The sequence below is a fragment of the Henckelia pumila genome, chromosome 3, assembly GCF_033568475.1.
Source record: "Henckelia pumila isolate YLH828 chromosome 3, ASM3356847v2, whole genome shotgun sequence".
In the NCBI taxonomy this organism is placed as follows: Eukaryota; Viridiplantae; Streptophyta; class Magnoliopsida; order Lamiales; family Gesneriaceae; genus Henckelia; species Henckelia pumila.
Window position 1 is genome coordinate 40,811,008 of NC_133122.1, and position 72,089 is coordinate 40,883,096.

Genomic DNA, 72,089 nt, shown 5'->3' on the forward strand with positions numbered 1-72,089 from the left:
GTTTACCTTACGCTACAGGGTTCACTCTACGCTACGTGTTTACCTTACGTTGCGAGGTTCACCTTAACCTACGTGTTTACCTTATGCTGCAAGGTTCACCTACGCTATGTGAGTGCTCTACGTTGCAAGGTTCCAACTACAGACCTTACGTACCAGCACTTGTATTTTTTGGCTACATCAGGGAGGAAGATTTACTAATGGGTGCAAAGGCTGCTTTGATTCAGAATCCTGGATCGGTTAAAGGAGCGGAATTGAAAGCCATTCGATTTGGGATAGACTTCTCTGTATGTCAGGACTTTGCTGGTGTTGGTATATTCTCGGATTCAAACCAGGCTATTCAAGAGATAACTTTTCCTGGGGAGGATATTGGCCCTAATGGTGTGATAGCTATGGAGATTAATTCGATCTATCTCAATCCAACTTTCCTTTCATTCAATCATATGCGGAGATCAGCAAACATTGTAGCACACACTCTTGCTAGGAAAGCTTTGTCTTTTTCTATGCCTTTTGAATGGGTAGAGGGGGTAGTACCAAGCTGATTGTGTAATATTGAAAACAGTGATTTGGTTTCTTCTTCTTGAAACTACTCAGACAAGCCATTGAGCTAAGGCCTCATTGGCCATTCCAATCATATTATTAACTGAAAATATATTTCGCAAAAAAAAATCAATCAGTGTCATAAAGTGGATCGCCGAGATCCTCAACCCTTCATATACAGCATGGATTTTACCCAAACATTAATAAGCATCAACTTTCTTGAGTTAAAACTTTGGAAAAATCATCAAACTAAATTGGCAACTGAGGAAAAAATGTTGGAGGCTTCCTGATTTGCGTAGCTTGCTCAAATCCATAAGCAATTTCAATCAGCCTAGGCTCGTAACCTTTTAATCCACCAAAACATATGCCCACAAGCACCCCTTTACTGTTATATGCACCTGGAACACTTATTCCTGGAAACCCTCCAATTTCAAGCACACCAGCAAATATAGTTCTACCAGCCACAATTGCATCAAGATTATGCTCAACCATCAATTTTTCGAACCCGTTTTTCGTAAAATTTTCTAAGTTCAACATTGCTTCCTTCTCTACATCACCAATCCCATTAGTAGCTTCAGCTGCCAAAAACATCTCCTGCCCATATTCTTTGATCATTTCCTGCGAAACATATCGATCTAACGAGTTTATACAGTTTTTTTGCATGTACAAGTACAACGCATCTTTTATAAAAACAAAACATGTGGAGTCCATCAGTACTGTTTTGTTCTCGATATTAACAAGGACTACACCCGAAGTAACACTTCTGGTGTAGCATAAACAAAGCAAAGTTCGAATTTGTTCAGTGTTTTGTTCTGTATTGGACATTTAAGCAAGCATATATACCAGTTCTGAGAATTGTTGATTGAAGGCTATGACTTCTGCCAATGATCGAACGGGGGATAATACGAGCTTATTAAGGTAAGAATTCAAAGAAATCTTGAATTCGGCTAAAAGGACCGTTTGCTTCACCTCTTGAAGTGAATTTTAATAATGTGTTGATATTGGGTATTTCAAGATTATCCACCAAGATCGCACATTTCTGCCTACTAGTAAAAAACGCGTGCTACGCACGTGAGAGCACTTTGTTTGTGTCATGTTAGTTATTTGATTGAATAAAAAATGATGTTATGTCAATTTTTTGGAAATGAAATAATAGTTACACAAATATGGCTAACAATATCCATAAATTAATTATTTTTAAAAACAATATTCATGACTTACAATTCTTGATCTTTTTATTGTTTATTTGTCTCTTTCTCTCGATGATGTTGTTGACATACCAATTTTTTTATTATCTTAAAGTTTGATGCCTATGATGTGTTGGTTATCAATGATCTCTGAGTTTTTTTTATTTTGGCATCAATATATTGAATCTTCTATTACTGTAATTGACTTCAAATAATTAGGCTACGTTTACTTTGAATGATGGGATTGAACAATGATAGATTAAAGTATGATTATTAATATAATTTGATATGATAGAGAGTGATTATGGATAAATAATAATATGTTTAGTTGGATGGATTAATTTTGGGATTGAAATGATAATTAAGAACAAATTACGATTTCACCCTTTAGCTATCATAATAATCATATGTTCGGCAAAGAAGGAAAGAAGGTAGAAGATAAAAAGGAAGGACATAATTGATTTTTTTTCATTCTCTCACTCCATAATATTTATAATCCCATTAAATATTTAGCACTAAAAATCATCTCTCAATCCTATCATTAACGGGCCTAAAGATTTATACCATTTTTCAATTTTTCAAGTAAACATAGGATTAGTTGGTATTATCTATGTTATCCTTCATTTATCAAGGCAAGTAAACGCAGCCTTAATGTATTTATATCAGTATTTTTTTATTCTATAATTTACATACAATTGATTTTAAATAGTAACATGTTCTTTATATGTTGTCAAACGTTGTATGAATTTCAAATTTTCATTAACATCACTATCTAATTCACATTATTTCAAGAAGAGAGATTAAATTCGATATACACAAATAATAAACCATACCATAATGTATTTTCTTTGCTTCGTTAAATATTGTGTTTGACAAACTATACTTATAAATATTGGGTACAATTAAAGATAAAACAAATTACAGGTAAAATTTTTTATAGATATGAATATAATCACGGATATATTTTATAGATTTATGAAAAAAAAATTGTAGATATAAATATAATCACGTGATATATTTTATACATTTATGAAATTTATATTTATAAATATTTATTCACGTTGGAGAAAACAATTAGTGACTTCTCAATAATCAATATTAATTCATGTCATATTACCTTCCGCACATTGAAAAATCATCATTCGAATAATATATATAATTTTTGATTTTATATTAACTGATTGTTAAGACATCTTAACTTCTCTTATTCCTCCTCTTCTTCTTATATACTCTAAAAAAAAGAGTTTTGAAATATAACTTGTATCTGGTGTGAACATAGAGAGTTAATAAATAAATTTGTACTCTGAAAGCATGTACGAGCAAGGTTATGATGTTCGATATTTGAAAATCAAAATCACAAATAGATCTTCGAGACTAAAATTAATTAATTAATTGCATATAACACTTCTATGAAATTCAAAAATTGCTAAAAAAATAATAATATTCTATTAATTTCCAGTGTTTTCAAGTCTTGTGCACATATATCCTCATGTTTTCAAATTTTGACAGCACACCCCTTGTCCGTAATGTGTGTTCAAAATTAGAGGTACCAAAATGAGCTAGCGATGTGGGTCAGTCCACAATCCATCGCAACTCATCATTATATCTTTGATTTAAAAAAAAATTTATTTTCATTAATTGAATCTACAATAATGTATTAAAACTAAATTATTAATTTTGTTTGCATTTCTTTTCTCAAAGAGAAGAAATAAAGGGAAAAATTATCTCGACCATATTGTTCATTTTCTTTGACGCCATTGAAAATTATAAGCTAAAGCAGAACAATTATGGTCTTTTTCTTTGACGCCATTGAAAATTATAAGCTAAAGCAGAACAACACCGACGTTGTTTAGATGTCAAATCCAAAAAAAAAATTAATTAAATTGATCATTTCTTGTGACAATGGGGATTTTATCTATCAAATTTTACCCGTTCTTCTTTGTTTTTGTTGTTATGTTCAAGGGCCCAATCCACAATTTATTATCTAATATTAATTTAACCATTTTATGTCCATTTTTTTTTAATTTCGGATAACTTCATATGTGAGTCTATTTTGTTGTTCTAACTCCTAAATCCTAATAATTTCTTTCTTTTTCGGGTGAAAGTTGATATGTTCTCATCATCCCTAATTACCTCAATTAATTGGCTTTAGTGTTCTTGTTTTTCTTGGTTAACTCATAAAATCTTATTTTTTTGGTCATTTTTGCCTCTTGTATTTTTGTTCGCGTTCAGTTGTGTTTGTTTTCGTGCTCTTTTGTTCTTTGGAATCATATGCCAATGTATTTGATTTTTTACAATATATATGCTTCTACTATCAAAAAATATTTGGATTTGATTATGATGGTTATATGTGGTGAATTATTTATTATTATTAGTAAGTTGGTTTTTAACAATGTTATGATTCAAAATCTATCCATTGGATCAATGACATTATCAAAAGATTGCAAGAATGTCAGATGCTATCTTCAAAACCCTGAAATCGTGCTGATAAATTTGGTCAACTTTCAATTTATTAGAGACATGATGACATATTATTTAAAAAAAATTTAAATAGTTGACGATGGTCAAAAGAGAACTTATAAAATTATAATCATGAAAACTAAACTAAAACGAATTGTGAAACGCAAGAACAAATGATCTGGAAATACACACACAGACACACACACACTCTAAACTTCAAACATATTTCTATAACTTTCGTTTTAGGAACAAATGATCTGGAAGAACACGTGACACGGTGAATCACATTCACATAGACTTGTGCATGTAATAAGAGATATGGTTAGAGTATTGTAAAAAATATAAGGCTGAGTTTGGACTTTGGATAGAAGGATTTGAAATCATATATTTAAATGTATTTTTATTGTTTAGATAACTTACATACAAGAATTTTAATTCATGTCCATATTTATTTAATTATACTATAATTGATCTAGTCACAATGAATTTCAATTTCTTAAAATATTAGAACCATATGAAATCCATCATGGTAAGTATAAATAGAGTGTAAATAAATATAATATTGATTTGGTTTTATATTGTTGAAGTAATTGAATAATGAAGATGAATTCAAAATTCATGAATTTCAAATAAGTCAATCTAAATGCAAACTAATAATCAAATTAATTTATAAGAATAGAACATAAACTATTAATAAATAATTATAATGTAAAATAATTTATATAAAAATATTATGATAAAATAATGAAAATAATGCTTATAGTCGAAATTAATTAATTTATCTTTAACTTGGAATGTATTAATTTTGATTCATTAATTTGGCTACCAATAACTAAACATGTTCTCATTGACTACACGACACATACATGATAATATTTTAGACGTTGAAATCATATTGGGAACACAAATAGATCAATGTTACGTAAAATATTTAAATTTTAACATTATTTAAATTATAAAAAATTGTTAATTATTTATTTATAATAAAGTATCACATATAATTAACCAACTAAAAAGTCACTCCTTCCTAAATGATGCAAACTATAAATGAAACACAAACAACGAAATTGACTGCTACGTAAATTGTGCAAATTAATTAATTTAATTAAATTTAATATATGAAACACAAAAAATTAAAAAACATTGACCAATCTTAAAAATCAATAATCCAAATTTACCTTTATTTTTGCTCCAATTTTTTCATACATTATCCATGCCAAAAGCACACACCAAGAACCAATAAAGTGCTCAATCGGAAATTCATAGTAAAATTTTTTAACCCATTTATTGGCTGTTTTAATTGAATAATAATAATAATAACAATAATAATAATAGAATTATTATTTAGTATTATTATTATTATTATTAGTTTTTATTTTTTGAATCTTATTTTTATATTGGTTGATATTTTGATTGCCCAATTTTAAAAAAGACTGGTGTACATATTCGTTACACACTAAGAATAATGAAAATTGAACTAACAAATCTAACTTAATTCCTATATACAAGGTACAGTTGGAAGCACTTAAATTTGAATTTATAAATATTAAAAATTTGAAACTATAGATTGTTGTAAGAAGAATCTGAAATTGGTGGTTAGTTGTTAATTTTTACCCTCTGTTGGTTTAAAAGATAGTAGGAGTTAGCATTCACCAGTAAATATGCAGTAATGCGGTGTTGAACATTATTCTTGGTGTTTAACTGATCGTGTGTAATAGATGCTTAAATAAAGAGAAAACCCATGAGTAATTTGATTACTGATTGGTATATATCCTCGCCGTTATTTGATTAGTGGGTATATCTATTGCCCTTTCCAATTCGCTATTCTACTTTATTTATATAATGCCTTGGCGTTTTATGAACTGAACTTGGTGCACGTCTTTTAGGTTGGCGAACTAACTGCTTTATTGACATCTGATTTGGGTTCTCTGAAAGGCATTGTTAGTGATAATATATCAAGAGATCGTGGTTTCAGAGCTATTTCCGAGGCAAGCTACTGTACACCTAAGTAAAAGTGAGCTTTATGTTAAGCCTATTGTTTTGTCTCCCCGTACTTTTCCAGGACATGCCCACATGTAGATTGAATTTTACAAGTTTTGTAACTTCATTTCCAAACATTATGCTGTTAGAGACGATATTTGTAAATTTAAGAAATGTTTTCCGTATTCAATTCAAAATACACTCAGTAGCCTGATACTTTCAATTGAACTTCTTTTACCTCCTGCTTTTGTTGAAAAATATAACTATACTACTTTGAGTTATTAAAGTTTAGAAAACTTGTTTTAGGAATTTATGAGAGTATATCGAAGAATTTACTAAAATTAACTAAAAGATAATATAGACAACTTACGCACCGTATGGTATCTCAGATTAGATAGGATAGTGGGTTATAAATGACGTTAATCTCGCGTTTGGTAGTTTTTTTGTTAAACCTACCTAATAAAGTCTACAAGAGATTGAACTGTATAAAGAAAGGTTAACTAAACCTTTTGCAACACCCATGTACTAAGAATCTCTTTTTCAATCATATTCTCACTTTCCATGAATACCCCCAACCTAGCCGCCTCTATATTGCATACAAAGATGTTCGTTGATTAGCTGATTTTCTCTCCGGGATGAACTCATCGGAACGCAGGTAAATCAGTTGGAAAACGTTTGCTCACGATAAGATCCAAGCATATAGTTAAATTTTTGAAGTTTTATTTTACGATCTCATTTTAGAAAAATCCAGAAATCGGAAGAAGCTCGGTGTGTTGTAAATGTCTTGTTTTTCTTTGTTCACGACTTTATTTTGAATTTTTTCTTGAGAAAATTGAATTTCATAATTGTTTCTGGGCTAGAAATCAGTTGCAAAATGTCTTGCTTCCATTATTCGTTTCAATCTCATTTTTTCACCACAATCATCATCACTTCAAAGTAGACATTCCCAAGGAGGAGACAAGCGTGGGAATCGAACTTATTACCTGAAGATCGTTCACGAAACTGTGCAAATTTCAGACGGCTCAACGTCGAAGAAGAGAAGAGGGATCAAGATCTGAGACGCATTCCACCACAAAATCTGCAAAAAATGCATAAGATGAGGAAATGAGTCTCAATCCGTTGCCGATGAAATTGGGGCCTTTATTTCAAGTTTCATAAAAGGAGGATAAAATATTTATAAGACCATTTTGGGTAATACAATATTATAAATATATCTATCTCTCACTCTATCAAATAAAACAAACATCATACACACTAACTTGTGTTAATAATCATTCACACCAAACACATCAAGGTACAAATATTATTTAAATTATCAATTCTCCAATTATCCTATCTCATCAACTAAACGCACCATTGTGTGATACATAAATAATAAATTCAAAAGATGACCCGCATTCTAAAACTTAATTGGGGTGGCAGCAGAACCAGGGCTGGAAAATCTTATCAAAAACCCGACCCTTTCTGAATCTTATCCCATTCCCGTCATGAAAAAATCCCGATCCGAAGTTTTTTCGACCCGAATTATCGGTAATTTTTCCCATCCCGACTAATATCGTGAGTCATCGGGAATAAATCCTCTTCCCGACGGGATTTTCGACCCGACCCGAAGTAATTTTTTAAATAATTTTTTTTAATAATTTAATTAACATATTGGGTATAAAGTTTATTGGGCTTCACCTCATACAAAGATTGATTGTTGACTTCTTTCACATAATTATGTATCGATGAAATGATTGAATATTAGAATCTCGAAATAACATTTTATTTTATTTTTTATATTTTTTTAAAAAATATTAATATTTTGATTAATTCATATTTAATTATAATAAATATAAAATAAGATATGCAATATTTAAATTTGTAAGTTCTTCGTCTAGATATAAATCTAAATCCATATTTAATTTTTGCGTAAAAAAATATAGTTATAATTAAATTAAATTTTTTAATATTTAATAAACCAAAGAAGTTAAAAAAATCAATAATAATAATAATAACACTAATAATTAATGTTAATTATTATTATTTTATACAATTATTTTTAATAGAATTCATTTAATTCTGACATATAATCATGATGATTATTATGATGATTATGATGATGATGAGTTAAACATTCTTATAAAAACCTAATTAATTCTATATTGTGATATTATATAAATTTCAATACATTCATAAGTTTATCTTCATCTAAATTATTAGAAATAAAAAAAAAAATTTGCATCAAACCACATAATTTTATCATCGGCATAATTATAGAGCATAAGGAAGAACAAGTACTGAAAACTATTAAAAAAATTGTACCAATGTCTTCTGGCCGAAGAATAGATTCTACCAAGAAAAATCTGTTGGATTCTTTGTAGTATGATGTGATTGCATAACAGAACTGTCATTCTCATATTTTGGAATGTTTTGGTGACATTCATTTAACCGTTTTGGGAAAAAAAGTGGATATTGCAAGGGATCGTAACATCCAAAATAATGTTTTATCTTATGTTTTTGTCCATCAAACCCATGAAGTATTATGCCCTTAATATTTCAGATTATTTTCCTCAATCCAAATATCAACAACTTGATCTGCTGTAGGATTGTTGTAGCATTGCTGATCTACTCTATCATTCTTGCATATTTGAAGGGTTACATCTTCAATAGAGGAAAAATCATTTATTCTGTGCAACAATTCAGCATATGGATTTTTTTTCATGACATCCATTAATAGCTTCTTAGTACCTTCATAAATATCAGCATTGTCAAATACTCTCATCCTATTCGTTATCCCAAAAATACAATTGCAAATGAGATGGTTTCCCCTCATGAGGATTCAAGGGGGGAGCGTGTAGTGACCCTTACCCGGATCACCTACTAAACAAAACTTAGGCATGTAATTAACTTAATTAAACAGATATCAGAATAAACTGCGGAAACATTACAAATACTACAATCCCAAGACAAGGAATCTGTAAAAATCCAAATAGATTATACAACCATATCGAAAAGTGGTATCAAACCGATAACAACAGAAATAAAAATCTAAGCGAAGCTCCAGCTGACCAACCGCTGCCTAGCCCCTCCTGGAACCACCCGCCTCGTCCAATCGCAAATCTGCCCCATGTAATAGGGTGTCCAAAAATACAAAGTACGAGACGTGAGCATAAAATGCTCAGTACGAGAGTATGAGTATACATGCATGCAAAGTGAACTCCCTATAACTTGAGGTCAAAGATCAGATAACAGAGACAGACCGGGCCCTGATATGTAGCACGCTGTGCCGTTGCTTCAGGAGGTGGCTCCCATACCAATATACCAGTGGATATGCCGGACTCAAATCGATGGAAGTCCATCCACTAACAGGATAGGGTAAAACCCTACTAATATACATCTCGAAGGAGATAGCTCAATATGCAGATGAATGCAGTATAAATCAATGACATATAAATCATGCAGTCACATAATACATGCATACTCAGTCAGGATATCTCGAACAGTACTATCGTACCTAACACCGAAGTCTGAACTAAGCTGGAAGAAGACAACCCCTAGCTGCCTTAGGTTCAAGTCCCGACCCGACCTGGTCTCAAGACTGACCCAACCTGAACTGCTCCTGGTCAAGCCCGACCTGAATTGCTCCTGGTCAAGCCCGACCTGAACTGCTCCTGGTCAAGCCCCGAGCTACTCCTTCCCGAACTCCCGAGCTACTCTTTCCCGAGCTCCCGAGCTACTCCTTGGTCCGAGTAGAACTAAGAAGTGAGATGAAATGGTGTAAAATGACCGAACCCTCGACTCCTATTTATAGAGGATGAGCCGGGGCAGGTTTCAATCGAGTGCATGACACCTAGCAGGACACTAATCGTGTTTTAGCTCCAGCCACGTGTCCATTCCCGACCTAAATACCATGTGTTCTTCCCATGACCGAACACTACCCTGGCCTTGCACATCACTTTCTTGAGCACCCTAAGCCCCGACCCGAGCCAAGCACTAACACATTCCCGAGCCCTAGCTCCAAGCCCGAGCTCTAGCTCAATGCCCGAGCTCTTGCTCAATGCCCGAGCTATTGTTGAACAACCATGACCGACCTGAGCTACTCATGTCATGTGTTCTTGATCTTAACTTGTGCTCTTGTTAAAAAAATATATAATTAACCAATTAATCTTGTAAATTGGAATAGGGCTACTACATTCTCCCCCACTTAAGATATTTCGTCCTCGAAATAAGATCTTAAGTACTGAATGTAATACAGAAATCAGAAACATTCTTTAATCTAATCAAACGTTTACAACTGAATATAACTCGAAAATGAAATCAAAACAACTCAGGATATTCTGTGCGCATCCAGTCTTCGAGTTCCCAAGTAGCTTTCTCAGTGCCTCGACGCTGCCAATGAACTAAAACCAGAGGAATGACTTTGTTCCGCAAAACCTTATCCTTATGATCCAGGATACGAATAGGTTTCTCAACATAGGTCAAATCCTTGCTCACCTGAACTTCAAATCGCTACAGAATATGAGACTCATCCGCCACATACCGTCGCAACAGAGATACGTGGAACACGTCGTGAATACTGGAAAGATGCGGTGGCAAAGCTAGTCGATAAGCCAAATCGCCAATGCTCTCCAAGGTTTCAAATGGACCGATAAACCTGGGAGACAACTTGCCCTTAAGGCCAAATCTGAGAATTTTGCGAAAAGGTGACACTCTCAGAAACACTTTCTCCCCGACATCGAACTGCAAAGGCCTACGCTTGGTGTTAGCATAGCTGGTCTGACGATCCTGTGCAGTCTTAATCCGTTTCTTGATCTGATCAACAATGTCTATCGCCTGCTGGATAAACTCCGGTCCCTCAGCCTGTCTCTCCCCCACTTCTTTCCAGAAGAGTGGAGTACGACAATGTCGCCCGTACAATGCCTCAAAAGGTGCCATCCCAATAATAGTATGATAGTTGTTGTTGTACGCGAACTCAATCAAAGGCAAATGATCTTGCCAGGCTGAACCAAAGTCCATAGTGCACGCTCGAAGCATATCCTCCAAAGTACGGATTGTGCGCTCTGACTGACCATCTGTCTCTAGGTGATAAGCAGTACTCAAACTGAGAATAGTACCCATCGCACTCTGAACACTCCCCCAGAACCTAGAAGTAAACTTGGGGTCTCGATCACTGACAATGCTCACAGGCACTCCATGAAGTCGAACGATCTCCTGAATGTACAACCGCGACATACGATCCACAGAATACTCTCGGCTATAGGCAATGAAATGTGCTGACTTGGTGAGTCGGTCTACCACCACCCAGATAGCATCACAGTTCCTCGAGGTCATTGGCAAATGGGTCACAAAATCCATCGTGATCAACTCCCATTTCCACTCAGGAATAGGCAGACTGTGAAGCAAACCTCCAGGTCGTCGGTGTTCTGCCTTGACCTGCTGACAAACCAAGCATCTCGAAACATACTGATACACACTGCGTTTCATTCCTTTCCACCAAAAACGAGTACATAGATCCTTGTACATCTTGTTGCTCCCTGGATGAATACTCAACTTAGTGCAATGCGCCTGAGACAAAATATCATCTCACAACTCTTCATCCTCCGGAATCACAAGCCTACCAGACAAACACAAAAAACCATATGACTGATAGTGAAATCCAGACGTACTACCCTCGTTGTCTAGGCGAGCCAAACATTGGGTCTTAGAATCAGACATCTGAGCATCTCTAATTCGCGAATACAAAGCTGGCTCAGATAAAATTGCAAACATCTTTATACACTGCATACCTTTCTTGTGCTTGAAGGTATACCCTGAAGAACAACAATCCTCGATCGCACTAGACATCGAACAAGTTTGCAGTACGGAAAGACGCACCTTGCGACTCAAGGCATCAACAGTGAGATTAGCAGCTCCCGGATGATACTTAATCTCGCAATCATAGTCTTTAAGCAAGTCCATCCAACGTCTCTGCCTCATGTTCAACTCTGCCTGAGTGAACAAATACTTGAGACTCTTGTGGTCGGTGAAGATCTCAAATTTCTCGCCATACAGATAATGATGTCAGATCTTCAAAGCAAACACAATCGCTGCCAACTCCAAATCATGAACCGGATAATTATCCTCGTGAAGCTTTAGCTGTCTAGAAGTGTATGCGATCACATGCTCATTCTGAGACAGGACACAACCTAACCCCTGAAGAGAAGCATCAGTGTACACCACACATACCCTCCAGATCCTGACGGCAATGCCAACACCGGCGCAGAAGTCAACCGTCGTCGAAGCTTACAGAATTTCTCCTCGCACTCGGAGGACCACTCGAAATCCACACCCTTGCGGGTAAGCTGCGTCAAAGGTCGAGCTAACTGAGAGAAATTCAGAATGAAACGACGATAATACCCTGCTAGACCCAGAAAACTACGGATCTCAGCAACTGTCGTCGGACGTGACCAATTAAGCACAGCCTCAATCTTGCTCGGATCGACAGAAATCCCTTCTCTGGATATGATATGGCCAAGAAAAAAAACTCGATCCATCCAGAATTCGCACTTACTCAACTTGGCGTACAACTGCTCGTCCCAAAGAGTCTGCAGTACTACCCGTAAGTGAGAAACATGCTCGTCCTCATTACGCGAATACACCAGAATGTCATCAATGAAGACCACGACAAACTTATCCAAGTACTCCCTGAAGACACGGTTCATCAGATCCATAAATATAGCCGGCGCATTAGTCAAACCAAATGGCATCACTTGAAACTCGTAATGCCCATAGCGAGTACGAAATGCTGTCTTGGCTACGTCCTGATCTCGGACTCTCATCTGATGATACTCATATCTCAAGTCAATCTTGGAATAGACTGAAGTACCCTGCAACTGATCAAACAAGTCATCGATACGAGGTAAAGGATACTTGTTCTTCACAGTAACTCGGTTCAACTGACGATAGTCAATGCACAGCCGCATCGACCCATCCTTCTTCTTCACGAAGAGAACAGGAGCTCCCCAAGGAGATACACAAGGACAAATGTACCCCTTGTCCAAAAGATCCTGTAGCTGATTCTTCAACTCACGCATCTCTGACGGAGCCAGACGATATGGTGCTCGAGAAATAGGCGAAGTACCTGGCATCAACTCTATGCCAAACTCGACTTCCCTAACAGGAGGTAAACCCGGAATCTCATCTGGAAATACATCTGAAAATTCATTCACGACCGGAATGCTCTCTATCCCTACGCTTTCAGCGGACAAATCAACTGCATAGATGAGGTAACCTTCTCCGCCAGATTCTAGAGCTCGACAGGCTCTCAAAGCAGATACCAAAGGCATCGGGGGTCGCGCTCCCTCACCATAGAAAAACCAGCTATCACTCCCCTCCGAATGAAAGAGTACTAATCTCTGATAGCAGTCTACTGAAGCTCGATAGGTAGTCAACATATCTATTTCCAGAATGCAATCAAAGTCGTCCATCGCAAGAACCATGAGATTCGCAATCAGAATGTTACCCTCGAATTCTAAAGGGCAACCCATCACTAGACGCTTGGCCAAAGCAGACTGACCCATCGGAGTAGAAACAGAAAGTACTACGTCTAGTGCAATGTAAGGTAACCTATGCCTCTTAACAAAACGTGCAGAAATGAAGGAATGAGATGCACCAGTGTCAATGAGTACAAGAGCAGATAAACCATATAACAGAAATGTAACGCCCGGAATTATTTAATTTTAATCCAAGAATAATTAATTTGGGAATATTTGGAGTTTTGATTCAAATTCTAATATTTTTAAATTGATTAGGATTGAAATTGAATAACATGAGAATGTGGGGACTGAATTGCAATTATTGAAGTCTTGAGGGGCTAAAGTGCAATTATCTTTGAGTTATCAGAATTTTATGTATTATTCAGCATGTACACGTGTGAATAGCACATAATTCATCAGATTTCAGACAAGGAAAAAGGAAGAACCGAGAGCAGAATTTTCCAAGCTTTTCTTCATCTTTCAAATTGTGATATCTTGAGCTACGGTTATCCGATTTCGATTCCGAAAGATGTTCTGGAATCCTCGCAAGACGACCTTCAATTTGATGTAAGTTTCCTCTTTTTTCTTCAGGGTTTGAGATTTCGAAATGGACAGATATCAGATGTTGTTATGAAATTGTGTTGTTGAGATTTTATCTTGTATAATCTTGAAGTTGGGTTGAAGAGTGATTTGTATATCATATTCTTATGAATTCCCAACTATGATTTGATCCTTATACCTACTGATATGTTGGTTGTGAAGCTACAATAGCTGATATACATGTTAGAAATGTTGTAGATATGTTCGGAATCGCCGAGTTATACCGATATGCCGTCGAACTCTTGATTTGAAGAAATTTTGCTATTGTTCTTGAACTTAGATGTTGCTGGAGTATTAGCTGATGCTTTCTTGGGTTGTATGATATGTTTTCAGCGCATAAACAGGGCATGTAAACTCGAGAACGTCGACTCCGAAACCGATTGAAGATAGAACAAGGTTGGTAGAGTTTGCCTTGAAGTTCTTGTTGAAGTTTGAATTGATATTGAGCAGATTGTGAGATGTGTTTGGTGATTGATTTTGTACAGACTTTGACAAGTTCGAAGACATCCTAAACACCATATTTGAAAGGTAAAAGTGAACTATGGTTTGAATGGGATTATAACTCGAGATGGTTTGTATCGAGTTTCCCCTAAATCACATACTTGTTTGCTTAATTGCTCTTATGTGTTTTTATTGGATTTGTTGAATAAGTTTTGATGTTATGAATGCCTTGATGATGATATATGTTGCATTCATCTTGAAGATTTATTCCTTGATTTTGAAATGAACGGAAACGTTCGAATAGATGATTTGTGGAGTCGTATATGTATGGCCTGGGTGGTTGTTTTAGCCTAGCGTCTGATTTGCATATATGATTGCTTCAAAGTCTAGAGAAGCAAGATAAGTAATCCCACCTCGATCGGGAGAGTCGGTGGATTAGTTATGATATCTACTTCTTGGGATCCCAATCGACGAATGACGAAATGAACCTTGTTTTGAAAACATGCATTGTACTTACTATTATATCATGATCTTGATGTATATTGTTATGCATGTTTAGTTGCTTTTACTGGGAAATCTATTTCTCACCGGAGTTATCCGGCTATTGTTTTGTTGTGTGTGTCATTGCAATAGGAGGGAGTGGAACCGGGCAAAGGCGTGCTTAACAAAAAAGGGATGAGTTGAACATAGCGTGATGATCCGAGTTAGAAGTTGTATGAGCTGTCATGATGTATATTTGAGCCTTGAACATAATCATGTTTTAGATACTTGTATCAAGACTTGTAAATTATCTAGTTGTTGTCTTGTTGATGTTTATAGGATTTGAGATTTGATGTAAATCCTTAAAACACCATGAAGTATCTTGATCTTGTTATATAGCAATGTGTCTTGCATATTTTGGAAAGTCTTGATTATTATGATTGTAAGGCTTGTTATGATCTAATGGTATCCATTGTATAGCATGTTAGAATGCATGTTAGATGTTGCTATGGATTAGATCATGAATAAATCCTTGTTTGAGTTGATCTTGGATGGAAATACTTGAAGAGCTATTTTTGACAGCAGCTGAGCATTTTTTTTCTGGTGCAGTGGCCGGCGCACGGGCGAGCCAGTACTCGCGCGCGCGCGAGCCAGCTCTTGAGATCTCGGTCTCATTGGCCGGCGCGCGCGCGAGGGGTGATGCCCGCGCGTGCGCAGGGCAATCTATTTAAAAAAAAAAAAAAATTATTCTTTTGTTTAGACATTGATACTTGTCTATTATTGTTGATTAATGTTTATTGAGAGATTAAAACTCGGGTCGTCACAAGAAATGTACCTGCAATGACCTTCTCATCCTCCTTCACGGCCTGGTCATGCCTCAAGGCAAACACCTTGCCAGAAGCCCGCGGCCTCAAGTGAGAACTCCCAGCAGGCTGTCCCTTAGCCCAACATTGATTAGCATAATGACCAGGTCTACCACATTTATGACAAGTAATTAAAGGCTTTTTATCCTTATCTTTTTTCCAAAATTGTCTCTTCTTCGCATCTTTTTTATTATTCCGAAATTCTTTTCGTTTTTGTTTTTTCAATATTTGTCTTTCAGACAAATGTCTCTTCTTATGAGGTTTATCTAAAGATTTATGAATTTTCTTCTTGGGTATATCAATCCCAAATTGATCACAGAAATGACCAAGCTGTTTTCTTTCAAAAATATTTTGTCTTTTTAACTGATTATTTAATTTTAAATCATTACATAAAGATAAACCTTCCTGAATACAAGTACTTATTAAGTTACCATAAGTATAATTATCATACTGAATAGAAATATTATCTTTACGAAGAATTTTTCTAACTCTTTCAGCAAAGAGATGAGGAAGACCATCAATAAATTTGGCTTTCCATTGATTGTTATTACAATCCGGTAATTCATAAATTCTAGAAAGAAAAGTATCTTTATACCATCTGAAATCAGTAAGAGTCTTACATTTCATATTACTCAGAAGAGTTCTAATATTTTCACTATTATCAGTAAAACGACCAGTAAAATGTTCAATAATAGTCATTATAAGACTATAAACAACATTTTCAGTTTGATTATTATTCTCTATTTTAATAGAATCATAAATATCATTTTTCTGTTGTTGAGATAAATAATTATCCCACCAACCTTTAAGTTGGCCTGTAAAACCAGAAATAAGCATTTTTGCTATATTCTTATCAGTATTACCAGCACTTTTACAAACAGTACTATACATAAGCATTCTATGAGCAAGATTATAAATCTGCTTATCTGTTAAACTATCAGCATTCCATTCATAAATGTTTTTCCCATTATAACTATTTGTTATAATGTACTCTTGTTCTTCATTAAGAACATCCAAAGGAGTAGGACGAGAATAGTAGTAACGATTTTGAGTTGGCCTATCAGCCCATTTCATTTTTTGAATTTTATCTGTATCATCATCATCAGTATTATTATTACTAAATGATTCATTATTATTAATAACAGAAATATTCATATTTTTAAATTTTTCTGATAAAATTTTTTCAAATTCAGAAACAGAAGATTTAAATTTAAAATCTTGTATTTCTGGAGGAGATTGGATAGAAGAAGAAGCTATGGAAACTATATTTCTATCTTTCTTTTCTTCAATGTGAACATTAGGCTTGATCTGTTGTATGGCTAATAAAATATTATCGATATTCTTTTTTAAAGAAGTCAATTCTTCTCCTAAAAGAATAAGATATAAATTAGTATAATTTTGCTTTTCAAAAAGTTGATTAATATGATTGATAGTAACAGACAACATATCATCCTCAAATATTTTTGAAAACGCATTAAAATTTAAAACTTTTTCATTCTTTTCTATTTGAAAAGAATTCTGTGGAGGATACACAGATTTCTGAATATTTCCAGAAGAAAGTTTATAATTTCTTTCTATAACAGAAATATAATCAACAAGAAAGATTTTTATAAACCAGGGAACAAAATAAATCATTTTATTTTTTTCTGCACAATCTTTATAAAAAGTATTAATTATATATTCAAATTCTTTTTTGGAAAAACTCTTAAAATACCATTTTCTAAAAGATTTCCATTTATGATCACAGAATTCTTTATTAATCTGAGCTCTTGCTCTAGATCCTTTACTGAAATCTATTTTGATTGTACTATACATTTAAACAAAATTCATTTTTGAGATAGTATCTGAATCTGTAATGTTCTGGACATTTCCATGAACAATATTATTTCTGTTTATAATAACCTCTTCAATATTTTTATTTTTAGAGAAATCAGATCTAACTTCTTCTCGAATTTGAGAAGTAGAAGCTCTAGAAGATTGAGGAATATCAATTATATAATCTAGAGGAGAAATATAAGATCTAACAGATTGAGATCTAGTAATAGGCAAATAATTTTTATTTTGAAATTGTATATTAACAGATCCTTCATTAGTCTGTATTACTTGTTGTAAATCCATATTCAAAATAGGATTTCTAGGAATAGAATTTTCAAAAGTCCACTTTGATGGAAAGTCTATTTCTTCCCATTTAATAGATCTACGTGTAGTTATTTTAGATTTATTGAAATTAGTCTCAATAAGAACAGTTTCATTTTTCTTTTTGTCAATTCTTTTACACATCGGATTCAAAGTATAAAGAGGTTTATAATAAATACGATAACAAATACATATGACTTCTGTTCCAACAGAATAATTATAACCACGAGTCTTAACATTTAATGTTAAAGAATCTAAAATATTTATATCAGTTAATGATAGAGAAAGATTTGGATACACATCAAAATAAACTGGACCATGAGCCAGACTGGATTCAATTATTCCGATTAAAGATTGTTTCCAATTTAAATTTCTACCATCTCTTAAAGCTGCAATAAAGCTTTCAGGTAAACCTTCCAAAGTAAGAGGTCTAAAGGCAATTTGTACTAGACCTATATGAAGAAATTTATAATCTTTAGAAAATGTTAATATATCTTTTTCATTTAATAAATGAATAACCATCTCTTCATTATTAAGAGGAATTGATGACTCAGTAGTCTTAACAATTTGTTTAAGACCAATTTTTTCAAAGGTTCCTAATTGATAGACCATTTTAGGTTCTATTTTAGGAATAGTCCATTTATTTAATAAATCAAGATTATGAGGAATATCATATTCTTGAGTTATACTGTTTTGAACAGTATTCTTTAAACGAAAAATATTCATTTGAATAAAATATGCTAAATCATAAATATCACTACTCCATGGCTTTGATACCATTCTGGATCTTGAAACATGAGAATCATGGGAAGGTTCGAACAGGTTCGAACAGATTAGGAATTATTATTTTAATCTTTTTTACAAAAAATTTATATATAAGGAGTTTACCGAGACTAATTAAGTAGATCAAGATTCAAAACAAATACCCACAATGCTCTAAAAGCCATTCAAGGCAAACACGAGCTGAAGGGTAGTACATGAATCTGATCTACTTAATATTAACCTCGAACCTTATAAAAATTTTTTAACCTCCTCTTAGATTCCCATAATATCTTAAACCATTACAATACCATGGTCATTTCGTAGGATAATTATGATCTAGCAAAGAGAATTTAGCCTGTCATTAGGCTAAATTAAATAAGAAAATAGAAATAGACAAAATAAAAAGAGAAATACTTACAAAGATTGTAAACAGAAACCTCAAGCTTTTATTTTCTGAAAGACTTTTATTACAAGAGAGAGAGAGAGAGAAAGGGAGAAGATAGAGAGGCGAGCAAACTCCAGCGTACCCCCAAACTTACAAAATATACCTATAAATAGGAAGAGCCGGACATCAACCCCGGATTCCAAGCTAAACTTATAAAACTACTTTTATTAAAATAATAAAAAGATGCATTATTACATCTTGAATAACTTCCGCCAAACTTTATAAAAGTTGATAGTGATATATTATCTAATAGGATTCCTTTTTCATCCAATCTTGGACTTTAGCGATGCTTTTAATTTTTCAAAAGTTTCATCAATTTGATTTTCTTCAAGATCATCATCTTCGGATCCTGTCCATCTTGCATATGCATTAATTTGATAAACTGATTGTGGCTGTCAGTTGAAGTCATGGACTGATCAGATTTTGTATCAGTATTACCAATATTTTTAAACAAATCTTTTTTCATTTCTTCAACATATAAGTCGATCATTTGTTCTTTTGAGTAGATTTCTTGATATTTCTGAGTGATAATTTTGAAGGGACTTATCACATCAGATTGTTTTCCCTTCTCCTGTTGTGCAAAATCATTCTTGTATTGAGAGATATTTTCTTCCATTTTTTGTAATATCTCTATGCCATGTGGTTTTCCAGTTTCAGGATCATTTCTGAGCAATTTTTCCCAAAACTTTGATAAACTCTTCCTCCATAAGCAAGGAATTCCATGATCATTATAACCAAATTCTGGTTGCCATTTCCAGATCCATGGGATACCGAATTCAATAAAGAAATTGCAGGATAAATTATTGTTGACCCAATTTGTAGTCATGTTCTGTATAACTCTTGGAGAGAATCTGATCCAATCTTCAAAGTAATTTTTGAATTCTTCAGGTAAAATTTTTGATGAAGGCCCAAAGAATTGCCACCAGTGTATGAACCAGTTGGGAATATTATCATGTGAATTATTTTCACATATTTTCAAGAACCAAGAATGTTTTCTTTTTGAATTTTCATAGAATAGAGTTGTATAAAAACTCTGTATATAATCCCAGTAGTTATATTAAAAGTAATTTGTTTTTGAGTAGAATAGAATTCTTTTTCTGCTAGTGGAGAAATTCCCCATTCTTCAATAGAAATAATTTTCTTAATAATAAATTTGGAAAAGTTATAACTTTCCGTTTGCTGAGTATTACTCTGAAAATGAGTAATTTCCACCGTTTTTGTAGAAATTAAGAGGGTTTCATAATATCCTCTTGGCTTATAAGCACCATGAACATATGATGTATGTGATAGATATCTATCCATGATAATCCAAGGAGTATTTTTCCATTGTTCATCTTTTTCTTCTACAAGAAGAATGATTTCTCTATTTTTATTCTCAGTATATAATACTGAATCATTTTCATTTTCTTTTGCAATATTTGCATAAGATTCTTCAGAATCAGGAATTACCTTATTCTTACCTTTTTGTTTTAAGAATTCTTGAAACTCATCATATAAAGGATCATTTTTTTGGATAGTATTACTATCAGAAGAACTAGAAATTTGTTGGCCTATGAGGCGTTGATTTCCAAATTGAGCTATCAGCCTTGGAGCATTGGCAATATAATTTGGGGTTTTCCTCTTCCTCCTCTTCCTCTATAAGAGGAAAATTCACCACGACCCCTATTCATTCCTGCCATCATTAGATAAATATTCACGGGTTAAGAAATCAGGAAGATAATTTTCTTCTCCTTTTTTATAAATAATTTCAAAATCAAAAGGAGCTAAATTAGCTTGCCATCTAGCAAACATTTGTTTAGAAACATCATGTTTAAAATCTTTATTAAACATATATTTTGCAGACTTTCAATCTGTTTTAATAATGAATTTTTGATTGTAAAGATCATCCTGAAATTTCAGAATGCATTTAACAATAGAAAGAATTTCTTTTGCAACTGTAGAGTAATTTTTCTGAGCAGAATTCCATTTCCCTGAATGAAATCTAACAAGATATTCTTCTTTACTTTGGGGTTTTAATTGTTTTAAAATACCTCCAAAGCCTATATCAGAAGCATCTGTTTCAACAATTTTTTCCCAACTAGGATTAGAAATCATTAAGCAAGGAATATGTTTAATTTTTTCTTTAATTTTCTTGACAGAATTAGTATGCTGATCAGTCCAAGGGGAAGGATTTTTCTTAAGTCTATCATATAAGATAGCAGTATCATTGGCTAAATTTTTAATATAGGCAGATATATAATTTAAACTACCTAAAAATCTTTGTAATTGAGTCTTATCAGTAATAATATCTGGAAATTTATTACCAAATTCTATACTTCTTTGAATAGGAATAATATTACCTTTATCAATATTATGACCTAAAAATTTAATATTGGTTTGAAATAAAACCATTTTGGGTTTAGAAATAACTAATCCATTTTGAATAATAAGAGTTTTAAATATGTTTAAATGTTTAAAATGAGTTTCAATATTTTTTGAGAATATAAGAATATCATCTATGTAAACAATAATAAAGTCACTATAAGGGGTAAAGATATCATTCATAATCTGCTGAAATTCTGAAGGAGCATTCTTCAGACCAAAAGGCATAACATTCCATTCATAATGTCCTATCGGAACATTAAAAGCAGTTTTATATCTATCATCCTTATTAATTTGGATCTGCCAAAATCCTGACTTTAAATCAAATTTAGAAAATATTAAGGCATGTAAAAGTCTATCAAGAAGATCTTTTTTATTAGGAATAGGATGCCTAATCCATTTTAAAACTTTATTTAAAGGTTTATAATTTATTACTAGACGAGGAACACCTCTTTCAATCTCAGAATGTTTATTGACATAAAAGCAGTACAAGACCAAGGAGATTGAGAAGGAGTTATTAACTTTTTATCTAGAAGAGATTGAATTTCTTTCTTACATAAATCTAAATATTCAAAATTCATCTGACAAGGTCTTGCCTTGGTAGGAATATTCTTTTCATCAAAACTTTCTTCATAAGGAAGAGAAACAATGTGTTTCTTATGATTCCAAAAAGCATTGGGAAAATCATTACAAATTTCTAAAGAGAATTGGTTATGAAGCAATTTAATTTTATCTTGTAGTTTATGATTTTTCAAAGTATCATCAATAGTTAAAGAATTTATTTCTTCTTTTAAAGAATTAATATGAAAGATTTTTCTATCAATATGATCTTGAATAGAATTTAAAATTTTTAAATAAGGTTTAGTAATAAACTGAAAGTGAATATTCTTACCTTCATAAGTACCAATTATACCTGTAGGATTTATAGAAATAATAGGATAGATTTTATAAAGAAAAGGTAAACCAAGAATGATTTGGGTAGAAAGGTTTTTTATTAAGAAGAAACTTGTTTGAATACAAGTCTTATTTTTACAAATATAAGCTTTTGGTAATTTATAATTAACCTGTAATTTTTCACCTCCTGCATGAGAAAGAGAATGTGAAGTTTTATGAAAATATTTTGAAGGTATTATTCCTTCTTGAATAACATTTAAATCTGCTCCACTATCAATTAAGACAATAAAGTCTTTTTTATAATTATTATCAATTAATAAGGTTATTTTTGTATACCACTTTTGAGATTTTATTTTACTAAGAACAGATAAATGTTGTTCTTGGTCTGAAACATTATTAGAACTATTTTCTAACTCAGGCATTTCTAAATCAGAAATCCTTCTATTAAAACGAATATTCTCATGTTGTAAAATAACAACTTGCTGTTTAAGTTGATCAATTTCAATTTTTAAATTATCTAAAGTTACAGGAGTATTAACACTGTGTTTTTCTTTTAAAAGTTTTCTTATTTCTTTTAAAGAATAAGTCTGATCATTTTTCAAAAGATCAGTATAACTAGTAGAATTTTTGTTATCAATATGATCAATTATAGAAGTACGAAGATTAGGATCTTTAATTAATTTTAAAAATTCAATAATTTTATCATCAGATAAAACATTAATACTTAAATCTTCAAATTGAGATTTTAACTTATAAAATTCATCATTATCATCATCATTGTTACTAATATAATTGCAACAATTAGAAGACTGACCTTGAATGCAATTATCACAATCTTCTGAAGAATTTAAAGAATCATTATCAAGATTAATAATATCATCAGTATCTGGACTAGAATCAGAAGTATGAGAATCTTCAGAATAATTTTTCATGACAATTTCATATAAAGTATTTTTAATATCATCAGAGATATCAAGAGATTTAATTTTCTCCTTAGCCCAACATTGATTAGCATAATGAACAGGTCTACCACATTTATGACAAGTAATTAAAGGCTTTTTATCCTTATCTTTTTTCCAAAATTGTCTCTTCTTCGCATCTTTTTTATTATTCCGAAATTCTTTTCGTTTTTGTTTTTTCAATATTTGTCTTTCAGACAAATGTCTCTTCTTATGAGGTTTATCTAAAGATTTATGAATTTTCTTCTTGGGTATATCAATCCCAAATTGATCACAGAAATGACCAAGCTGTTTTCTTTCAAAAATATTTTGTCTTTTTAACTGATTATTTAATTTTAAATCATTACATAAAGATAAACCTTCCTGAATACAAGTACTTATTAAGTTACCATAAGTATAATTATCATACTGAATAGAAATATTATCTTTACGAAGAATTTTTCTAACTCTTTCAGCAAAGAGATGAGGAAGACCATCAATAAATTTGGCTTTCCATTGATTGTTATTACAATCCGGTAATTCATAAATTCTAGAAAGAAAAGTATCTTTATACCATCTGAAATCAGTAAGAGTCTTACATTTCATATTACTCAGAAGAGTTCTAATATTTTCACTATTATCAGTAAAACGACCAGTAAAATGTTCAATAATAGTCATTATAAGACTATAAACAACATTTTCAGTTTGATTATTATTCTCTATTTTAATAGAATCATAAATATCATTTTTCTGTTGTTGAGATAAATAATTATCCCACCAACCTTTAAGTTGGCCTGTAAAACCAGAAATAAGCATTTTTGCTATATTCTTATCAGTATTACCAGCACTTTTACAAACAGTACTATACATAAGCATTCTATGAGCAAGATTATAAATCTGCTTATCTGTTAAACTATCAGCATTCCATTCATAAATGCTTTTCCCATTATAACTATTTGTTATAATGTACTCTTGTTCTTCATTAAGAACATCCAAAGGAGTAGGACGAGAATAGTAGTAACGATTTTGAGTTGGCCTATCAGCCCATTTCATTTTTTGAATTTTATCTGTATCATCATCATCAGTATTATTATTACTAAATGATTCATTATTATTAATAACAGAAATATTCATATTTTTAAATTTTTCTGATAAAATTTTTTCAAATTCAGAAACAGAAGATTTAAATTTAAAATCTTGTATTTCTGGAGGAGATTGGATAGAAGAAGAAGCTATGAAAACTATATTTCTATCTTTCTTTTCTTCAATGTGAACATTAGGCTTGATCTGTTGTATGGCTAATAAAATATTATCGATATTCTTTTTTAAAGAAGTCAATTCTTCTCCTAAAAGAATAAGATATAAATTAGTATAATTTTGCTTTTCAAAAAGTTGATTAATATGATTGATAGTAACAGACAACATATCATCCTCAAATATTTTGGAAAACGCATTAAAATTTAAAACTTTTTCATTCTTTTCTATTTGAAAAGAATTCTGTGGAGGATACACAGATTTCTGAATATTTCCAGAAGAAAGTTTATAATTTCTTTCTATAACAGAAATATAATCAACAAGAAAGATTTTTATAAACCAGGGAACAAAATAAATCATTTTATTTTTTTCTGCACAATCTTTATAAAAAGTATTAATTATATATTCAAATTCTTTTTTGGAAAAACTCTTAAAATACCATTTTCTAAAAGATTTCCATTTATGATCACAGAATTCTTTATTAATCTGAGCTCTTGCTCTAGATCCTTTACTGAAATCTATTTTGATTGTACTATCCATTTAAACAAAATTCATTTCTGAGATAGTATCTGAATCTGTAATGTTCTGGACATTTCCATGAACAATATTATTTCTGTTTATAATAACCTCTTCAATATTTTTATTTTTAGAGAAATCAGATCTAACTTCTTCTCGAATTTGAGAAGTAGAAGCTCTAGAAGATTGAGGAATATCAATTATATAATCTAGAGGAGAAATATAAGATCTAACAGATTGAGATCTAGTAATAGGCAAATAATTTTTATTTTGAAATTGTATATTAACAGATCCTTCATTAGTCTGTATTACTTGTTGTAAATCCATATTCAAAATAGGATTTCTAGGAATAGAATTTTCAAAAGTCCACTTTGATGGAAAGTCTATTTCTTCCCATTTAATAGATCTACGTGTAGTTATTTTAGATTTATTGAAATTAGTCTCAATAAGAACAGTTTCATTTTTCTTTTTGTCAATTCTTTTACACATCGGATTCAAAGTATAAAGAGGTTTATAATAAATACGATAACAAATACATATGACTTCTGTTCCAACAGAATAATTATAACCATGAGTCTTAACATTTAATGTTAAAGAATCTAAAATATTTATATCAGTTAATGATAGAGAAAGATTTGGATACACATCAAAATAAACTGGACCATGAGCCAGACTGGATTCAATTATTCCGATTAAAGATTGTTTCCAATTTAAATTTCTACCATCTCTTAAAGCTGCAATAAAGCTTTCAGGTAAACCTTCCAAAGTAAGAGGTCTAAAGGCAATTTGTACTAGACCTATATGAAGAAATTTATAATCTTTAGAAAATGTTAATATATCTTTTTCATTTAATAAATGAATAACCATCTCTTCATTATTAAGAGGAATTGATGACTCAGTAGTCTTAACAATTTGTTTAAGACCAATTTTTTCAAAGGTTCCTAATTGATAGACCATTTTAGGTTCTATTTTAGGAATAGTCCATTTATTTAATAAATCAAGATTATGAGGAATATCATATTCTTGAGTTATACTGTTTTGAACAGTATTCTTTAAACGAAAAATATTCATTTGAATAAAATATGCTAAATCATAAATATCACTACTCCATGGCTTTGATACCATTCTGGATCTTGAAACATGAGAATCATGGGAAGGTTCGAACAGGTTCGAACAGATTAGGAATTATTATTTTAATCTTTTTTACAAAAAATTTATATATAAGGAGTTTACCGAGACTAATTAAGTAGATCAAGATTCAAAACAAATACCCACAATGCTCTAAAAGCCATTCAAGGCAAACACGAGCTGAAGGGTAGTACATGAATCTGATCTACTTAATATTAACCTCGAACCTTATAAAAAATTTTTAACCTCCTCTTAGATTCCCATAATATCTTAAACCATTACAATACCATGGTCATTTCGTAGGATAATTATGATCTAGCAAAGAGAATTTAGCCTGTCATTAGGCTAAATTAAATAAGAAAATAGAAATAGACAAAATAAAAAGAGAAATACTTACAAAGATTGTAAACAGAAACCTCAAGCTTTTATTTTCTGAAAGGCTTTTATTACAAGAGAGAGAGAGAGAGAAAGGGAGAAGATAGAGAGGCGAGCAAACTCCAGCGTACCCCCAAACTTACAAAATATACCTATAAATAGGAAGAGCCGGACATCAACCCCGGATTCCAAGCTAAACTTATAAAACTACTTTTATTAAAATAATAAAAAGATGCATTATTACATCTTGAATAACTTCCGCCAAACTTTATAAAAGTTGATAGTGATATATTATCTAATAGGATTCCTTTTTCATCCAATCTTGGACTTTAGCGATGCTTTTAATTTTTCAAAAGTTTCATCAATTTGATTTTCTTCAAGATCATCATCTTCGGGATCCTGTCCATCTTGCATATGCATTAATTTGATAAACTGATTGTGGCTGTCAGTTGAAGTCATGGACTGATCAGATTTTGTATCAGTATTACCAATATTTTTAAACAAATCTTTTTTCATTTCTTCAACATATAAGTCGATCATTTGTTCTTTTGAGTAGATTTCTTGATATTTCTGAGTGATAATTTTGAAGGGACTTATCACATCAGATTGTTTTCCCTTCTCCTGTTGTGCAAAATCATTCTTGTATTGAGAGATATTTTCTTCCATTTTTTGTAATATCTCTATGCCATGTGGTTTTCCAGTTTCAGGATCATTTCTGAGCAATTTTTCCCAAAACTTTGATAAACTCTTCCTCCATAAGCAAGGAATTCCATGATCATTATAACCAAATTCTGGTTGCCATTTCCAGATCCATGGGATACCGAATTCAATAAAGAAATTGCAGGATAAATTATTGTTGACCCAATTTGTAGTCATGTTCTGTATAACTCTTGGAGAGAATCTGATCCAATCTTCAAAGTAATTTTTGAATTCTTCAGGTAAAATTTTTGATGAAGGCCCAAAGAATTGCCACCAGTGTATGAACCAGTTGGGAATATTATCATGTGAATTATTTTCACATATTTTCAAGAACCAAGAATGTTTTCTTTTTGAATTTTCATAGAATAGAGTTGTATAAAAACTCTGTATATAATCCCAGTAGTTATATTTAAAAGTAATTTGTTTTTGAGTAGAATAGAATTCTTTTTCTGCTAGTGGAGAAATTCCCCATTCTTCAATAGAAATAATTTTCTTAATAATAAATTTGGAAAAGTTATAACTTTCCGTTTGCTGAGTATTACTCTGAAAATGAGTAATTTCCACCGTTTTTGTAGAAATTAAGAGGGTTTCATAATATCCTCTTGGCTTATAAGCACCATGAACATATGATGTATGTGATAGATATCTATCCATGATAATCCAAGGAGTATTTTTCCATTGTTCATCTTTTTCTTCTACAAGAAGAATGATTTCTCTATTTTTATTCTCAGTATATAATACTGAATCATTTTCATTTTCTTTTGCAATATTTGCATAAGATTCTTCAGAATCAGGAATTACCTTATTCTTACCTTTTTGTTTTAAGAATTCTTGAAACTCATCATATAAAGGATCATTTTTTTGGATAGTATTACTATCAGAAGAACTAGAAATTTGTTGGCCTATGAGGCGTTGATTTCCAAATTGAGCTATCAGCCTTGGAGCATTGGCAATATAATTTGGGGGTTTTCCTCTTCCTCCTCTTCCTCTATAAGAGGAAAATTCACCACGACCCCTATTCATTCCTGCCATCATTAGATAAATATTCACGGGTTAAGAAATCAGGAAGATAATTTTCTTCTCCTTTTTTATAAATAATTTCAAAATCAAAAGGAGCTAAATTAGCTTGCCATCTAGCAAACATTTGTTTAGAAACATCATGTTTAAAATCTTTATTAAACATATATTTTGCAGACTTTCAATCTGTTTTAATAATGAATTTTTGATTGTAAAGATCATCCTGAAATTTCAGAATGCATTTAACAATAGAAAGAATTTCTTTTGCAACTGTAGAGTAATTTTTCTGAGCAGAATTCCATTTCCCTGAATGAAATCTAACAAGATATTCTTCTTTACTTTGGGGTTTTAATTGTTTTAAAATACCTCCAAAGCCTATATCAGAAGCATCTGTTTCAACAATTTTTTCCCAACTAGGATTAGAAATCATTAAGCAAGGAATATGTTTAATTTTTTCTTTAATTTTCTTGACAGAATTAGTATGCTGATCAGTCCAAGGGAAGGATTTTTCTTAAGTCTATCATATAAGATAGCAGTATCATTGGCTAAATTTTTAATATAGGCAGATATATAATTTAAACTACCTAAAAATCTTTGTAATTGAGTCTTATCAGTAATAATATCTGGAAATTTATTACCAAATTCTATACTTCTTTGAATAGGAATAATATTACCTTTATCAATATTATGACCTAAAAATTTAATATTGGTTTGAAATAAAACCATTTTGGGTTTAGAAATAACTAATCCATTTTGAATAATAAGAGTTTTAAATATGTTTAAATGTTTAAAATGAGTTTCAATATTTTTTGAGAATATAAGAATATCATCTATGTAAACAATAATAAAGTCACTATAAGGGGTAAAGATATCATTCATAATCTGCTGAAATTCTGAAGGAGCATTCTTCAGACCAAAAGGCATAACATTCCATTCATAATGTCCTATCGGAACATTAAAAGCAGTTTTATATCTATCATCCTTATTAATTTGGATCTGCCAAAATCCTGACTTTAAATCAAATTTAGAAAATATTAAGGCATGTAAAAGTCTATCAAGAAGATCTTTTTTATTAGGAATAGGATGCCTAATCCATTTTAAAACTTTATTTAAAGGTTTATAATTTATTACTAGACGAGGAACACCTCTTTCAATCTCAGAATGTTTATTGACATAAAAAGCAGTACAAGACCAAGGAGATTGAGAAGGAGTTATTAACTTTTTATCTAGAAGAGATTGAATTTCTTTCTTACATAAATCTAAATATTCAAAATTCATCTGACAAGGTCTTGCCTTGGTAGGAATATTCTTTTCATCAAAACTTTCTTCATAAGGAAGAGAAACAATGTGTTTCTTATGATTCCAAAAAGCATTGGGAAAATCATTACAAATTTCTAAAGAGAATTGGTTATGAAGCAATTTAATTTTATCTTGTAGTTTATGATTTTTCAAAGTATCATCAATAGTTAAAGAATTTATTTCTTCTTTTAAAGAATTAATATGAAAGATTTTTCTATCAATATGATCTTGAATAGAATTTAAAATTTTTAAATAAGGTTTAGTAATAAACTGAAAGTGAATATTCTTACCTTCATAAGTACCAATTATACCTGTAGGATTTATAGAAATAATAGGATAGATTTTATAAAGAAAAGGTAAACCAAGAATGATTTGGGTAGAAAGGTTTTTTATTAAGAAGAAACTTGTTTGAATACAAGTCTTATTTTTACAAATATAAGCTTTTGGTAATTTATAATTAACCTGTAATTTTTCACCTCCTGCATGAGAAAGAGAATGTGAAGTTTTATGAAAATATTTTGAAGGTATTATTCCTTCTTGAATAACATTTAAATCTGCTCCACTATCAATTAAGGCAATAAAGTCTTTTTTATAATTATTATCAATTAATAAGGTTATTTTTGTATACCACTTTTGAGATTTTATTTTACTAAGAACAGATAAATGTTGTTCTTGGTCTGAAACATTATTAGAACTATTTTCTAACTCAGGCATTTCTAAATCAGAAATCCTTCTATTAAAACGAATATTCTCATGTTGTAAAATAACAACTTGCTGTTTAAGTTGATCAATTTCAATTTTTAAATTATCTAAAGTTACAGGAGTATTAACACTGTGTTTTTCTTTTAAAAGTTTTCTTATTTCTTTTAAAGAATAAGTCTGATCATTTTTCAAAAGATCAGTATAACTAGTAGAATTTTTGTTATCAATATGATCAATTATAGAAGTACGAAGATTAGGATCTTTAATTAATTTTAAAAATTCAATAATTTTATCATCAGATAAAACATTAATACTTAAATCTTCAAATTGAGATTTTAACTTATAAAATTCATCATTATCATCATCATTGTTACTAATATAATTGCAACAATTAGAAGACTGACCTTGAATGCAATTATCACAATCTTCTGAAGAATTTAAAGAATCATTATCAAGATTAATAATATCATCAGTATCTGGACTAGAATCAGAAGTATGAGAATCTTCAGAATAATTTTTCATGACAATTTCATATAAAGTATTTTTAATATCATCAGAGATATCAAGAGATTTAATTTTCTCCTTAGCCCAACATTGATTAGCATAATGACCAGGTCTACCACATTTATGACAAGTAATTAAAGGCTTTTTATCCTTATCTTTTTTCCAAAATTGTCTCTTCTTCGCATCTTTTTTATTATTCCGAAATTCTTTTCGTTTTTGTTTTTTCAATATTTGTCTTTCAGACAAATGTCTCTTCTTATGAGGTTTATCTAAAGATTTATGAATTTTCTTCTTGGGTATATCAATCCCAAATTGATCACAGAAATGACCAAGCTGTTTTCTTTCAAAAATATTTTGTCTTTTTAACTGATTATTTAATTTTAAATCATTACATAAAGATAAACCTTCCTGAATACAAGTACTTATTAAGTTACCATAAGTATAATTATCATACTGAATAGAAATATTATCTTTACGAAGAATTTTTCTAACTCTTTCAGCAAAGAGATGAGGAAGACCATCAATAAATTTGGCTTTCCATTGATTGTTATTACAATCCGGTAATTCATAAATTCTAGAAAGAAAAGTATCTTTATACCATCTGAAATCAGTAAGAGTCTTACATTTCATATTACTCAGAAGAGTTCTAATATTTTCACTATTATCAGTAAAACGACCAGTAAAATGTTCAATAATAGTCATTATAAGACTATAAACAACATTTTCAGTTTGATTATTATTCTCTATTTTAATAGAATCATAAATATCATTTTTCTGTTGTTGAGATAAATAATTATCCCACCAACCTTTAAGTTGGCCTGTAAAACCAGAAATAAGCATTTTTGCTATATTCTTATCAGTATTACCAGCACTTTTACAAACAGTACTATACATAAGCATTCTATGAGCAAGATTATAAATCTGCTTATCTGTTAAACTATCAGCATTCCATTCATAAATGCTTTTCCCATTATAACTATTTGTTATAATGTACTCTTGTTCTTCATTAAGAACATCCAAAGGAGTAGGACGAGAATAGTAGTAACGATTTTGAGTTGGCCTATCAGCCCATTTCATTTTTTGAATTTTATCTGTATCATCATCATCAGTATTATTATTACTAAATGATTCATTATTATTAATAACAGAAATATTCATATTTTTAAATTTTTCTGATAAAATTTTTTCAAATTCAGAAACAGAAGATTTAAATTTAAAATCTTGTATTTCTGGAGGAGATTGGATAGAAGAAGAAGCTATGGAAACTATATTTCTATCTTTCTTTTCTTCAATGTGAACATTAGGCTTGATCTGTTGTATGGCTAATAAAATATTATCGATATTCTTTTTTAAAGAAGTCAATTCTTCTCCTAAAAGAATAAGATATAAATTAGTATAATTTTGCTTTTCAAAAAGTTGATTAATATGATTGATAGTAACAGACAACATATCATCCTCAAATATTTTTGAAAACGCATTAAAATTTAAAACTTTTTCATTCTTTTCTATTTGAAAAGAATTCTGTGGAGGATACACAGATTTCTGAATATTTCCAGAAGAAAGTTTATAATTTCTTTCTATAACAGAAATATAATCAACAAGAAAGATTTTTATAAACCAGGGAACAAAATAAATCATTTTATTTTTTTCTGCACAATCTTTATAAAAAGTATTAATTATATATTCAAATTCTTTTTTGGAAAAACTCTTAAAATACCATTTTCTAAAAGATTTCCATTTATGATCACAGAATTCTTTATTAATCTGAGCTCTTGCTCTAGATCCTTTACTGAAATCTATTTTGATTGTACTATCCATTTAAACAAAATTCATTTCTGAGATAGTATCTGAATCTGTAATGTTCTGGACATTTCCATGAACAATATTATTTCTGTTTATAATAACCTCTTCAATATTTTTATTTTTAGAGAAATCAGATCTAACTTCTTCTCGAATTTGAGAAGTAGAAGCTCTAGAAGATTGAGGAATATCAATTATATAATCTAGAGGAGAAATATAAGATCTAACAGATTGAGATCTAGTAATAGGCAAATAATTTTTATTTTGAAATTGTATATTAACAGATCCTTCATTAGTCTGTATTACTTGTTGTAAATCCATATTCAAAATAGGATTTCTAGGAATAGAATTTTCAAAAGTCCACTTTGATGGAAAGTCTATTTCTTCCCATTTAATAGATCTACGTGTAGTTATTTTAGATTTATTGAAATTAGTCTCAATAAGAACAGTTTCATTTTTCTTTTTGTCAATTCTTTTACACATCGGATTCAAAGTATAAAGAGGTTTATAATAAATACGATAACAAATACATATGACTTCTGTTCCAACAGAATAATTATAACCATGAGTCTTAACATTTAATGTTAAAGAATCTAAAATATTTATATCAGTTAATGATAGAGAAAGATTTGGATACACATCAAAATAAACTGGACCATGAGCCAGACTGGATTCAATTATTCCGATTAAAGATTGTTTCCAATTTAAATTTCTACCATCTCTTAAAGCTGCAATAAAGCTTTCAGGTAAACCTTCCAAAGTAAGAGGTCTAAAGGCAATTTGTACTAGACCTATATGAAGAAATTTATAATCTTTAGAAAATGTTAATATATCTTTTTCATTTAATAAATGAATAACCATCTCTTCATTATTAAGAGGAATTGATGACTCAGTAGTCTTAACAATTTGTTTAAGACCAATTTTTTCAAAGGTTCCTAATTGATAGACCATTTTAGGTTCTATTTTAGGAATAGTCCATTTATTTAATAAATCAAGATTATGAGGAATATCATATTCTTGAGTTATACTGTTTTGAACAGTATTCTTTAAACGAAAAATATTCATTTGAATAAAATATGCTAAATCATAAATATCACTACTCCATGGCTCTGATACCATTCTGGATCTTGATACCATTCTGGATCTTGAAACATGTGAAAATAATTCACATGATAATATTCCCAACTGGTTCATACACTGGTGGCAATTCTTTGGGCCTTCATCAAAAATTTTACCTGAAGAATTCAAAAATTACTTTGAAGATTGGATCAGATTCTCTCCAAGAGTTATACAGAACATGACTACAAATTGGGTCAACAATAATTTATCCTGCAATTTCTTTATTGAATTCGGTATCCCATGGATCTGGAAATGGCAACCAGAATTTGGTTATAATGATCATGGAATTCCTTGCTTATGGAGGAAGAGTTTATCAAAGTTTTGGGAAAAATTGCTCAGAAATGATCCTGAAACTGGAAAACCACATGGCATAGAGATATTAAAAAAAATGGAAGAAAATATCTCTCAATACAAGAATGATTTTGCACAACAGGAGAAGGGAAAACAATCTGATGTGATAAGTCCCTTCAAAATTATCACTCAGAAATATCAAGAAATCTACTCAAAAGAACAAATGATCGACTTATATGTTGAAGAAATGAAAAAAGATTTGTTTAAAAATATTGGTAATACTGATACAAAATCTGATCAGTCCATGACTTCAACTGACAGCCACAATCAGTTTATCAAATTAATGCATATGCAAGATGGACAGGATCCCGAAGATGATGATCTTGAAGAAAATCAAATTGATGAAACTTTTGAAAAATTAAAAGCATCGCTAAAGTCCAAGATTGGATGAAAAAGGAATCCTATTAGATAATATATCACTATCAACTTTTATAAAGTTTGGCGGAAGTTATTCAAGATGTAATAATGCATCTTTTTATTATTTTAATAAAAGTAGTTTTATAAGTTTAGCTTGGAATCCGGGGTTGATGTCCGGCTCTTCCTATTTATACTATAGTGTAATGTTAGTGTTATAATATAGTGTAATCCTAGTGTAATTTTAGTTATACTAAAGTGTAATCCTAGTGTTATTTTAGTTATACAATAGTGTAATGCTAGTGTTATTTTAGTTATACATTAGTGTTATTGTAGTGTAAATTTAGTTACACTATAGTGTAATCCTAGTGTAATTTTAGTTATACTATAAAGTAATGCTAGTGTTATTTTAGTTATACTATAGTGTTATTGTATTGTAAATTTAGTTATATTATAGTTTAAATCTAATGTAATTTTAGTTATACTATAGTGTATTTCTAGTGTTATTTTAGTTATACTATAGTGTTATTTTAGTGTAAATTTAGTTATACTATAGTGTAAACCTAGTGTAATTTTAGTTATACTATAGTGTAATTGTAGTGTAAATTTAGTTACACTATAGTGTATTTCTAGTGTAATTTTAGGTATACTAAAGTGTAATCCTAGTGTTATTTTAGTTATACTATAGTGTAATGCTAGTGTTATTTTAGTTATACTATAGTGTTATTGTAGTGTAAATTTAGTTATACTATAGTGTAATCCTAGTGTAATTTTAGTTATACTATAGTGTAATGTTAGTGTTATTTTAGTTATACTATAGTGTTATTGTAGTGTAAATTTAGTTATACTATAGTGTAAACCTAGTGTAATTTTAGTTATACTATAGTGTAATTCTAGTGTTATTTTAGTTATACTACAGTGTTATTGTAGTGTAAATTTAGTTATACTATAGTGTAAACCTAGAGTAATTTTAGTTATACTATAGTGTAATTCTAGTGTTATTTTAGTTATACTACAGTGTTATTGTAGTGTAAATTTAGTTATACTATAGTGTAATCCTAGTGTAATTTTAGTTATACTATAGTGTAATTCTAGTGTTATTTTTGTTATAGTATAGTGTTATTGTAGTGTAAATTTAGTTATACTATAGTGTAAACCTAGTGTAATTTTAGTTATACTATAGTGTAATTGTAGTGTAAATTTAGTTACACTATAGTGTAATCCTAGTGTAATTTTAGGTATACTAAAGTGTAATCCTAGTGTAATTTTAGTTATACTATAGTGTAATGCTAGTGTTATATTAGTTATACTATAGTGTTATTGTAGTGTAAATTTAGTTATACTATAGAGTAAAACTAGTGTAATTTTTAATTATAATATAGTGTAAATCTAGTGTTATTTTAGTTATGCTATAGTGTTATCGTAGTGTAAATTTAGTTACAATATAGTGTAAACCTAGTTTAATTTTAGTTATAGTGTAAATCTAGTGTTATTTTAGTTATGCTATAGTGTTATCGTAGTGTAAATTTAGTTATACTATAGTGTTATTGTAGTGTAAATTTAGTTATACTATAGTGTAATGTTAGTGTTATTTTAGTTATACTATAATGTTATTGTAGTGTAAATTTAGTTATACTATAGTGTAATACTAGTGTAATTTTAGTTATACTATAGTGTAATACTATTGTAATTTTAGTTATGCTATAAAAAATTTTTATAAGGTTCGAGGTTAATATTAAGTAGATCAGATTCATGTACTACCCTTCAGCTCGTGTTTGCCTTGAATGGATTTTAGAGCATTGTGGGTATTTGTTTTGAATCTTGATCTACTTAATTAGTCTCGGTAAACTCCTTATATATAAATTTTTTGTAAAAAAGATTAAAATAATAATTCCTAATCTGTTCGAACCTGTTCGAACCTTCCCATGATTCTCATGTTTCAAGATCCAGAATGGTATCAGAGCCATGGAGTAGTGATATTTATGATTTAGCATATTTTATTCAAATGAATATTTTTCGTTTAAAGAATACTGTTCAAAACAGTATAACTCAAGAATATGATATTCCTCATAATCTTGATTTATTAAATAAATGGACTATTCCTAAAATAGAACCTAAAATGGTCTATCAATTAGGAACCTTTGAAAAAATTGGTCTTAAACAAATTGTTAAGACTACTGAGTCATCAATTCCTCTTAATAATGAAGAGATGGTTATTCATTTATTAAATGAAAAAGATATATTAACATTTTCTAAAGATTATAAATTTCTTCATATAGGTCTAGTACAAATTGCCTTTAGACCTCTTACTTTGGAAGGTTTACCTGAAAGCTTTATTGCAGCTTTAAGAGATGGTAGAAATTTAAATTGGAAACAATCTTTAATCGGAATAATTGAATCCAGTCTGGCTCATGGTCCAGTTTATTTTGATGTGTATCCAAATCTTTCTCTATCATTAACTGATATAAATATTTTAGATTCTTTAACATTAAATGTTAAGACTCATGGTTATAATTATTCTGTTGGAACAGAAGTCATATGTATTTGTTATCGTATTTATTATAAACCTCTTTATACTTTGAATCCGATGTGTAAAAGAATTGACAAAAAGAAAAATGAAACTGTTCTTATTGAGACTAATTTCAATAAATCTAAAATAACTACACGTAGATCTATTAAATGGGAAGAAATAGACTTTCCATCAAAGTGGACTTTTGAAAATTCTATTCCTAGAAATCCTATTTTGAATATGGATTTACAACAAGTAATACAGACTAATGAAGGATCTGTTAATATACAATTTCAAAATAAAAATTATTTGCCTATTACTAGATCTCAATCTGTTAGATCTTATATTTCTCCTCTAGATTATATAATTGATATTTCTCAATCTTCTAGAGCTTCTACTTCTCAAATTCGAGAAGAAGTTAGATCTGATTTCTCTAAAAATAAAAATATTGAAGAGGTTATTATAAACAGAAATAATATTGTTCATGGAAATGTCCATGACATTACAGATTCAGATACTATCTCAGAAATGAATTTTGTTTAAATGGATAGTACAATCAAAATAGATTTCAGTAAAGGATCTAGAGCAAGAGCTCAGATTAATAAAGAATTATGTGATCATAAATGGAAATCTTTTAGAAAATGGTATTTTAAGAGTTTTTCCAAAAAAGAATTTGAATATATAATTAATACTTTTTATAAAGATTGTGCAGAAAAAAATAAAATGATTTATTTTGTTCCCTGGTTTATAAAAATCTTTCTTGTTGATTATATTTCTGTTATAGAAAGAAATTATAAACTTTCTTCTGGAAATATTCAGAAATCTGTGTATCCTCCACAGAATTCTTTTCAAATAGAAAAGAATGAAAAAGTTTTAAATTTTAATGCGTTTTCAAAAATATTTGAGGATGATATGTTGTCTGTTACTATCAATCATATTAATCAACTTTTTGAAAAGCAAAATTATACTAATTTATATCTTATTCTTTTAGGAGAAGAATTGACTTCTTTAAAAAAGAATATCGATAATATTTTATTAGCCATACAACAGATCAAGCCTAATGTTCACATTGAAGAAAAGAAAGATAGAAATATAGTTTCCATAGCTTCTTCTTCTATCCAATCTCCTCCAGAAATACAAGATTTTAAATTTAAATCTTCTGTTTCTGAATTTGAAAAAATTTTATCAGAAAAATTTAAAAATATGAATATTTCTGTTATTAATAATAATGAATCATTTAGTAATAATAATACTGATGATGATACAGATAAAATTCAAAAAATGAAATGGGCTGATAGGCCAACTCAAAATCGTTACTACTATTCTCGTCCTACTCCTTTGGATGTTCTTAATGAAGAACAAGAGTACATTATAACAAATAGTTATAATGGGAAAAGCATTTATGAATGGAATGCTGATAGTTTAACAGATAAGCAGATTTATAATCTTGCTCATAGAATGCTTATGTATAGTACTGTTTGTAAAAGTGCTGGTAATACTGATAAGAATATAGCAAAAATGCTTATTTCTGGTTTTACAGGCCAACTTAAAGGTTGGTGGGATAATTATTTATCTCAACAACAGAAAAATGATATTTATGATTCTATTAAAATAGAGAATAATAATCAAACTGAAAATGTTGTTTATAGTCTTATAATGACTATTATTGAACATTTTACTGGTCGTTTTACTGATAATAGTGAAAATATTAGAACTCTTCTGAGTAATATGAAATGTAAGACTCTTACTGATTTCAGATGGTATAAAGATACTTTTCTTTCTAGAATTTATGAATTACCGGATTGTAATAACAATCAATGGAAAGCCAAATTTATTGATGGTCTTCCTCATCTCTTTGCTGAAAGAGTTAGAAAAATTCTTCGTAAAGATAATATTTCTATTCAGTATGATAATTATACTTATGGTAACTTAATAAGTACTTGTATTCAGGAAGGTTTATCTTTATGTAATGATTTAAAATTAAATAATCAGTTAAAAAGACAAAATATTTTTGAAAGAAAACAGCTTGGTCATTTCTGTGATCAATTTGGGATTGATATACCCAAGAAGAAAATTCATAAATCTTTAGATAAACCTCATAAGAAGAGACATTTGTCTGAAAGACAAATATTGAAAAAACAAAAACGAAAAGAATTTCGGAATAATAAAAAAGATGCGAAGAAGAGACAATTTTGGAAAAAAGATAAGGATAAAAAGCCTTTAATTACTTGTCATAAATGTGGTAGACCTGGTCATTATGCTAATCAATGTTGGGCTAAGGAGAAAATTAAATCTCTTGATATCTCTGATGATATTAAAAATACTTTATATGAAATTGTCATGAAAAATTATTCTGAAGATTCTCATACTTCTGATTCTAGTCCAGATACTGATGATATTATTAATCTTGATAATGATTCTTTAAATTCTTCAGAAGATTGTGATAATTGCATTCAAGGTCAGTCTTCTAATTGTTGCAATTATATTAGTAACAATGATGATAATGATGAATTTTATAAGTTAAAATCTCAATTTGAAGATTTAAGTATTAATGTTTTATCTGATGATAAAATTATTGAATTTTTAAAATTAATTAAAGATCCTAATCTTCGTACTTCTATAATTGATCATATTGATAACAAAAATTCTACTAGTTATACTGATCTTTTGAAAAATGATCAGACTTATTCTTTAAAAGAAATAAGAAAACTTTTAAAAGAAAAACACAGTGTTAATACTCCTGTAACTTTAGATAATTTAAAAATTGAAATTGATCAACTTAAACAGCAAGTTGTTATTTTACAACATGAGAATATTCGTTTTAATAGAAGGATTTCTGATTTAGAAATGCCTGAGTTAGAAAATAGTTCTAATAATGTTTCAGACCAAGAACAACATTTATCTGTTCTTAGTAAAATAAAATCTCAAAAGTGGTATACAAAAATAACCTTATTAATTGATAATAATTATAAAAAAGACTTTATTGCCTTAATTGATAGTGGAGCAGATTTAAATGTTATTCAAGAAGGAATAATACCTTCAAAATATTTTCATAAAACTTCACATTCTCTTTCTCATGCAGGAGGTGAAAAATTACAGGTTAATTATAAATTACCAAAAGCTTATATTTGTAAAAATAAGACTTGTATTCAAACAAGTTTCTTCTTAATAAAAAACCTTTCTACCCAAATCATTCTTGGTTTACCTTTTCTTTATAAAATCCTATTATTTCTATAAATCCTACAGGTATAATTGGTACTTATGAAGGTAAGAATATTCACTTTCAGTTTATTACTAAACCTTATTTAAAAATTTTAAATTCTATTCAAGATCATATTGATAGAAAAATCTTTCATATTAATTCTTTAAAAGAAGAAATAAATTCTTTAACTATTGATGATACTTTGAAAAATCATAAACTACAAGATAAAATTAAATTGCTTCATAACCAATTCTCTTTAGAAATTTGTAATGATTTTCCCAATGCTTTTTGGAATCGTAAGAAACACATTGTTTCTCTTCCTTATGAAGAAAGTTTTGATGAAAAGAATATTCCTACCAAGGCAAGACCTTGTCAGATGAATTTTGAATATTTAGATTTATGTAAGAAAGAAATTCAATCTCTTCTAGATAAAAAGTTAATAACTCCTTCTCAATCTCCTTGGTCTTGTACTGCTTTTTATGTCAATAAACATTCTGAGATTGAAAGAGGTGTTCCTCGTCTAGTAATAAATTATAAACCTTTAAATAAAGTTTTAAAATGGATTAGGCATCCTATTCCTAATAAAAAAGATCTTCTTGATAGACTTTTACATGCCTTAATATTTTCTAAATTTGATTTAAAGTCAGGATTTTTGCAGATCCAAATTAATAAGGATGATAGATATAAAACTGCTTTTAATGTTCCGATAGGATATTATGAATGGAATGTTATGCCTTTTGGTCTGAAGAATGCTCCTTCAGAATTTCAGCAGATTATGAATGATATCTTTACCTCTTATAGTGACTTTATTATTGTTTACATAGATGATATTCTTATATTCTCAAAAAATATTGAAACTCATTTTAAACATTTAAACATATTTAAAACTCTTATTATTCAAAATGGATTAGTTATTTCTAAACCCAAAATGGTTTTATTTCAAACCAATATTAAATTTTTAGGTCATAATATTGATAAAGGTAATATTATTCCTATTCAAAGAAGTATAGAATTTGGTAATAAATTTCCAGATATTATTACTGATAAGACTCAATTACAAAGATTTTTAGGTAGTTTAAATTATATATCTGCCTATATTAAAAATTTAGCCAATGATACTGCTATCTTATATGATAGACTTAAGAAAAATCCTTCCCCTTGGACTGATCAGCATACTAATTCTGTCAAGAAAATTAAAGAAAAAATTAAACATATTCCTTGCTTAATGATTTCTAATCCTAGTTGGGAAAAAATTGTTGAAACAGATGCTTCTGATATAGGCTTTGGAGGTATTTTAAAACAATTAAAACCCCAAAGTAAAGAAGAATATCTTGTTAGATTTCATTCAGGGAAATGGAATTCTGCTCAGAAAAATTACTCTACAGTTGCAAAAGAAATTCTTTCTATTGTTAAATGCATTCTGAAATTTCAGGATGATCTTTACAATCAAAAATTCATTATTAAAACAGATTGCAAGTCTGCAAAATATATGTTTAATAAAGATTTTAAACATGATGTTTCTAAACAAATGTTTGCTAGATGGCAAGCTAATTTAGCTCCTTTTGATTTTGAAATTATTTATAAAAAAGGAGAAGAAAATTATCTTCCTGATTTCTTAACCCGTGAATATTTATCTAATGATGGCAGGAATGAATAGGGGTCGTGGTGAATTTTCCTCTTATAGAGGAAGAGGAGGAAGAGGAAAACCCCCAAATTATATTGCCAATGCTCCAAGGCTGATAGCTCAATTTGGAAATCAACGCCTCATAGGCCAACAAATTTCTAGTTCTTCTGATAGTAATACTATCCAAAAAAATGATCCTTTATATGATGAGTTTCAAGAATTCTTAAAACAAAAAGGTAAGAATAAGGTAATTCCTGATTCTGAAGAATCTTATGCAAATATTGCAAAAGAAAATGAAAATGATTCAGTATTATATACTGAGAATAAAAATAGAGAAATCATTCTTCTTGTAGAAGAAAAAGATGAACAATGGAAAAATACTCCTTGGATTATCATGGATAGATATCTATCACATACATCATATGTTCATGGTGCTTATAAGCCAAGAGGATATTATGAAACCCTCTTAATTTCTACAAAAACGGTGGAAATTACCCATTTTCAGAGTAATACTCAGCAAACGGAAAGTTATAACTTTTCCAAATTTATTATTAAGAAAATTATTTCTATTGAAGAATGGGGAATTTCTCCACTAGCAGAAAAAGAATTCTATTCTACTCAAAAACAAATTACTTTTAAATATAACTACTGGGATTATATACAGAGTTTTTATACAACTCTATTCTATGAAAATTCAAAAAGAAAACATTCTTGGTTCTTGAAAATATGTGAAAATAATTCACATGATAATATTCCCAACTGGTTCATACACTGGTGGCAATTCTTTGGGCCTTCATCAAAAATTTTACCTGAAGAATTCAAAAATTACTTTGAAGATTGGATCAGATTCTCTCCAAGAGTTATACAGAACATGACTACAAATTGGGTCAACAATAATTTATCCTGCAATTTCTTTATTGAATTCGGTATCCCATGGATCTGGAAATGGCAACCAGAATTTGGTTATAATGATCATGGAATTCCTTGCTTATGGAGGAAGAGTTTATCAAAGTTTTGGGAAAAATTGCTCAGAAATGATCCTGAAACTGGAAAACCACATGGCATAGAGATATTACAAAAATGGAAGAAAATATCTCTCAATACAAGAATGATTTTGCACAACAGGAGAAGGGAAAACAATCTGATGTGATAAGTCCCTTCAAAATTATCACTCAGAAATATCAAGAAATCTACTCAAAAGAACAAATGATCGACTTATATGTTGAAGAAATGAAAAAAGATTTGTTTAAAAATATTGGTAATACTGATACAAAATCTGATCAGTCCATGACTTCAACTGACAGCCACAATCAGTTTATCAAATTAATGCATATGCAAGATGGACAGGATCCCGAAGATGATGATCTTGAAGAAAATCAAATTGATGAAACTTTTGAAAAATTAAAAGCATCGCTAAAGTCCAAGATTGGATGAAAAAGGAATCCTATTAGATAATATATCACTATCAACTTTTATAAAGTTTGGCGGAAGTTATTCAAGATGTAATAATGCATCTTTTTATTATTTTAATAAAAGTAGTTTTATAAGTTTAGCTTGGAATCCGGGGTTGATGTCCGGCTCTTCCTATTTATAGGTATATTTTGTAAGTTTGGGGGTACGCTGGAGTTTGCTCGCCTCTCTATCTTCTCCCTTTCTCTCTCTCTCTCTCTCTTGTAATAAAAGCCTTTCAGAAAATAAAAGCTTGAGGTTTCTGTTTACAATCTTTGTAAGTATTTCTCTTTTTATTTTGTCTATTTCTATTTTCTTATTTAATTTAGCCTAATGACAGGCTAAATTCTCTTTGCTAGATCATAATTATCCTACGAAATGACCATGGTATTGTAATGGTTTAAGATATTATGGGAATCTAAGAGGAGGTTAAAAAATTTTTATAAGGTTCGAGGTTAATATTAAGTAGATCAGATTCATGTACTACCCTTCAGCTCGTGTTTGCCTTGAATGGCTTTTAGAGCATTGTGGGTATTTGTTTTGAATCTTGATCTACTTAATTAGTCTCGGTAAACTCCTTATATATAAATTTTTTGTAAAAAAGTTTAAAATAATAATTCCTAATCTGTTCGAACCTGTTCGAACCTTCCCATGATTCTCATGTTTCAAGATCCAGAATGGTATCAGAGCCATGGAGTAGTGATATTTATGATTTAGCATATTTTATTCAAATGAATATTTTTCGTTTAAAGAATACTGTTCACAGTGAAAAAGAAAGATGGATCGATGAGGATGTGCATTGATTACCGTCAGTTAAATCAGATCACAGTGAAAAATAAATACCCATTACCACGCATTGACGATCTGTTTGATCAGTTGCAAGGTACGTCTGTGTACTCAAAAATTGATCTTCGTTCTGGTTACCATCAGCTTCGAGTCCGTGAAGAAGATATTCCAAAGACAGTATTTCGGACACGATATGGTCATTATAAATTCCTCGTCATGTCATTTGGGTTAACGAATGCTCCAGCGGTTTTTATGGATCTGATGAACCGTATATTTCGAGAGTTTATAGACAGATTTGTTATCGTTTTCATTGATGACATTCTGATCTATTCAAAATCGTTGAAGGAGCATCGAGATCATTTGAGGCTAGTTCTTCAAACTCTCAGAATTGCACAGCTGTACGCCAAGTTTTCAAAGTGTGAGTTCTGGTTAAACAGAGTTGTATTTTTGGGACATGTAATATCAGCTCAAGGAGTGTCTGTTGATCCCAGTAAGATTGATGATGTCTTTAATTGGACAACACCCAGGAATGTTTCTGAGATTCGTAGTTTCTTGGGATTGGCTGGATATTATAGGCGATTTATCGAAGGATTTTCTAAAATAGCGAAGCCTATGACACAACTGACACAGAAAGATCGACGTTTTGTTTGGACTAGAGAGTGTGAAACTAGTTTTTAGACTTTGAAAGAAAAGTTAACCACAGCCCCTGTTTTAGCTTTACCTTCGGGCTCAGGTGGGTTTGTCGTCTGTACAGATGCTTTTCTAAATGGACTTGGAGGTGTTTTGATGCAGCATGAGCGAGTTATTGCTTATGCATCACGTCAGTTGAAGCCTCATGAAACTCGATATCCAGTTCATGATTTAGAGTTGGGTGCCATTGTATTTGCATTGAAAATATGGCGTCATTATCTGTACGGAGAACAGTTTGTGATATATTCTGATCACAAAAGTCTTAAGTATATTTTCACACAATCTGATCTGAACATGAGAAAACGTCGTTGGATAGAATTACTTAAGGACTTTGATTGTGATATTCAGTATCAACCCGGTAAGATGAATCTAGTTGCAGATGCTCTTAGCCAAAAAGTTCAGAATGCAATGTTAACATCTCTTACAATCTCTAAAGTCCATGAGCACTTGGGGACTTCAGGTTGGACTTACCAACCTAGTGGTGACTACTTTTTAGTTTCATCTATTCAAGTTGAACCACAGATAGTTTCTGACATCAAAACAGCGCAAAGGACTGATCCTTATATTCAGAATTTGAAAGAATTGTCTCAAACAGGACAGTCAGATAAGTTTGATGTCACTTCAGATGGAATTTTGCGTTTTAAAGGAAGACTTGTGGTTCCAAATTTGATAGACTTGAAAGAAACTATCTTGCGAGAAGCACATTGTAGTCGACACAGTGTTCACCCAGGGAATAGAAAGATGTATCATGCCTTGCGATCACAGTTTTGGTGGGAAGGTATGAAAACGGAAATTTCAGACTTTGTAGCAAGATGCTTGACTTGCCAACAGGTTAAAGCTGAGAGGATGAGACCTGGTGGTATGTTACACAGTCTGGAAGTGCCACAGTGGAATTGGGAGCACATTGCTATGGATTTCGTGGCACACCTACCTCGATCTGTTCATGGTTGTGATGCTATTTGGGTGATTGTTGATAGATTGTCGAAATCAGCCCATTTTATTCCATATGATCGTACTTGCCCTTATAAGAAAATGGCTAAGTTGTACATTGATAATGTGGTGAGATTGCATGGTGTGCCAGTAACCATAGTATCTGATCGTGATCCAAGATTTACTTCTAAATTTTGGGCTAGTCTTCAATCAGCCTTGGGTTCAAAGTTAGCGATGAGCACTGCCTATCACCCACAGACAGATGGTCAGTCAGAGACAACCATCCAAACGTTGAAAGACATGTTGAGAGCTGTGGTGATGGATTTCAGTGGCAGTTGGCAAGAATCGTTATCTTTGGTTGAATTCTCCTACAATAACAGTTTCCATACTTCGATTGGAATGGCTCCTTTTGAAGCCTTGTATGGAAGAAAGTGCAGATCTCCAACTTGCTGGGAAGAAGTAGGAGAACGGCGATTGGCTATGCCTGAATTCGTTCAGGAGATGAAGGACAAGGTTTTCTTGATCAGTAAAAGAATGAAAGCAGCCCAAGATCGCCAAGCTAGTTATGCAAACAAGAGGCGTAGACCTTTAGAATTTTAGGTTGGTGATTATGTTTTTCTGAAAGTTTCACCGTTTCGTGGTACTATGAGATTTGGGCGTAAAGGGAAGCTAGCTCCTCGTTATATTGGTCCGTATGTGATTGTTGAGAAGATTGGTATTTTGGCTTATCGTTTGGACTTGCCGCAGAGTTTGTCTGCGATACATGATGTGTTTCATGTGTCGATGTTGCGGAAGTATGAGCCAGATCCATCTCATATCTTGAGGGCCGATGAGGTAGAGTTGGATAGTTTCCTTAGCTATGCCGAGTACCCAGTGAAGATTCTTGATCGTAGAGAGAAGCAACTCCGGAACAAGACCATTCCTTTGGTTATGGTTCAGTGGAGTAGACATGGGACAGAAGAGGCTACATAGGAAATCGAGGCAAAGATGCATAAAGAATGGCCTCACTTGTTTGAGAATACAGTTAATTTTTCCATGTACTCTGATTATCCTATGTATTATCAGTAGTAGTTGTTTAAACCACATTGTATGTTGTATTATGTGTGTGTTCGATTTCGAGGACGAAATCTTCTTTTAGTGGGGGAGAATTGTAAGGACCCGATGCTAATTACCTTATTATTTGGCTAAATTTGATAATAATTATTTTAAAGTGGTGAATTAAAATAATTAAGCCAGATAATTAAATTGTGTGTTAAAAATATGTATTAGAAAATATCGGTGTATAGACGGTATTAAAATACATATTTAAATTTTATGGCACACAGGAGTTGAAATTAATTTAAACGGGTCAATTTTTGGACTCAATTAAAGAAATACACACATGGATATACATACACGCATAAAATCATTTCTCTCTCCTCTCATCTCTCTCCCTCGACCGATTCCCCTGCTCATTCTTCCTTCTTCTTTTCTTTTCATTTTCGTTGCCTTTGACCGGCGATATCTCCTCCGTCGTTGCTCCAAAAATTATTCCGAGCGTAGTTCCGGAATCCTCGCGACGAGAGCTTTCTTTTGATACCAATTTTGTAAGCTTTTCTTACACTTTTTGAAAACCCAATTTCCGATCGACTCTGCCGTTCGCCGCCTCTGCTACCGCCGATCGCCGCCGTGGTTAGGAGGAGTATTATTCCAGTCGTTTAGACCTTTAATTCGAAGTCTTGAGGTATATTTCGAGTTAGGGTTTGAATTTGAAAATTTTTGGTTGAATTTGAATCCAAATAATTGATATGATTATTTGTTGGTTGTAGGTGCTATATTTGATCCGATTGGAGGTATAGATCGAATTTCCTATTTTTTTGGAATTTATTTCAAAAATTCAGTATGTGTATATTTGGGATTTTCGAATTATGGTGTTGAATTATTGAATGTTTGGGTCTTGGAATACCTTAAAATTAATATATAATAGTTCTGGTATTTTTGGGAATTTATCGGAATTTTTTAGAATATTAATTTGGGTATTTTCAACCCTAGAATCGAATATTTGAATTGTTTGGAAGTTAAAGTATATGTTAGGATTGATGGAATGGTAATTGACTCAGGTTTGGAGTAATTAGGATTGCACCAAGGTTGTAAGAATTACTCTGGTAATTATTTGGCAATTAAGGTACGGATTGATCGCTATCTTACAGCCTTTATGAGGATATGTAAAATGTCTAATTGCTATTTGAGGTATTGGCTTGTTTATATGTTTATATGAGGATTGTTATGAATTATGCATTGCATTCATATTGAGCCATTATTCTCTTATTCCTGAGATTTTTATCCACTATTTAATGAGTTGTTTAGATATCAGAGGGTGTTTTGACTCTCACCTCGGATACTAGCGTAAGGGCCGCGCAGTTCTGCAGACTGTCCCCCTTGACGCGTACTGATGCAGGGCCGCGCAGTGTTTGAAACTGTCCCCCTAGCACAGGTGGCCACAGATTAGCTATTGTTCTTTGGATCCAGATTTTGATATCCGATGTTCCTTGGTACCATTCACTTGCATTGCATTAGTTGTTTTACATATCATTTATTTTGCTGTAATTTATTTGATCTTCGTACTGGGGTTTGACCCCTGTCCCTCGGGACTGCTGTGGTTTTGTTGTTATTGCCATGGCAGGTAATACAGGTGGTTCTGTTGCCTCTGGTGGTACATCTGCCAGTGGAGCCCAGGGAGGGTATTGAGTCGTTGTGAGTTCCCAGTTATTATATATTATTATTGGAGTCTTTTATTTGCCGGAGAGATGCCCCGTGTATCTGTATTGATATTTTTGCAACGTTGGAATTTGCTTGTTGACGTGTTTAGCCTTGCCGGCTTGCATGTGTTTAGTCCTGGCCAGTGCGGCTGTAGGTTTGTGTGTTGTCGAATTGGACACTATTTTCGAGTATTGTATTGTTGTTTGAGTTTTTGATTTTTCCTAGTATGTCTGATTTACGGGGAGGTCATGCCGAATTTTCGGTAGGCCTGAAAGCAAAATTTTAACTCGTTTTCTCTATTTACATTAATTAATCCTGATTGCATGATCATTAAATACTAATCAGGAACGGGCCCTCACCATTTCCAAATTTCCATCTCTCAATGGATGTATAAACCTTATTACGCCGCTGCAGTTTCATCTTACTTTATTGAATGAATTAGATATTTTTTGTTTTTGGCAGCCAAATTTTAATTAAATTACATGTTACCCTGTTCGGTTTTCAACGCTCCTTACTATTTGGAACAAAAGATAAAATGGAAGACAAATTGGCCAATTTTTTTCCTTTAGTTCAATTTTCAAAGTATTGGAATCTTGACGATGCATAATCCACAGATGTTAACAAATACAAAAACACATAGGTAAGGAAGATAACAATAACCAAGGAAGCAAAAAAGGCAATTGTTTTTAATTAAATGCTAAATCGACAATGACACCAAACACCAAGAACATAAACAATATATTGAATCCAAAGAGCATATGGGCCTGTGTTTTGGAGCAAAAAACCGTACACAAACCTTTTTGTATAGAAATTTGATGGTTTTCAACCCATTGAGAAGCCACAAGCGGTGCAACCACGGCCACTTCTTTTTTCCTTTGTTTCTTTTAATTGTTTCGTTGGTTTCTTCTCCTTTCAGTGGGTATTTTTTGTCGGTATTTTTTGTCGAACGTTGTAGGGATTGAGTGGGTAATTTCGATCTATTTAGGAAAAAAATTTTGAAACGGTAATCGGTAAACTTCTGAAATGTTCCATCGGCTTCTCTTGGAGTGGGTTTTCTGCTCATGTATTTAATTTGGATCTATTTAGCAATTCTTAAACGGTCAATGACTTTTCTTTGAGTGGGTTTTATGAAAGGGTGGCTCATACTTCATGTGTATTTAAATTCATGTATTTAATTTAATTTGTGGCCCATATTATATTAATAACTAATTAATGATGATATATATTTACTTTTATATCCCTGTAATGTAATATAGATAAAGTGTGTGTACATATTTACTGTCATATCCTTGTGCATATATTTTTGGAGTATATATGAGATTGAATAAAAGGGCAAAGTTGCAAATTCACAATGGTAAAACTTTGCCTATAGATGAAGTGTGTGTACATATTTACTGTCATACTCTTGTGCATATATTTTTGGAGTATATATGAGATTGAATAAAAGGGCAAAGTTGCAAATTCACAATAGTGAAACTTTGCCCTTTTATTCACTTTTTTATATAGGTTATAGATTATAGATTATAGATTATAGATATAGATAGATATAGATAATAGATAAGTTTCATGAAAATTATGTCACACAAATAAACTTTGATAAAATTATGTAAACTTCATAAGTTTTATATGCAAGAATGGTGCTTGAATGTGAACCTTAATGTTTGGAAATGTCTCTCAAACGTCTCCTCGACGAGATTATCCTTGAACATGAAAAAAAGGATCCCTCACTATCCCCAGTCTCTTTCCTTGTAGTCCATTGGAATCGAGAAATTGCGTGTAACCACCAGCTGTAATGTATCCCACTGCTGCTCCAGTCGCTTCAGCGTCGTTATAATCGAACCCCACAATAGCATCAAGAACATGAACTGCATCTGATACTGTCCTGCAAATAGGCCTATCGGTCCGATATAAAGCTGGTAAACACTCTTAAGTTAATAGAATGAGATAGAAAATGTAACACAAAGTACCAAGTACCCTATAGTATCTTGTCTTGGACTAATAGGAACTACCCCGGCTCGACTTGTGAGACCAACTGTTGGTTTGATGCCTACTACAGCATTCAAGCCAGAGGGACAGATAATGGAGCCATCGGTCTCTGTTCCCGACGATACTGCCACCATGTTAGCTGCCACGGAGATTGCTGACCCGCTACTCGAACCACAAGGATTAGCAGACAGATTATAAAGGATTCTGCAAGGTAAAAAAACCATAGCTTCCCATCGTACGTTTCTGCTAGATTGTAAGAAAAGTGTACATTGTCTTACTATAAGATTCTTGTGAGGACATGCAAAGAAGAATGTTGGAACAGAATATATATACCTTTCCTTGTCCACCTCTGGCACTCCAACCATTAGGGGCATGTAAGGATCGAAAGTAAGCCCATTCACTCAAACTAGCCTTCCCGAGAACTATAGCTCCGGCTTCTCTCAATTTCTTAACCACGCCTGCATCTTGAGGCACGACGGATCCAAGCAATGCAAACGACCCCGCGGTGGTGTTAAGCCTATCCTTGGTCCCGATATTATCTTTGAGCAGGAACCGGGCTTCTCGGCCTGCCTTTCCCGATCAGCCTCATCTGCCAGGTAAAGTGCATCAGGGTTCATTTCAATAACCCCTTTCAGAATGGGATTGAGCTTCTCAATTTCGTCGAGGTAGAATGTAACAAGTTGTCTAGAAGTCAGCTGGTTTTGCTTGAAAGCTGCCTGCAAATCTTGAACCGTGGCTTCACTTATAGAAATAGCAGCAACAAGTGGAGTAGTGTATGGATTAAAACATCCTAACAAAATGAAAGAAATAAAGGTGAGTGGTGATAGAGAGTGATGCTTCATCATGTTTTTGGAGTTGAATTCTTCATATTGCTCTGATATATATATATATGCGAGAGAACTCAGAGAATGACAGAGAAAATTTGTTGTATGCAAGTATTTGTTGTATTCTGCTACTTGATTTGTCTTCCTCCGTTATGTAACCATCCCAAGAAGATAAAAATAACCGAGTCAAATAGGAAAATAACAAGTATTACTTGCTTGTTAGATGCCAACAGGGGTAGTTATCCCCTCGCCAGTTTCTCGTAAATTTTCGTATAATGTTTTTATAATAATCTCAGGCATAATATGAACACAATTAGGGGTAGAAATACTGGGGTAGCACTCTACTGGCCTAGAGCTCGAGCTTGACATGTCAATTGTTTGTTTGTTTGCTTAGTTTGGAGAACCTCATATCTCGTCCTAAACTTGACACCTTCGCCATTGGCTCAATTGTTTGGTTATAATAACCTCGTTGCTTCGAATATTTCTCAGCTCTTCCGATGGTTTTGAATGCAGTCATACATAGGATAAAAAAATAGTATTTCACGCATCTCCTTCATTTGTAATGTATATGCGATTCTTGAGATTTCCAAGTTTTCCCAAAATACAGATTTGTGAATTTCTTGATATAGAACTTAGCAAAGGTCATCAAATAAAACTGTTAACTAAGATAAAAACGTTGGAGGCTTCCTGATCTTTGTTGCTTGCTCAAATCCATAAGCGATTTCGATTAACTTGGGCTCAAAACCTTTTAACCCACCAAAGCATATGCCAATAGGCACCCCTTTGCTGTCATATGCAGCAGGAACACTTATGCCTGGAAACCCTCCAATTGCAAGCACACTAGCAACACCAGGTTCCGCAGTCACCAGTGCATCAAGATTATGCTCAACCATCAATTTTTCGAACCCGTTTTTCGTAAGATATTCTAAGTTCAGTATTGCTTTCTTCTCCACATCACCAATCCCATTTGTGGCTTCGGCTGCCAAAAAGATGTCCTGGCCAAATTCTTTGATCATTTCCTGCAAGACAATATCGATATAGACCTTTTTTAGTACCAATTTTATGTACGCTTGCCTTTTGTTCTGTATGTGTTGGCCATTTAAGCATGCATAGATACCAGTTCAGAGAATTGCTGATTGAAGGCTATGACGTCTGCCAAGGATCGAACGGGGGAAGATACGAGCATTTTGAGGTAAGAATCCAAAGCGATCTTGAATTCTGCTAGAAGAGCAGTTGCTTCACCACTTGCAGTGAAGTTTAATATTGTGTTGATATTGGATATTTCTAGATTATCCACCAAGATTGCACCTTCCTTCCTGAAAATTTTCGTGGAAATTATGTTTATCAAACTTTGACAAGATTATGTGACGTTTATAAATCAAAGATACAAGAATGGTGCCTGCATATGGACCTTAATGTTTCAAAATGTCTCTCAAAAGTCTGCGCGACGAGATTATCAGTGAACTGAAAGAAGGGATTCCTCACTATCCCCAGTCTCTTTCCTTGTAATCCATTGGCCTTGAGAAATTGAGTGTAACCACCGATTGGAATGTATTTTGATGCTGCTCGGGTAGCTTCAGCATCGTTATAATCGAACCCAACAATGGCATCAAGAACATGAACTGCATCTGATACTGTCCTGCAGAGAGGCCTATTGATCCAACACAAAGCAGATATGCATTCTCTCGGTTAATTTAAGGAAACGAAATGATTCATCTGTTTGAATAGAATGAGACTGAAAAGATAACACCAACTACCCTATAGTATCCTGTCTTGGACTAACTGGAACCACCCCGGCTCGACTTGTGAGACCAACTGTTGGTTTGATGCCTACTACTGCATTTGCACCAGATGGGCAGATGATGGAACCATCTGTTTCGCTTCCCAATGATACTGCCACCATGTTAGCTGCCACAGATATCGCTGATCCGCTACTCGAACCACAAGGATCAGCAGACAGAACATAAGGATTCTACAAGGTGAAAAACACAAGTTCAAATCAAGTTTTTGGGCAACATAAGGCTGTGTAAGAAACTGCAGCACTTGTAGAAAAACACAAGTTCAAATCAAGTTTTTGGGCAACATAAGGCTGTGTAAGAAACTGCAGCACAACCAATCTTAGAAATTATATACATGGATTGAGGGTCGGGGGTATGGCACAGAAAAGAATATAAGAACAAAAACATACCTTTCCTTGCCCACCTCTGGCACTCCAACCATTGGGGGCAGTTAAGGATCGAAATTTAGCCCATTCACTCAAACTAGCCTTCCCGAGAACGATAGCTCCCGCTTTCCTCAGCTTCTTCACCACCCCTGCATCTTGAGGAACGACAGATCCAAGCAATGCAAACGATCCCGCAGTCGTGTTAAGCCTATCCTTGGTTCCGATATTATCTTTTAGTAAGATAGGAACACCGTGCAGCACATTACGCCAACCGAGCTTCTTGGCCTGCCTTTCTTGATCAGCCTTGTCTGCAAAGTAAAGTGCATCAGGGTTCACCTCAATAACCCCTTTAAGAAGGGGATTCAGCTTCTCAATTTCGTCGAGGTAGAACGTGACAAGTTGTCTAGAAGTGAGCTGGTTGTGCATGAAAGCTGTCTGAATATCTTGAACTGTGGCTTCCCTTATAGAAATTGCAGCAACGAATGCATTGGTGTGTGAATTCAAACATCCTGATAGAATGAAAGAAACTAAGGTGAGCAATGATAGAGGGGATTGATGTTTCGTTATTTTCATTGCGTTCCTAGACTAGTTAACTTCTCTTACTTAGATCAGCTGCTCATGTATATATAGGCGCGAACTCGAGATTTAGTGAGACTGAAGAAGTGTATTTTGGAAGGTTTAACTTGGAACTTACATTTTTAGAGAGTTATGTACAAAATTTGTTGCACTTGTATCCGAGTATTTGTTGTATACCATTATTGTTACTCTTTTTGTCTTCCCCAATGATTTAATTGCCCCCAAAACTTTAAAAAAAAACAAGTCAAATTGAAAGAACAAGAACCGCCTGACCATTTCCTTGTGTCTGCCGACTAATTTCGATTTTTTTGTTGTCGAAATTTAGTGATTGAATAAAATAGTGGGTGGCTTTAGGATTTAACACATTAAGCAGCCATATGTTAGGCTCTTTGCATGCCTGCGATGTTGGAACTCAAAACCAAACTATGTGTCATTTGCCAGAACATAGTCTCAAAGATTTTGCAGTAAGAAACATTGGTCACTTGGGTAGCTATTTTTCTTTTCTTCAAAACAGATTTATGAATCCTTGAGTGCAAAATAGTTATGAATTTATACAATGGGGTGGAAGGATTTTTATCTAATTATTATACAATCAAACAACTCGAATATGTGGAACTCTAACCCATAATTTCTTGAGTCGGGACGAATCATTTTTGGCCTTAGACCAAGAGATCATCCATTGTACTAAATTTCTTAAATTACTTTATTAATAGCAGACGATTTATTATTGCAAGTTTTTACTCATCTCATAATCCAGAAGCTACATAGTTTTCCTCCTAACAATAATTTTTATAGCAGTATTAATGACTCGTAATGTCGTAAGACTCATAACCAGCAACAATTTCAGGGGCGAAACTCAAGTATCATGGGTGGAAAATTACATTTACAATTAGTTTTGAGATCTGAATAACATACATCAGCCAAACTCAAAATCAATAAAGAACACAACTGAAACAGAAGCAGATCAAATTTAAACAGTGTAAAGAACGATAAAAATTAAAACACACAGAAAGATCTACTCGTCTCTAACCAAAATTGATCTCATGCCATGTCTTGCAATTACATCCAACGATAAACACCGAAAAATTGTATAATAAAAAAGCTCTGTGATTCAAATAGTATGCCGTATTCGGTCGTTTTCTTCAAGCGTCAAGCCCGCTGGCTCAGTGCATCCGAGTATCATCTCCTTCAGCATGTTCGTTTTCAGATTTTTCAACAGCTCCATTTGCAGATTCTTCATTTCTACATAAATGGTTCTAATGTCAGTGCACATATTTAAGGTAGATTATATGCGTACGAAGTTCAAGATAATATCACAAAAATCTCCTATGTTCATCGAAAATCAATGATGTCCATTCCCAAGCCAGCTATGATTTTCTTGGCATATGGACGAGGACAACTTATTTTTGAAGTCTTTCGGAATCATCCAAACATGAGGACAACAAGAATCAAAGAAAATCCAGCACTAAAACACCAATTAGATCAATAAAAAAAGACAATATGCAATTATGACATTTCACCAGTGATTGGCTCCTTCATTTCATTAGCTCGTGGTAACTTTAATCAAACCATAATTGCTAGTTGAGAGCAACTTCATTCATTGAGTTATGAGATTGTTGTCTGTTAACCGATAAGCAACATCAGTGCGGGTTAGGGTTGGGGGGGATGGCCAATTCAGGATGAAATGGAGAAGACATATTATGCTATGAGAATACAGATACAAACAATAGAAATGGAACCACTAACTAGCAATACAAAAGCTAAGAGCCTAAGACAATAAAATTTTGAAGACAACGGAGTTCGGAACATGCCAGATAAGTTTAAGAGGAAGTATAAGTGGGGAAGGAAACTAATGAGCTCTCATTGCTTCCTCGTACGTCTGCTATGCCGTGGTACAAATGCTGGTGCCAAAAGGAGGCCACACACACTAGCACTAAACATAATGGAACACCAACCATAACCAAGAAAACTTAAACAAGTCTGTAAATCAACTTTAACATGACCAAAGCCCCCATCATTCGCAGAATCGATGGGTCAACATATCAAAACACAGCAAATGCTTTCTATCAGCCAACTGAAATTTAAAATTTTGACTATTAAACAGTTTCAATCAAGCTGTTAATCAACATCCCAAAAGAATATAAAAGAATCAATTCCACCATCTTAATACTATTCAAAATTGAAGCAAATTCGTAATAATAATAAAATAAAGTAAAAGTAAATTCAAGACCAAAGTACCACCAACCTTTCTGGTCGAGAATCAACAGCCTCTGGCTTCCTCCAAGCAGGCTCTCTTCCCTTTCCACTCCAGAAGCCCTTCTTCCTATCATCGTCAGCTGCAACTGCATCGACCTTGATCTTCGTCGATTCGAGCTTCTCCTCAATTGCCTTCACATCCTGTCCCAAATCCTTTAACACCTCCTCCCTCGGCCTCGCCTCTCCGAAGGGATTATTCCCCTTGGGTTTTGCATCACTCTTAATCTCAGAACCCTTCTGCCCGTCATCAATTGGTAGCGTTCTAGGCTTCAAATTCAGCCTCGGTCTACCACCACCACCACCACCACCAATACTCTCCTCCTCTCGTTTGCGGCCCCATGTCTCGGAATCGACACCATTCGATTCAGAAACCCCTCTTCTTTCCCGCAAACTGTCGAATGCTCCGCCAGCCTTCCTTCCCTCGCCCCAATTGCCCGAATCTGATCCAAAGCTTCCTCTTTTCTCATACCTCCTCGCCTCCGATGGAACAAAACTCTTGTTTGCCCCCCAGTTATCGGAATCATCCGCTCTAGACAACGAATCCGTGAAAAAACCACCCCTTTCCTTCCTCTCGAATCCATTATTCAAAGATGACTTCTTTCCGGCCGCCCAACTATCACTCTCGTCAGCCCTAGATGGCTCATATTCACGGCTATTATCCCGATTGAAGCTTCCCTGTCGCCGCGGCTGCTCATCCCTGTAGCCATAAGATCTGAATCCACCCCCAAGCTTGTTCCGCTCGAGCTCTTCCGCAGAACGCTCACGCGGACCCGTTGGGAGCAACAGGAGTTCATCTGGGGTCAACCCCTTGGGAGCCTCGGATTGCGCCGGTTTAGCAGAACCGTATGTGGCAAATTCTTGAAGGGAAAGGGCCTGGGGTTTCTTCTTTTTGGTCTTCGTGGACGCGGCGGTGGCAAGGGAAGGAAAATCCGCCGTATCGGCTCCTTTATTGTGCTGCTGGAGGAGCTCCGCCTCGTTCTCCTGGGAATCCAAGGCCCAGCCACCGGGTTTAGCCCACGCGCTCACTGCCGCCGCCATGCTTCTCTCCTTTTTCTCTGTAAAATCCTGCGTGCGTTTGTCGCCAAAAGTTTCGTGAAGATTTTGTGGCGTCCGTTCAACGCAAGGAACCGTTTATATACGAGTCACATGTGCAATAGAAGATGATGAAAATCCAACGGTGGACAATTTTTTTCTTTTTAAAAAAAAATATTTGAGATTATTTGGAGTTTCCGAGTTGGAAAGCAATTATATTTGGAAAATCCTCTTAACTCAAACGTTTTAGTTTTTGCTTATTCCAAATATTACACTCATATATCCCTATTTAACAATTTATTTTTTTATTTTTTTCTAATATATTCTATTCAAAATATAGTGCTTAGTAAAAATTATTTGGAGATAATATATAATTTAATATACTAAGCACTAGATTTTTTTTATTATGAAAATTATGTGGAGATAATATATCATTTTATTAAAATAAAGAATTCATGTAAAAATTTTATCGAGTATCAGTGCCTAATTTTTCTAAATCACAAAATTTCATGCTAACGTTAATTCACTATGAAACTCAATATATAAAATGAATCATTTAAAGCTGAACAAACTGAAAATTCATGGTTTGATTTTCATAATTTGGTTTGATTTGAAATTTTGTACCATAGATTAATATGATCTAATTCGAATTTTCATAAAAAAACTCCAACCAAATACGAATCTTAGTTAAACATGCAAGTGATAATTCTTGATATTTCTGGAAAAAGTTGGTTCAAAAGGAAGATAATTAGGAAAGAATTGTGAACTGTTGGCACTTTTGGAACCAAGTAATAAATATTGTACAACAAATTTTATCTTTTATGTATACTTTTTTAGGAAACAAAAAAATTCCAAAATTTATAGATTTTTTCCTGTAAAGTACTTCCACTTTATAGTGTTAATGCCTGATGTAGCAAAAAATTTATATTACCCGATTTGAGAAAATCTGGGTAATCTGTGGAGATTCGGGTAGCCGGATTAATACTCGAACGGTTCTGGAGAACAAACTTCGTGGGTTGTCACCTGCATCACAAAGCAAAGTGAGTGGCGCCGGGGGTTGCCCGGCGAAGACACTCCGACGCTCAAGTCAGTATTTTCCCAATAAAAGTTCTAGAGAACTAGAGCATGTGACTATAGAGAGCGTACCTTAATAATGAGAGGACTTGAGCTATTTATAGATAGTCGGAGAGTTTCATGGGCTTGAGGCTCTTATGGGCTTTTAGGAATTTATGAGCCTTGATAAAGTGTCCAAATAAATATCGGAGAAATATGAGACCCATATGGATTAAGTCATTGGGCTTGGGCCCGGGAGAAAGTCAAATTGGGTAATAACCCATCATAAGCCCCCCACTCTCGGGCATGTCGTTTTAGCGAGATGACCGAGAGTAAAAAATTTAGAGATACCGTTACGAAGTAATTGTAGTAGGAATGTGAAGCAGTGGAATTGCAGATAGCAGTAATTAAAATTCTGGTAGAATAATGATTGCAGTATAATTGGATAGGAATCAAAGTCTTGCCAAAAAAATAATTGTAAAAATCCAGTAGAACTCTGGCTGCTACTATGATTATAAATTCAACAACGGATAATGTTTACTCGTGTGTTTACTTTCTCACGGTTCTGTGTGAATTATTTTTTGTTTAGACGTCGGTCCCTTAGTGCTACTCTTTTAGGAAAATTAAAATCACTACTTGAGAGGAGAAAAGGTTACGCGTCAACCAAGGCGTCAACCAAGTCAGGTACCAACTTTGTTTTTTTATTATTATTTTAATTTAATATGCATATGAAAAAAATTTCATCTTTCCTCTCCATACACCCATCTGTCGTGTGTTTTCCTCTTGCCCCTTTCCATGCCAATCTGCTGTGTGTTCCCTTCCAACGTGAATTTGGGTGCAAATATGTGTATCTATCTATGATGTGTAAATCCCTATCTATCTATCTCTCCACCATCTCCAAGTATTTTTGTCCCCGTCATCGGTCGACGACAAGAGGGGGACGGTGAGAGGAGGCTGTGCAGATCTGGAGAAACAACCAGCGCGGCGGTGATTCTTGGAGAGGAATGAGACGCAGCGGTGATGCTTGGAGAGGAAGTAGGCGTGACAGAAGCTTTTGGAGATGAAGGAAGCATGTCGGCAATCTGATAAAGAGGGGGAGGTGTGCGACGACGAGCATATCCAGAGGGGAGGAGCACGACATCAATGCAGATCTGAGAGAGCACGCAAGCAGCGGCGGCGAGCAGATCGACGGGAGGGAGGAGCAGCTTGGAGGAGGGAGAAAACAGATCGACGGGAGGAAGAACAACGGCGGCGAAGAAGTGATTCCCGGCAGCTGTGGCAAGGCGGAGAGGCAACAATGGCGGCGGCGATGAAGTTCTTGGGCCGTGCGAGAGATGGATAGATACATGTATATACACGTCTATGTATATACACATATATTGTTTATTTTAATTTATAACTATTGTTTGAATTATCGATAATAATTATTTTACTTTTGTTCAAATGCATGGTCTGCTCCACCATAAAATCGTGAGAATTTTTTGATTGTTTCACTCTTACAATTTTTGTCTAATATTTTTAAAATATTATGACGTGGTTATTTGAATTGAGTGGTAGTGGAGAAGGTGTACTAGATATATATTTTAAAAATATATATATTTGGTGGGATGTTCGTTCTGGTATAAGGTATTGTCCTTGTTGAGGGTGAACCGAAATACCCACCGGTTTGTTGATTCGAATGTCATGTGGTAGAACCGATCGCGTGATGGATTGCTTAGGGGTCGAAGGATCCTAACCCCTCTTGTCGGTTTAGACCATGATAATATTCCGAACGATGATTTTTTCTAACACTTGTTAGATCGAAAGATGCGTTAGGATAACCACGTATAACATTGTCGACGGTGACGTTTGCTAACGCCTTTGGGGTTTGTCTTTTATGAAATCACTTGCGGGATTGCATTTCTTACATTCCTTTGGAGTAGTTTCTTCGATGTAACCTCTTGAGTTTTTTGTATTCCACGTAACCTCTTAGGTTGATGCATTCAATGTTACTCCTTGGGGTTATGATTTTTTATAGTCTCTAGGACTTGGCGAATTTTTCATAGTCATCATGACTTGATAATTTTTTTTATAGTCACTACAACTTGATAAATTATTTATAGTCGTCATAACTTCTTGGATTTTTCTTTATAGTCGCTATGACTTTTCTTGAAATTTTTTTTATAGTCGCTATGACTTCTTCAAAAAAAAATTTTTTTACAGTCTCTATGACTTTTCCTGAAAATTTTTTATAGTCATTATGACTTCTTCTGAAAATTTTTTTATAGTTGCTACGACTTCTTCTTAAATTTTTTTTTATAGCCGCTACGACTTCTTGAATTTTTATAGTCATCATGACTTGATAAATTATTTATAGTCACTATGACTTTGTGAATTATTTATAGTCACTATGACTTTGTGAATTATTTATAGTCAATATGACTTGATAAATTATTTATAGTCACTATGACTTTGTGAATTATTTATAGTCACTATGACTTTTTTTGAATTATTTATAGTCGCTATGACTTTTTCTTAAATTTTTTTTTATAGTCGCTACGACTTCTTGAATTTTTATAGTCATCATGACTTTATAAATTATTTATAGCCACTATGACTTTGTGAATTATTTATAGTCATTATGACTTTGTGAGTTATTTATAGTCACTATGACTTTTTTTGAATTGTTTATAGTCGCTATGACTTTTTGTTATACTCTAGGAGAAATAACGTAGTGCTTAACATGGAGTACTTAGGAGTGGATCAAGTTCCTAAGATTTTATCTCATGGGGAAGTCCTGAACCCACTCTAGTTATTAGGTGGTGAGGTATCCCGGGACTGTATTTTTGTCGTCTTGACCTCTTGCAGCATCGTGGCTTAGGTAGTCCTACAGGGCTGGCCAAGCCTCTGATGGATGAGTAGCCTTAATGATTGCATGGATCGTGACGTATGAGTTAAGCATTCGTTAACGGAGCTGAGTTCTTTCCTATATAATTAAATAAAAAAGTAAACAAATCAACATAAGTTTATTATTAAACTTAAAATAAAATAGAATTAAATAAAAGTTTTGATCTGCAGAGCAAATAAAGTAGCGGCAAGCAATTTATTTTAGCTTGCAGATGTTCGCTCTATGAGTATAGAGTTTCTTTAGATTGGCAAGACTCTCTGTCATGCGTTATATTTCAGTGTATTCTTCGTTTCGTTTTCTTTTTCCCGAGGAGTGCAACTCATCAGTTTCCTCGATGCGGATGTATTTTTCGGCTCTAGACAACAACTCCTCCAAGGTGTTCGGGGATTTTCCTGCTATAGATTCCTTGAACCTTCCAGGACGCAAGTTCTGTTGCATTATTCCAGATAACATATCGTGGTTCACGTGTGGGACTTCGTGAACCGCGTAAGTAAATCTCTTAACATAGTCTCGCAAACTTTCTCCTTCCTTTTGAAGAATTGTGAATAAATATGCTGTTGTTTTTGGGTATTTCTTGTTAATTGAGAATTGTTGGATGAAGCGCTGGATGAGTTGCTCCAAGTTGGCAATGGATTCGGACGTCAGCTTATTGAACCATGCGAGAGCTTGTCCTGATAACATTGTTCGAAATATCTTGCAGTAAGCCGCATCTGTGATGTCATATAAATTTGCTTTCGCATAGAATTTGTCAATATGATCTTGAGGATCACCAGTTCCATCGAACTCAAGTAGGTTGGGGATTTTTACTCCCTTAGGCAATGATTCAGATAGAATGACATTAGTGAACGGGCTCCGACGTGTAGGCAAGATTGCTGACGAATTCTCTCCAGTTACGTATGTGTGAGATCCCTCCCCACGGATTTGATTAGTGGTTTTGTTTTCGTCATTGACGTCGTGAACTATGTGAGCACTTGTTTCATCCTCTTCCTGAGTAGTATTTTTCTTGTTCCCCTTAGGATCTTTGTTATTAACTTTAGACATAGTTTTCTTTGGGTCTTCTTTATCAAGGTCACGAGATGATGACCCTATTTTTTGAGCTCTCTTGTCGGTGCTCCGGCGCTGACGGGATGCCACGAACTGAGCGATTGCTTCAGTTGCAGCGCGTGCAGCTGTTCCTTCCATTAAGGTTGTCAACGTTTCTTGGGTGAAACTAAATCCAGACGGTTGTTTGGATATTGGAGGTGAGTCTCCATTGCGATTATTTCCTTGATTTGTTTGTGATGGAGTATGCATTCTCAATGATGCAGTGAACAATTTCCCACAGACGGCGCCAAGCTGATGTAGCAAAAAATTTATATTACCCGATTTGAGAAAATCTGGGTAATCTGTGGAGATTCGGGTAGCCGGATTAATACTCGAACGGTTCTGGAGAACAAACTTCGTGGGTTGTCACCTGCATCACAAAGCAAAGTGAGTGGCGCCGGGGGTTGCCCGGCGAAGACACTCCGACGCTCAAGTCAGTATTTGCCCAATAAAAGTTCTAGAGAACTAGAGCATGTGACTATAGAGAGCGTACTTTAATAATGAGAGGACTTGAGCTATTTATAGATAGTCGGAGAGTTTCATGGGCTTGAGGCTCTTATGGGCTTTTAGGAATTTATGAGCCTTGATAAAGTGTCCAAATAAATATCGGAGAAATATGAGACCCATATGGATTGAGTCATTGGGCTTGGGCCCGGGAGAAAGTCAAATTGGGTAATAACCCATCAATGCCCATAATTATAACTGAGTGGAAAATCTCGAGAGAGAAAAATTAAATTGAATGAATATAGTCATTTTCTAAGGGAAAATTCAATTTTGAAAATAAATATAAAATTATTATTTTTTTTATGATGTGGGAACCCGCAGCCGCTGACTTTCGGTGCGCACTGGATAAACCTCGAACTAACTCAATAGCCTGCAAACTACGTTAGTCAAGTGAATCATACTAGGCAAGATCTGTGTTGGTAGGGAGAATTGAACTATTGGCCTCTGACAACATAAAATTATTACTTATACAGTGTTGAATTGCATGCATACAATGCGTTTTTTCATACACGTTTAAGTTAACGTATAGTTTATTTTTTATTAAATAATTTTAAAAAATAAAAAATATATTAAATCATTTCAAAAAAAATTAAAAATAAAGAGACTACATCATCTTACTAGCTTGATATGACCTCACACTTAAGAGAAGAGATATATAAGTAAGGGAGAGAAAGAGATAAGAATATAAATTTGATTTGGACTAATAATAGAAACTTGCACAGTAAGCCTTTATTCAAATATAATCCTTTAACTAATCCTATTGTTTATAGAATTATAAAGTATGGATTAAAAAATCTAGATTCTCCATGTTTTAATAAAAAGTGCAAAGTCAGAACAAGTCAACACCAATACATAAATATGTTAAATTCTCATTAATTTTTATTAGAAATAAAAATTAAAAAAAAAAAAAAAAAAAACTTCCAAAGCCCTATTGGTGCATGCCGAAATCTAAAACCATACTACTTATTGCCGATTCTCATGTCCGATCAATCCATACTAAAAGTTCGTTTGTGAACATAAATGATTCAAAACGTCGAAGATCACCATTTATAATAAGCATATATATAAACGAGTTATTTGGTATTTTGAAACCGATATTGTGTTATAAGTTAGATAAGTTGAGTATACATCATACATAAAAATAAAAATGAAAGTGATACGAACTCGATTGTCTCCACGTCGAATATAATTTTTTTTTAAAGGAAAGGTAAAATTGAGATTGTAACATTTTAAATATATGTAAGACATCTTACAGGGATTTTAGGAGCCAAAATTTGACAATTCTTTTAGACCAAAGAAAGTTGGTGCTTAGTGCATTCTTCCTCGACTGAAAGTGATTCGCCAACGTCCTTGCCTTCTTCCTATGAAAACTGATCGATCCTTTCACTCTAACATTATTTGTCCAGTGTCTTTAATCTAGAGATTTAACGACTTTTTTAAATGATATATTTTCATAAATTTGATTGATTTTTATTGATTTTCATATAATTATACAGGTTTGTGTCAAACTCTATCAACATTTTACGATTCAAAATAGAAACTAGCAAACTTTTTTTTGTTATTTGCATTGTTTTTTTTTTCTTGAGAGATTAGTATTTGTATTGTTTGTGCAAATTAAATCGAGTTTTTGGCAACTACAAGTTACACCATTTAATATAGTTTTTTGAGCACTTTTTAAATTTATTTTATTACCGGATTTCATCTTCAAGTCAAATCAGAACAATCATTCTGCATCTTTTCCTATTTTCGATTGAAATCTTTCCCCAAATATTAGAATTAATGGGACAATTTTTGTCAACAATAAATAACTATAACCAATATTTAATAACATGGGTTTTCATTGTGTATAAATTTGTACGGAATATGAAAAAATATATAGAACAAACATTTGAGAACAGATTTTATCAAAAGAAATGGCGTGAGCTTTTTATATTAAAAAAGTATTTGACAACGATGAGGCGAACTAGAGAATGCTATAAACTTGAGATTTTTTTAAAAAAAAGTGCTATCGAATTTTTAAATTATTCTCGAATATAATGTTTCACGTAATATTTAATATACAATTGAATTTTTTTAAGTACAATATGAAGAACTTTGTGGTGAATGAATAATTTTATTATCACGCTTGATGGTATAAATACATATTTACAATCCTTAGATAGTGCAAGATAAGCACAAATAACTACCTAATCTTAGATACAAAATACAAGAAAATAAATCACAAATTTAATCTGTATAATTAGAAACAAATAAACAATATATGTGCAAGATATACTAACAGGCCCCCTCAAGATGGAGGTTCAGAAGAAACACCAATCTTGAAAGTTAAGGAACGAAGGCGAGCACTAGACAATGGCTTTGTAAGAGCATCGACAAGTTGATCATCCAAGGAAACATGTGAGACGCGCAACTTCGAAGTTTGAACAAGCTCACGAACAAAGTGATAGTCCAGAGCAATGTGCTTCATACGAGAATGAAAGACTGGATTTGCACACAAATAGGTGGCACCAATGTTGTTACTGTACAGTGTAGGAACATCCGGAACAGTAACCCCGAGCTCAAAAAGCAAAGAACAAATCCAAGAGAGTTCCGCAGCCCCCGAAGCAAGAGCACGGTATTCCGCCTCAGTGGATGAGCGAGAAATCGAGCGTTGCTTCTTCGAACTCCAAGAGATAGGATTGGGACCGAGAAAAATAACATAAGCAGCCGTGGAGCATCGGTCATCCGGATTACCAGCCCAATCAGAGTCAGTGTAACCATGTAGCGAGAGAGAGGCATGCGGCCGAATCTGAAGACTATAATGAAGAGAACCATTGAGATAACGAAGCAACCGTTTGACAACACCCCAGTGGTGTTCAGAAGGAGCATGCATAAACTGAGATAGTCTGTTGACAGCAAATGCAATATCGGGCCGAGTAAGAAGCAAGTATTGAAGACTCCCAACAACCTGTCTGTAACTTGTAGCATCAGCGAGTGGAGCAACATCATGAAGGGAAAGTTGTGTGCTGGTGGCAAGAGGTGTCTGAACTGGCTTAGAATGTTGCATATTGAAACGAGCCAGAATATCAAGAATATATCTTTTCTGAGACAAAAGAAGACCACCGGACGCAGGAAGGACTTCAACTCCAAGAAAGTAGGACAGAGTATCCAAGTCTTTGATGGAGAACCTAGAAGTCAGTTTTGCAATAATAAAATTGAGAAACGGAACATCATCACCTGTAATTATTAAATCATCAACATACACCAAAAAATACACAGTGTGACCCTGACTGCAAAGAATAAATAGAGAAGCATCAGACTTAGAGTTAAGAAACCCAAGGGTGAGTAAATAACGACGCAATTCCTGATACCAGGCACGTGGCGCCTGTTTGAGACCGTAAATAGCTTTATGAAGCTTACAGACATGATCTGGGAAATTGGAGTCTACAAAGCCAGGAAGTTGTGCCATAAAAACTTCCTCGTCAAGAGTACCCTGAAGAAAGGCATTGTTGACATCTAGTTGACGTAACGACCACCCGTAGTGAACGGTCAGGCTTAAGATTACACGGACAGTGGCAGGTTTGACCACAGGGCTGAAGGTATCATGATAATCAAGACCAGGACGCTGATGAAAACCTTTGGCAACCAAACGGGCTTTGAACCGATCTACCGAGCCATCGGACTTGCGTTTAATGATAAAGACCCATTTTCAACCAACAAGATTCTGAGTGTGATGAGGGGGGACAAGGTCCCATGTGCCATTACGCAAGAGAGCATCAAATTCATCCGACATCGTGGAGCGCCAACGGGGGTCCCGAATAGCGGCAGTTACACATGTGGGCTCACAGTCAAGAGACAAGGGAGAGACATGGAAGGAGTATTTGGGATTGGGTTTGAAAATTCTGTTTTTAGCGCGGGTGGTCATAAGGTGGGTAGGCTGCGTGGGTGGAGAATTGTCGATGTTAGGTGGTAAAGGAGCAGGGCGAGCGAGCTGTTGATCATCACCAAAGACAATATGAGAGGAGGAATCTACATGTGGCGGGACGATGAAGACAGAAGGCATAGTGGAAGTGACGGGGGAGGTAGGACACGGGTTATCATGATGAGGGTAAGGGAAAATGTGTTCAAAGAAGCGGACATGACGGAAAATGAACAATTTATGAGAAGAGGAGTCAAGACATATGTAAGCACTCTGAGTAAGAGAATACCCAAGAAAGATGCAGGTTTGGGATTTTGGGTCTAGTTTATGAGTGGTATAGGGGCGAAGCCAGGGGTAGCAGAGACAACCAAACACACGTAGCTTAAGAAGATTAGGGGGTTGATTAAATAGTTTTGTGGAGAAAGACATCATGGATAGATTTTTCTTAGGCAAACGGTTGATAAAGTAAGTTGTAGTGGTGAAGTCAAAGGGCCAAAGAGTAAGGGGAATGGAGGCTTGATGGAGGAGGGTGAGACCGGTTTTGACGATGTGACGATGACGACATTCGGAATAACCATTGTGTTTTGGAGTATGAGGGGGTGTGGTGAGATGAGAAATTCCATGAGTCGCCAAGAACGACTTGAGACCCAGAAATTCACCACCATTGTCAGTGTAGAGGGTTATGATTTTACGATTAAGTTTAGTTTCAATGAGAGACTTGTAGCTTTGGAAAACAGATAAGACATCCGATTTGCGCCGGAGGGGATAAAGCCAAATGTATTTTGTAAAGTGATCTACAAAAATAACATAGTACTTATATCCATCCGTAGAAACAACCGGAGAGGTCCAAACATCAGAAAAAATTAATTCAAGAGGAGCAGCGGAATGTAGAGTAGAGTCAGAAAAAGGCAATTTATGACTTTTATTAATGTTGCAGGAATTACAATGAAAATTAGAAAGTGAACTGGGAGACAGTGATAAAACCCTAGAGGACACTAAATGACTGATAATAGTGGGGAGGGGTGACCTAGGCGGGAGTGCCACAGGGGCATCGACTCTAAGGATAAAGAGAAGGCGCGTAAGGAGGATGCATCAGTTGGAGATGAAGGCCAAAAGTAGATGCCATTCTTACATGGTCCCGTGAGGAGCAGATCGCCCGTACTGAGATCCTTCACCTGGAAGCAAGAGGGAAGAAAAGAAACAGAAACATTGTGGTTAAGACATAACTGTGCAACATAAATTAAGTTTTTAGCCATAGAAGGAACACAAAGAACATCTGTGAGTAAGAACTCAATGGACGAAGTAGGCAAACGAAGAGAGCTAATGTGTGATATAAACAAACCAGAGCCATTGCCAATGACAATGGAATCAGAGCCACTGTACGGAGAGTGGAGGGACAAATTTGCTAGATCAGTAGTCACATGGTGAAAAGCACTAGAGTCGAGGATCCATTCCGAAGAAGTAGGATTAGCAATGGGATGTGAGGCAGTATGAGCCTGCGGCCCAGTGGACGGACGAGGGAAGGCAGCTGCTGGTGGTTGCGGAGTCCAGGGGAGATATTGAAAATCTGGACAGCGCTTGGCGGAGTGACCTTGAACACCGCATAATTGACAGCGTCCTAAGTATGTCTTAGGAGCAACAGGCGCGGCTGGGCGATGGTTCCAAGTGCCTGGTGATCACTGGTCACAAGGGCGATACGAGCCAGACGGACGAGAGAAACCCGAAGCGGAGCCAGGTGGTGCAACCTTTGCGGAGCGTGAAGTGGCAAGCGCTGTGGCGGGGCTGCTCGGACTATGGTTGCGGATCATGAGTTGGGCTTCAAAAATGAGTAATTTCTCATGTAATTCATCAAAAGTGAATGAAGTATCACGGGCTTGAATTGCATGAGAAAGTTCCTTGTAGCTGTCGTCGAGTCCATGAAGAATTTTGAGTGTAAGATATTTAGTATCAACCGGAACATTCATAAGCGCAGGGGCATCGACATGAGTTTTGATACCTTGCAGATACTCCGTGATAGATTTAGAACATTTGATTGGATTGGAGAGGTGGGATTTGAGTTGCATGATGCGACTGAAAGAGTAGGTGCCCGGTGAGCCAACTTGTGGCTAAGGGCTTTGATGACTCTTTGTATAAACAATTTTTTGTTTAATATAATTTACACTTTTATTAATGGCAATGACTTTATCTTTCTTCATATTGTTATATTGTGATATACTATTGTTGTTTTGATAAAGACCTTAAATATACTATAGTGTATGTAAGATGTGGTAGAACATGGGGATGTCTATCATGAAACACATCTTATAGTCACTGTATATTCTAAACTGTTCCTAGTCGATTGAGCCGTCCGATAATAAGGATAAGGATCGCTCGAGTTTGAGACTAGCATTTGCGATGCAGAGTACCACGTTTCATTGGTAAGGAACATAGAGATGTTCGAAGCATGCAAATGGATATTCATACGATGAATGATCGAACTACCCTATCCGGACTTTCCAAGTGGTTATCACTTATCGAGTGGATAAAGTCCGCGGTTTTGGTTGTACACCATTAGTCCTTACTACTTGAAACATCATTGAGACTCTATATGCTAGTACTGTGCTTTGACTCATTTACCGACTCTATTGGGGTCATCAGGTGTCGGGATTGGGTACAGTTACAACACATATAGGAGTCGATGGTTTGTTGTCAAGGATTCACCACATACTTGCGAGTGTGGATATCCTATGCGATCTGAGGAGATATTAGTGTACGAATCTCTGGCCAGAGTACATGATGTGATTTAAGAAATGGTTTCTTAGTAGCACATGCGATGTCACTATTTGATCTTCAAGATGTATTGCATAGTTATCGAATCTCGAGCGACTCTCGATATACCAATGGTTGTTGATTCGATCGGGATATATGGATGAAGGGACCGTACTGTACGCTAACCAAAATCTATTGGTTCTTGTAGGCACTATCAGTGATACCTAGGGAATCATGGGGCGATGTTTCTAGGCGCTCTACCATGATTCGATGGGCAAGTCGGAAATCGTTGTTCCGAGTCACAAGGAGTTGTGAGCCCACGGCTAGCTGTATCCCTAAACCATTGAGGGTCACACAGAGTAATGGATTTTTAATCCCCGTTGAGATAGTTAAATTTAAAGAGTTAAATTTAATGAACAAAGAAGTTGGACTTCTTAAATATGAGTAGAGGAGTAAGATTTCCTAAAATGACATAGGGATGGACATTTTTGGAAACCACTGAATTCGGATTCAGAAAAATTTATCTTGACTTTAAAAGGTGCAGAAATGGTTTCTGTGCACATTGGTGAAATCGGTTTATCAATCGGAGTCACGATGAATTTTATATTAATTTTTGAACATGCGGGCTTTGCTTGTCGGGCCTGAACTTATGACTAATGGGCCCTAAGCTGTTAGTGGCCTACATTATAAATAAGTTATTGCAGTACAGAAATTATATACAACAGGTCATAATTTCGAAAACCTAGCCTTTTCTCTCATTGTGGCCGCCGCCCCCTCTCCCTCTGCTTGAGAAAAATCCAGCCTGTGATTTTGAATTGCAGTCTGGTTTAACGGATCAAATTCGTTATTCTCTTCGTAGAAACTTCTGATAGATTTTCTAGTGCAATCTATCAGAGGGATTAAATATCCGTTCGTGGACCTGATTGAAGAACAGTCCATCAGTTCTAGGGATATACAACAAGAGCAGAGCAATCTGTTGGTGTCCATAAATCTCGATTCGAGATTGGAGGTAAAAATTTATAATTGTTATTTAATTTTTACACACACACAATTTAATCGTAAAGGTTTGATACCCATTATGGAATCGTTCCATATAAAATTTTTAAACTTCCGCTGCACCGGGTATCAATCTTGATTGATCTGATCGCCGCGTTTTCCAACAGTGGTATCAGAGACAGGTTGCTCAGATCAAGCGATTAAATTAATCGATTGTACAAAAATTTTTGAGTCTCGGTTTTTGAAACAAAATAAATATATTAAAAATAAAAAATTTTTTTTTTCAAGCAAAACCTGGGCAGCGATTGGATCGCTGCCCGGTGGGGTAGCGATGGTCGCTGCCCCGGGCAGCGCACGGCGCTGCCCTAGGGGCAGCCGGGCTGCCCGGCCCGACCCCATCGGGGCGCGGGCAGCCCGGGAATGTCCCGGGCGGCCCGCGGGAAAAATTATTTTTTAATTTTTAAATTAATTTTAATATGTTAAAATTCTATTTTTGGTCCGGTCAAAAATTGTTTTTGATTGGTTCACGAGGCGTCGGATCGAATTGTTCGAGTCCGAAAATTTTAAAATTGATTTTTGGATAAATTTGAATTTTTGGAAAATTTTAATATTTTATCCTTAAATTGAATTTTGAAATTAATTATTTTTGGTACAATTGATGATAAGATATGATCTTATGGATATATTGAATAAAATATGATTTTATGTATAAAATTGGATTTTATAGATAAAATATGATTTTATTTGATAAAAAGATAAAATATGATTTTGTATGTAAAATAAGATTTTATGTATAAAATATGATTTTATCCTTTTAAATTTAAATTGTCATTGCATGTTATCCAATAAATTAATTTTGAATTAAATGTTATTGGATAAGGATGATCGATTGCCATGACCAATTTTGTAGGTGTATGTTAGGAATTTACATTTGTTTTTATTGTTGTTGGTTTTATTAATGGGCCTGGTTTATGGCCCAATATGAATGTCATATGTAATAAAAGTGGGCTTGGTTTATGGCCCGTTCCCACCCCTTAAAATGTATCCCCTACTTGTCATTGTTATTTATTGTAAATACATTAGATTTAGTGGGAGATCAAGATTTGAAGATGGAGGTGGGCCCAGCAGACAATAAAGATAGAAGAAATGTAAATTGGAAGCTAATGTAATAGGATTGCATTGCATACTGCATATTACCTAGGATTGGACTAAGACTCGTGATTGGCAACCACGGGTCGATTAGAAATGGAATCGATCATCCTATATAATATATGATATTATGATTGTATGCATGTTTTAGACATAATTGTGTGAATCCGGCAAGCATACACAATTTTAAAAATGATGAGACAAATTTTTATAATTAAAAATCCCTCATTTTAAATATGATTTAAAATTGATATCAAGATAAATAAAGGAAATTTAAATTTGTTTAAATGTTCATACCTTCCATCA

General features: G+C 33.4%; 2 protein-coding genes, 1 long non-coding RNA gene and 1 pseudogene across 4 annotated transcripts; 1 reads left to right on the forward strand and 3 right to left on the reverse strand.

Annotated features, from left to right (window-relative positions):
• Window positions 1–697: 697 nt before the first annotated feature.
• On the reverse strand, window positions 698–51,954 carry LOC140888544 (probable amidase At4g34880; annotated as a pseudogene).
• LOC140891604 (uncharacterized) lies at window positions 47,282–48,840 on the forward strand. 2 transcript variants are annotated; one of them, XR_012152579.1, is made up of 4 exons: window positions 47,282–47,611; window positions 47,697–47,720; window positions 47,988–48,419; window positions 48,551–48,840. It is a non-coding gene; the product is annotated as an uncharacterized lncRNA (long non-coding RNA). The 2 variants fall into 2 exon arrangements; XR_012152578.1 differs by having other exon boundaries at window positions 47,988–48,840.
• Window positions 51,955–52,099: 145 nt separating the features above from the next.
• On the reverse strand, window positions 52,100–54,174 carry LOC140886826 (probable amidase At4g34880). The gene is made up of 5 exons (XM_073293697.1): window positions 53,626–54,174; window positions 53,195–53,409; window positions 52,849–53,088; window positions 52,555–52,753; window positions 52,100–52,456 (listed from the first exon to the last, which is right to left on the reverse strand). Exons 1-5 carry the CDS (start codon window positions 54,172–54,174, stop codon window positions 52,100–52,102), a joined length of 1,560 nt encoding a protein of 519 aa, XP_073149798.1.
• A 939-nt stretch (window positions 54,175–55,113) lies between these two features.
• Window positions 55,114–57,531, reverse strand: LOC140886827 (eukaryotic translation initiation factor 4B3-like). Its single transcript, XM_073293698.1, has 2 exons — window positions 56,423–57,531; window positions 55,114–55,419 (listed from the first exon to the last, which is right to left on the reverse strand). Exons 1-2 carry the CDS (start codon window positions 57,469–57,471, stop codon window positions 55,341–55,343), a joined length of 1,128 nt encoding a protein of 375 aa, XP_073149799.1. The 5' UTR covers window positions 57,472–57,531; the 3' UTR covers window positions 55,114–55,340.
• Window positions 57,532–72,089: the final 14,558 nt, after the last annotated feature.

Bases quoted from the DNA above. Each gene is read 5' to 3' on its own strand.
- LOC140886827 (XM_073293698.1), bottom strand. From the start codon at position 57,471: ATGGCGGCGGCAGTGAGCGCGTGGGCTAAACCCGGTGGCTGGGCCTTG. The intron at 55,420-56,422 runs GTTGGTGGTACT...CCATTTATGTAG, and splicing joins GTTGATTCTCGACCAGAAAG to AAATGAAGAATCTGCAAATG.
- LOC140886826 (XM_073293697.1), bottom strand. From the start codon at position 54,174: ATGAAAATAACGAAACATCAATCCCCTCTATCATTGCTCACCTTAGTT. The intron at 53,410-53,625 runs GTATGTTTTTGT...TTCACCTTGTAG, and splicing joins CCAGAGGTGGGCAAGGAAAG to AATCCTTATGTTCTGTCTGC. The intron at 52,754-52,848 runs GTCCATATGCAG...GAAAATTTTCAG, and splicing joins AGACATTTTGAAACATTAAG to GAAGGAAGGTGCAATCTTGG.